The sequence below is a fragment of the Lithobates pipiens genome, unplaced genomic scaffold, assembly GCF_037356315.1.
Source record: "Lithobates pipiens isolate NorthernLeopardFrog02 unplaced genomic scaffold, aLitPip1_a1.2 Scaffold_23, whole genome shotgun sequence".
Classification (NCBI taxonomy): domain Eukaryota; kingdom Metazoa; phylum Chordata; class Amphibia; order Anura; family Ranidae; genus Lithobates; species Lithobates pipiens.
In genome coordinates this window covers 255,264,828-255,336,916 of record NW_027507785.1, presented here as the reverse complement: position 1 = coordinate 255,336,916, position 72,089 = coordinate 255,264,828, and the positions used below count along the sequence as shown (strand labels likewise).

General features: G+C 43.5%; 1 protein-coding gene across 2 annotated transcripts; it reads right to left on the bottom strand.

Moving 5' to 3' along the window:
- Positions 1-14,808: 14,808 nt before the first annotated feature.
- On the bottom strand, positions 14,809-63,438 carry LOC143928277 (putative ferric-chelate reductase 1). Of its 2 annotated transcripts, none has more exons than XM_077453060.1 (6): positions 63,243-63,438; positions 22,481-22,679; positions 20,740-20,876; positions 18,793-18,884; positions 15,877-16,058; positions 14,809-15,056 (listed from the first exon to the last, which is right to left on the bottom strand). In XM_077453060.1, exons 1-5 carry the CDS (start codon positions 63,243-63,245, stop codon positions 15,908-15,910), a joined length of 582 nt encoding a protein of 193 aa, XP_077309186.1. In that variant the 5' UTR covers positions 63,246-63,438; the 3' UTR covers positions 14,809-15,056; positions 15,877-15,907. The 2 variants fall into 2 exon arrangements, with proteins under 2 accessions (XP_077309186.1, XP_077309187.1); XM_077453061.1 differs by lacking the exon at positions 63,243-63,438 and adding an exon at positions 60,839-60,997.
- Between the last annotated feature and the right edge of the window lie 8,651 nt (positions 63,439-72,089).

Below are 72,089 nucleotides of genomic sequence, written 5' to 3'. Positions count from 1 at the left end.
TAATGTAAGGAAGGACTCTATTGGGGGCACCTGATGTGAGGACGGACTCTGCTGGGGCACCTGATGTAAAGATGGACTCTGCTGGGGCCCCTGATGTAAGGGCGGATTCTTCTAGGGGCACCTGATGTAAGGACGGACATTGCTGGGGGCACCTGATGTAAGGGCGGACTTTGCTGGGGACACCTGATGTAGATGGACTCTGCTGGGGCACCTGATGTAAGGATGGACTCTGCTGGAGAAACCTGTTGGTATCTGGTAGCAGACGACATGGTAGGTGACATGCTCAGGGCTCCCACTGATTCTGCATCATGGTGAGTTGAATGATTTAATTTTATATTACAATGTAATAATACAAATAATGTGCTTCAATTATTGAAGTGCTAATACCAGGTGGTTGGAGTATATTTACACATATTTCTATTGTTGTGTAGGATCTGGGCCTGCTGTCCCTCTATCTCTCCCTCCCTCTCCCTCCATTCCTTGTTCATCTCAGATGGTAACCACATCCCCTTAGAGCCACACCATTTAAGACATGCCCACCATTTCACTGAAACCACATCCATTTTAACCAAGTGGGAGGGGTCAAAAAGGAAGCGCGGGGTCCAGCACATACTGATATACAGTATCCCACAAAAGTGAGTACACCCCTCACATTTTTGTAAATATTTTATTATATCTTTTCATGTGACAACACTGAAGAAATTACACTTTGCTACAATGTAAAGTAGTGAGTGTACAGCTTGTATAACAGTGTAAATTTGCTGTCCCCTCAAAATAACTCAACACACAGCCATTAAGGTCTAAACCGCTGGCAACAAAAGTGAGTACCTAAACAATTATTTATAGAGATACCTTCAGATCCTGCAGTAAAGTCTAGTTGCAGGGTTCCCTAAGGATGATGTGATGTCTATCTTTGTGTGAGATACCTGAAAACAAGATTTGCAATCATGGGACGATCCTCCAACTGTTGTCCAACCAGCCTGGAACAGAGCTTCTCACTGGCAGAAACTGTAATGTGGCACTGGAACTCAAAGTCAGCCTATATACTCTATATTTTAGTCCCTCCCTAATAGTTTATAATCTGACATTCAATTGGACTTCTAAGCTAATGATTCCAAAGTGGCCATCAGTTGTCTAGACTGGCTCTTGCGTATGCGTTTTTTGAGCCCTAAATTAAAACTATCTATCTATAGAATCCCAGACCAGATGGGACAGGGTTAACCATAGTAACAGGAGCTCCACATAAACTATATTGCACTAAACAGGTTCACCTACCGTACCAATATACTGGAAGGTGACCACTACACATACAGTAGCTAGGTCTGTGCTACTGTACAGTATCTGGCACTATGTTTGTGAAATAATAACAAGGACAGGGCAGAGATACTCTGTCACAAGTATTTAGATATACTGTACATCCAGCAGCTGCGGTGAAACTATTAGATCACAGGAATGCTTGCATTATAGTCCCTTTTGGCATAGGGTTTAGCAGCATGGACGAGACATATGTCTGATATTTTCACTCCCTATACTTCCTCCTTCCAGGGTTTCAAAGCCAGCAACATAGGGACAGGAAGTGCATACATAATATATTTACAAAGTCAAATAGTAAAAGGCAGCAGATCCCTACGTATTATAAGTCCAGATGAACTATGTTGAAAATCAAAGGGTTTGATGTGCACCAAGGTGTGTAAAATGTTCAGTTCTGGCAAACAATTACCACTGATATTGCCTCCTAGAATTATCAATGGAGGTTTATAATCCATAGCCCATTAGAAACTATTTTTCATTGTGTTAATATTTCAGATGGCTTGTGTACCTTTGTGTATAACTTTATCTGTGGCCTAGCGCTTCTTGGGTTTGAAGCACTTGTGATCTAGTGGCTCCTTTATTATGTTTCATTTTAACTGCATCATGCGCCATTATTTGTTATTATAGTATCTAGTCTTTGTACATCAGGAGTCTCCAAACTTTCCAAGTTTACTGTCCTTTAGAATTAAGGTGGACCAAACTGCGGCCTGTGGAAGTAGAAAATGCCCCAGCATCAGTGGACATAAACAACTCCTTAGGCTTAGTTGTCAGTAGGAATTAAATAAACAAAATGGTCAGAAGAGGAGAAATAGTGCCCCGTCATTGGTATCAGTTTGAGGAACAGGGCCCCGTCATTGGTATCAGTGAGGGGAACAGGCCCCATCATTGGTATCAGTGGAGCAAACAGGCCCCATCATTGGTATCAGTGGGAGGAATTTTGCCTCATTTTTAAGGTGAGGAATATTGCCTTGAGGGCCAGGTAAAGGTAAGAAAAGGGCCGCATCTGGCCCGCAGACTAATGTTTGGAGACCACTGCTGACCATCAGGGCCAGCGCTCCCATTCGGTGAACTAGGCAGCCACCTAGGGAGCACTGCCCCCTAGCCTAGCCGGCCCAGATGGGTCATCAACATCAGTTCGCCGGGCCGGCGGTAGACTCACTGTCTTGAGTCTCTGAGTGCCACTGGTGCTGTGACAGTCAATGAGGTGCTGAGCACGAGCGCAGCATGCTGCCCGCCTGAACATAATGTCATCTCCTCCACCAGTCCAGTCCCACCCACAGCTGAGCAGAGGAGCCCGTGCAGTCCCTGTCTGTCCATATGTGGCTGAAACAGATGAAAAGAGATTTAGAAGAGAACGTACAGACAATGTGTGTCAGCTGCAGATTATGTTATTCTGAATTCCCTGTGTACAGTATTAGGGCATCATGTACATATTTATTATAGTGTGGTCATTGACAAATACTGGATGCTGGATTGATGATCTAGAGAGAAGAGATGGGGATGAATGGTGGACCAGCGTGTGATATTAGAAGTAAATTATATAAGCAGCAGTTTTGTGTGCCATTCCCCAATATTATATCAGCTTCTGGACCGTCCCAAACATATATACAGCGTCAGGGCAGCCCTTCAGCACAAAATCACGTACCTGTAGGTCTTTTTCTTTTTAACCAGGTCACAGCAGGAGCCAATAAGCAGGTCTAGTGGACCTGTTGTCCGCCGAGACCCGCCGAGTTGAGTTTCTGCTAAGCAGTAACACGGATCTTTACATTCCCCCAGTCAAACGACCCCCCCACCCACAGTTAGAAAGCACTCCCAGGGAACACATTTAACCCTTTGATCACCCCTAATGTTAACCCCTTCCCAGCCAATGTCATTTGTGATCACTGTATTGTTGTCACTGGTCCCCAAAAAGATGGGGGGGGGTGCTGTCCATTATAATACAGTGCTAAGGTTTTAATGATCTTTGTGAATTTCTTTTTAGATATGGTTCCTAGCTAGGTTACACATACATACATAAATATATATATATATTATGTCGATTGGTTTTACAGTGTAAAACACTACTCAGCCTGTGCAAGTTTTGTGCTATTATTAAAGTGGTTGTAAACCCTTACAAACCACTTTGACCTACAGGTAAGCCTAGATTAAGGCTTACCTGTAGGTCCAAGAAATATCTCCCAAACCTATACGGTTTATGAGATTTTTGCCCGAAGACGGGCACCGCGCACTGAGCGTGGCATCGTCGATGACGAAGATGCCGCGCAATGCCGCGCGTCTCGGCTCCCGTATGCATGCGCGGGAGTGACGTCATGGTCCGGTGCTGTGATTCGCCGGAGCAGCGAGACCCACGGAGACCCACCAAGAAGATGGATGCTCGGAACTACAGGGGACAGCGGTGACTTCGCTGGCTCCTGTGTCAGGTAAGTGACACATAATGGGCTACTATGCGATGCATAGTAGTCCATTATGCTTTGCCTTTGCAGGGATTGAAAGAGGAAGTAAACTCATCAGGGTTTACTTCCTCTTTAATTGACATAATCTACACACAATCCCCATAGATATATATTTTTTTTCTTTTGTTATTTAAAAAAAATGTATTATGTACAATTGGTTATCCCACTTTATTCATGTATCTAGTTAATTTGTATAGTTAGTTACAATGTATTATTCTGTTTATGCTTTCCTAATTTATATGTTCATTCACTGATAGCAGAGGCAGAGGAAGTTAGTTATTGTATAGATTGTGCTTTGTTTTATGAAGGTGGATTGATTACCTTTGTATTAAACTGTGGTAGGCAGAGTAACTCCCAAGGTTCAGTATCTAATGTAATAGAAAGTACCCTGACATGTTTTTCTTGTTTCATCAGTCACCAATAATGGTGAGGCATGGATTCACCCAAAACAGGGTTAATCTCACGGTATACACCTTCCTATTGTACTTGCAAAGCAGAGTCACGTCTTTGCATAGTTTGTGTTTACATTCAATACAGAGTTTGCCGAGTCATTGTCCTCTTCTTTCAACCAGTAAATGTACGTTGTGGAATGTAACTCTAGAAGGTGGAAAATCTACCTACAAACAAAACAGATCTGCCAAGAACATTCCCATAGACTAGACATTTGTTCTACTTAAACTTGTCACTGAACCTTGTTTCAACATGTTTCTATAGCTAACAATATATTTGGGCAAACTTCCCAGCAATTAGTTATGTCTCAAACCTTTTAGGGAGGTTCCTGTGCTTTTTAGGAATATATTATTTAGACTTTCTAGCTATAGAACAAGTGTAATACCTGAAAACTGACACAGTATACTGTAAGTCCAAGCCAAAGATTTTTGGAATAAAGTGGAAAAGGATTAGAACTCTTATCTTATTTTTACTGATATTGGACTCAATTGCTGTTATGGTGACAATGGTTTCAGTAGACAGGAGGGAAGGGAATGTCTGCAACAGGGACAGAAACAAAAAGCTGATGGTTGTTCTAGCCTTCTCCTACTACTTTTGCAGTGCTACCCTGGCAGAAGCCGCTGGTATTAGTTGGTCCCATATCCCCACTAGAGCCCACACAACCTGCTGAAGTAACTTGGATATGTATGAGAGGGTAGCATGGGATACCCAAGGGAACTGTAGCAACATGACTCTTTTTCACAATCCTGGCAGAGGACTTCCACAAAGTCTCTACATGCTAGGAGAGATGTTAAAGCTTGCTTCTGTATAACCTGGGGACTACAGACAATCTCTGGGGCATAGGATATAGGTCAATACTCACAGGCCTTGGGATCATCAGATGCCATCTTCTGATATCCTTTTCTAGTGAGGGAGATACAGATTAATGATACCGCAACCACTGGAGCCTCTTCCATCCAGCCTTCTCCTGGTATCCTCCGGAGTGCTTCTCCAGACCAAAACCACAGGAAACACCAGACTTTATGCCCCACAGTCAAAGCCATGACTGGTACCTTGATGAACTTACAGCATAGTCTCCAGAAGACTGTGCAGAGGGGCAGAGCCCCTCAGACAGAGTACTGCCCTGGCAGGCTCACCCAGGATCAAAAGATCACCTGCTCTAGTGCCCCGATATTTATGGGCTCTCCAGACACGTTTTCGACACACCTCTCGTGGGATTGGCTGGGTCCCCATAAATATTCAAATTAGGTACACATTTGCAAATTTTTTGGAGCTGCCCCTCATTGAGGGTCTTGTGGCAATGGGTGACGGAGAGGGTGGCCGATATCACGGGGATTTCGACCACCCTCATTTACTAGATGCGCCTATTCTTTGCGGGGATCCCCGGAGCCACTCCCCCCGAACAAAAACTTGCCCATACTTTATTTAGCGTGGTACATTGGGCCATCGCTCTGTTTTGGCGCACCCCAGGGGTCCCATGGGACAAAATCCTTAAACTCATGGCAGCCATCCAACTAATGGAAAAGGTGTTTCACACTAAAATGGACACAATACCCACATATGAGCTGAAATGGAAATCCTGGCCCCCTGGCCCATGACCACCCCTCTCCCTCTTTCATGGGTGGATTCCTCTGTGTCATGATCCTCCTTTACATGTACCTCCTTACAGATTTACCCGTAGCTCCCTTGGTTTTCTATTTATGTGTTTTAGTTATTTTTGTTATGTTTGTTGTACTAGCCTAAGGATTGCAGGTATTTGAGATTTTTTTACAGGTGGACGTCGAGTGGCGGGATACCTTGCTCCTTAAGCTGGGGAGAGACTTTCCTCTTCCTACACTCTCCTCACTGGACTCCCACCCGACTGCCATCACTTATTATACTCTGTACTTGTGTTGTTCCTACCGGTATGTGTATTCTATACTATATACCTGCTATACCATTTCTGCTGTATCTCTTTTAATGTACTGGTTGAATTTCTTCAATAAAACGTTTGTATTAAAATATATATATATATATATATATATATTCATTCAAACTGCCCTCTTTTTTTCTTCCCACTGAACTTCTTCTAGAACCTTCCAGAAGGCAGGGGGAAGAAATTGTATCAACCTGTGTAATACTGAGCAGGCTAGAACAACCAACCCTTGCTCTACTGATTACAGAGTAGCCAAAGTAAATTTACCAAGCAATCTGCTCTAACAAGGAGGGTGATGCACTTTCATAAAAAAAATGTGGCCAGGATTGTTGAACATTCTGTGTGGTCTACATGATGGACCTCTGTTCTCAGGTTGAGGTCTTCAGATACACCTGTGCAGATAGAATGGACCAGGAAATGAACAAGAGTCTAGTACAGAACCAAGAGACAATCTCAGAAATTGGGACAGGTTGAAGGTCAGGATAGTCAGCAAACAAAAGATGGCAGATACAAAGCCAAGGTCGAAAACTGGAGAGGTAGGGGCGCTGTAACAAGTAACATACAAGTACAAATTTAATTACTTTAGTCCATGATTATTCTGTCTGCATGTTGATTCAAAGGATGCAACAGTTCTTGTAGGATCTTCTCTACTTCTAGTAAGCCTTTTCTCAGATGCTGAACTTCAGCCGCGTACACTTGGGCATAAAGACAGTGTTCGCAGGAACAGAAAGCAGGTGTGTTAGAGTGAGAATCTGATCCCATAACACCTATTTAGTATCTATCCCAAGCAGTGAGTCATAGACCAATGGTGGCTCAGAAGAATTCAGCATGTTGTCCCTATCTGTCTTCCTACTATCTTTAGTAGGATCTGTTGCGGGTTGGTGGAGCCTTTGCTGCAGTATGATGCCACTTTTAGATATTATCAATGAGAGTTAATAGCCAGAACACCATTCTGATCATGAGTGGAAAGCCCAGCTAACACTGGGGAGAAACTAAAGTGCTTTAGGACTGGATTAATGGTAGGAAAAAAGACATTTAGTGGTAGAATTGGTAAGAAGTTTTATGATTCTGTGCTCATGCAGGTGAGAAGAGTCTGTATTGTGATTTCATAAAAAAAAAAAAAAAAAAAAGCAAATAAGTGGAATGAGAGAAAACGGAGTAAAGCACAGATGAGAAGCAGTACACTTAAGATTGTACAGATATTGATAATATAGAGCAAAAATATGGGAAGGCACTACACAAAAGCAGCAACAAGGTATCAAGTAAGGCAAGGAACCACAACAGAGGCCCTCACTTTAGATGATTTTACAGGATAAGGAGTGAATATAGGCATGGGTGGCATGCTGCATCAGTAGCATGGTTTAAGGTTTAAAGTTCACCTTTTGGGAAAAAATTATAAATACACAAATTTTTGATTTTTTTTGACCATGGAGTCTACAAAGCAGTGCACCTACAAACGGAGAATTGCAGGTGCAATGTCAGGCTCCTGCAGACAAATTCCCCAGCCTTCTTACCTTTACACCTAAGTGCTTGACTACTGAGAAGCATAGGCTCATTTATGACCAACTAATAAAGCAATACCTTTCTCCCCAAATAGGCATTTGATGGTACAATGGCTGAATGAATGAGTGACTTGTACAGCGCTACCTATACAAACTGAATCACCTCAGGGCGCTTTCTTGCCACCATCTGCAGCTTTGCGTGGTCCTTTACCCTGTAAGGTCCTGACATGCTTACAAACACATACAACATTGACATACACATACACACATATTAAGGCCAATTTTTTTAGACAAGGTCTAATTAACCTACCAGCAAGTCTTTGGAGTGTGGGAGGAAACCCACACAGGCACAGGGAGAACATGCAAACTCCAGGCAGATGGTGTTGTGGTTGGGATTTGAACCAGCAAACCTATTGCTGCTAGGTGAAAGTGCTAACCACTACACCACTGTGCTGCATTTGATGAACACAGTGAGGCTGCAATTGATGTTTTCTTTCAGTTTGTCTGCACACCCCAAAAATTTGGAGCACCAGCCACCACTGCCCACAGTGCAGCCATGCTTCCAGTAGTCAAGGCTCCCTTTCTTTAAAGGAGGTCCAAGAGGTCTTCATTCTGTTAGAAAGCTTGAAGTAGTATCAATTACCTAGGAGAGCGCCCCCCACAGCCACTCCGATTTTGAAATGTGATAGTGAGTGCAGAGGAGAAGAAACCCCACCTGCTGTCACAGAGGGAGGGGGATTGGCTGGTGCGAGAGGAGGTTCAGGAGCTTGATACATGTTACATCTTAAATACGGGTGTAGTGTGTAACATGCTAAAAGAGTGAACTTAGTTTTAAAGCAGTATGCGGTCGATAGATCTAGAGGAAACTATCTAAGACAATAGTCTCACCTTGACTCATGACAATACAGGTCTGGGAGCCAGAAATGTGTTTAGCAATCATATACATCCTTTTAAGCTGACCTTTTCTCTGACAATGATAACAAAAACAGAAAGCAAACCCTTTAAGTTTAGTTCTTTGATACTTAAAGGGCAACTATGAAGGACTATTTAAGCAGCATGACAATGTGAAAATGACTGATATTCTACAAGTACAACAGCAAAGAATTAAAGTAAATATACAACTTTTTTATTTTTACGATGGACAACCCGTCTGACTTTGCAGCGGAGGTCCGCCAGACTTTTGAAATGAACGGACTTGCCCACACACGGAGTAAAGTCCGTTCATTTTGAACGTGGCTTCAGGTAGATGGAACTAGTGAAGGAAGTCAATGTCGCTGCCTCCAACTGCAAGATTGACACCTCGCTAGCCTTGTCACCTGGTTTGGACTTAAAGGGGAAGCCCTACACCAAAAAAACGGCATGGGGTCTCCCCAAAGTCCATAGCAGACCCTTATCCAAGCACGCAGCCTGGCCGGTCAAGAAATGGGGTGGGGACGAGCAAGCGCCCCCCCTCCTGAGCCATACCAGGCCACGTGCCCTCAACATGGGGGGGTGCTTAAGGGAAGGGGGGCCCAGCGCCCCCCACCCAAAAGCACCTTGTCACCATGTTAATGAGGACAAGGGCCTCTTCCCGACAACCCTGGCCATTAGTTGTCGTGGTCTGCTGGCGGGGGGCTTATCAGAATCTGGGAGCCCTCTTTAATAAGGGGGCCCCCAGATACCAGCCCCCACCCTATGTGAATGAGTATGGGGCACGATGTACCCCTACCCATTCACCTGGGGGCTCCTGGATTCTGATAAGCCCCCAGTCCGCAGACCCCGACAACCAACGGACAGGGTTGTCGGGAAGAGGCCCTTGTCCTCATCAACATGGGGACAAGGTGCTTTGGGGTGGGGGGCCACAGGCCCCCCCTTCCCCAAAGCACCCCCCCATGTTGAAGGCACGCGTTCTGGTATGGCTCAGGAGGGGGGGGGGGGCGCTCGCTCTCGTCCCCATCCCCTTTCCTGACCGGCCGGGCTGCGTCCTCTGATAAGGATCTGCTATGGAATTCAGAGGGACCCCCATGCCGTTTTTTCGGCGTAGGACTTCCCCTTTAAGTCCATACCAGGTGACAGGGCTAGTGAGGTGTCAATCTCGCTGATAGAGGCAGTGACATTCACTTCCTTCCCTAGTTCCGTCTACCTGGAGCCACGTTCAAAATTAACCGACTTTTCTCCATGTGTGGGCAAGTCCTTTCATTTCAAAATTCCGGCGGACTAGCACACAGACGGGCGGATTGTCCGGCAGACTCTGGTCCGCCGGGCCAAGTCTGCCGGATAATCCAATCGTGTGTATGCGGCAAAAGGTGAGCAATTAATTACCTGATGTAGTGGTGAAAAATATATTGTATGTGGTCCATGGTAGTGCAGTGAGAGACAGGACATGCTGCCTGGTGGAAAGGCTGACAGTGAATGGGAACACTATATGTACACAGAGTGGTCAGCAGGCTCCTCCCAGCATTAGACAGGTGCAATAATTAGGGAAAGGGAGCATACCTGCTAGAGGGGAGGCTGCCGCCCATCAAGCTAGGAATATTCCCATCCATGTGTTGTTGACGCTGATGGGAAAACACAAACACCAGTGCCGGGACGCCAAATGGTGGGGAGGTGTGATTTAAATAGCACGTCTGCTCCATATTCCCCCACCTAATAGCGCCATGGTGCATTGCGCCCACATGGTCTCCTTGGTGTCCTGGGAGGATATATTACTGATATTCTATAATAAAGAAGACTAAACCTAAGTAAATGCGTGCATTTGCTATATATTCAGGCAAAAATAAATAGAAGAAATAAGGTTCTGATAAGTTGGAAATGTTCAGTTTCCTCTGTTGCAGAAACCACTGAAGAAGATAAGCAGCGAGCAGAATGAACAGATTTTCTGGACCCAAAGGATTCACCAACACATAAGCATTCACTAGACCTCCGAAAGATTTACCCCCTTTATGACCAGGTCATTCTTTGCTATATGGCCCTGCGTTACTTTAACTGACAATTGCGAGGTCATGCAATGCTGTACACACCGTATTTATCGGCGTATAACACGCGCAGGTGTATAACACGCACCCCAAGTTTAGGAGGTAATTTTAAGGAAAAAAACTTTTAGGAGGGTAGGTTTAAGGGAAAAAAAACTTACATTTAAATGCCCATCAATGCAGCCTTATCAGTGTCCAGTGCAGCCTTGTCAGTGCAGCCTTGTCCCAGTGCAGCCTTGCCCCCAGTGTCCATCGCTTGGACGATTGAAAATTGGCGCCACCGAGACTGGGCGGAGCGGAGCAAATGCTGCCAAAATCACAGGGACTGGGCGGAGCCGAGATACACATAGCCAAGTATACCTGGCTGTTCTCGGCTCCGCTCACAGTCAAGCCCAGTCCCGCCCTATGATGGACATAACACAGGTACAATGGCGGGACTGGCCGTGACTGAGCGGAGCCGAGAAAAACCGAGTACACTCGGCTATGTGTATCTCGGCGGTGATCGCTCCACTCCGCTCACAGTCAGTGAAGATCTCCGGGGGATCGGGGTATAACACGCACTCTCGATTTTCCCCTTATTTTAAGGGGAAAAAAGTGCGTGTTATACGCCGATAAATACGGTAAATTAAATGTATGTCGTTTTTTTTCCCCACAAATTCTTTTGCTGTTATTTGATCACCACTGTGTTTTTTTGTGCTATAAACAACAACAAAAAAACAATTTTGAAACAAAAAACATTTTTTTTTACTTTCTGCTATAAAACATATCCATATAAAATTTAAAAAAATCTATTTTCTTCATAAATTTAGGCCAATATGTATTGTGCTACATATTTTTGGCAAAAAAAATCCCAATGAGCGCATATTGTTTGGATTATAGCATCTACTGTACAAACTATGGGATATATACTGGAATTGTTATTTATTTATTTTTTTATGCTAGTAATGGTGGCGAAGCAGCGACCTATAGCAAGACTGCAATATTGCGGTGGACAATTAGACACTAACTGAAACTTTTTATCACTGTGGAAACCAGAACACTAAGGCAGGGTTCACATCTTCCTGTGGCACAGCTCACAGGAGGGGTCTGGTGAGTCCCTGTTCATTGTTTCAGGTCCGATTTCGGTTTACATTTTTTGGCTGAATTTGGACCTGAAATAGACCAGGACTCATGTGCAATTCGCTCTGCAGCTGTCGTGGAGATGTGTGAACTGGCTCCAGAGTCAGTCACAGGCTCCTGACATGCAAATTGGATGTGGAAAAAAACACATTTAATTCACAATAGTTTGAACCCAGCCTAATACAGTGACCAGTGCTAAAAAATGTGCACTGTCACTGTACTAATGACACTGGCTGGGAAGGGGTTAAACATCTAGGACAATCAAAGGGTTAAATTTGTACCTAACCAGTGTTTTTGTGTGTATTATTTGCTGCTTTCATTAAGGGATGTGCTGAGTTTTATTCCCTGCTTTGCAGGGAAACAAGATTACAGGACAGAGCTCTGCCTTGTTTACATAGGCAGAGCTACGTCCATTCTGTGAAATAGGGAAGGGTACTAATTAAGTAACCAAAATGGGACTTTTAAGCATGGAAACAACCCATCACCTGAACCCACCCCCTCTGACGCTAGCAAGGGAAGCCAGGAGTTCCCCAATGACGCATGGGTGACCCCGCCCCCTCTGATGTAACGGAAACTGCATCCTCCCAATGTTGAGGGCATGTGGCCTGGTACGGTTCAGGAGGGGGGGGGGGGGCGCTCTCTCGTCCCCCCTCTTTTCCTGCGGCCTGCCGGGTTGCGTGCTCGGATAAAGGGTCGGGTATGGATATTTAGGGCCACGTCAATTTTTTTTTAAATTTGACACGGGGTTCCCCTTAATATCCATACCAGACCTGAAGAGCCTGGTAATTGAATTTAGGGGAACCCCACACTTTTTTTTTATTTCGTTTTTTTTATCAATGAATGAATTGTCGGCTCCCGTAATACAGAGAACACTCATTGAGTGTTCTCTGTATTATGCCGCAAGTGATTTTAAAAGACTTTTTTCCTGCAGAAATGACACTTTGTACAGGGACAGTTCTAAGCTTGGGGAAAATGCGCCCCTTCACAGGCATACTATAGACACCCCCCAGGTACGAAATTTAAAGGAATATTACACTTATATTGTTTCACTTTTATCATTATTAAAATCACTGCTCCTGAAAAAATGGCCGTTTTTAAAACTTTTTTTTTGCATTGATCCATGTCCCCTGGGGCAGGACCCAGGTCCCCAAACACTTTTTAGGACAGTAACTTGCATATTAGCCTTTAAAATTAGCACTTTAGATTTCTCCCATAGACTTGTACAGGGTGGTTCGGCTTTTCGAATTTGCCGCAAACAGCCCAAATTGTTCACTGTTCGCTGAACAGGCGAACAGGCAATGTTCGAGTCGAACATGAGCTTGACTCGAGCTCGAAGCTCATCCCTAATGTACAGTAACCACTAACAACCAATCAACAAGCAGAAATCATGTGCTGTAACCTCTAGCAACTAATCAGTGAGCCGTAATGTCTACTGTAACCTCTAACAACCAGTCAGTGAGCGGTAATGATACACTGTAACCTCTGGCAACCAATTGCTGCCTGATCTGATTCAGTAAACGGATTTTGAGTCTAGCGAGTCTAAACTGCATGGAGGAGGGGCCCAAGAAAATGTTTGCCCAGGGTCCAATCAAAATTAAAGATGGCCCTGACAATACATCTAAAAGTTTTTGTAAACAGATTTTAGATAAAAAAATGTTTTAAAGTGGGGAGAAATTAAAAATTCCCCAACCCCCAGAGTTTAATTCCTATTCAGGGCTCAATTATTAAAGAGAGAACATTTACTCACTGTCCCAAGGACAACCAGATAGGATGTGAAATAAACTCTCCAATGGCTACACAGAAGTGCTTTTTTTTAACTAAGTAGCATTATGCTAGAACCTTTGGTAGCTTTTTATGCTTTTATTATTGTCTGTATCCCTGTTGCAAATTTGCCCTCATTTCCTGTTTGGTGAAAGGTTTCCCTAGAATAGAAAATGAAGGAAACTCTCTCTAACAAGACCTGGGTAGCACTAAAATCTGGCAGGAGTTGTGTCTCCTTCATTTCAGTATGAAAAGAGTTTTGGCTATAGATACATTTTAAGAGGTCATTTGTTCTTTAACACAGAGCTAGCTGGTGTTGGATAACTCTGGATCTATGCCTTCTGCACCTCTCTTACTTCTGCATTGATAAGTCCTTCATCAGTCATCAGATCACCAGTCATTGGGGCGCAACTCTTCTATAAGGAAGCAAAGCCTTGCCTAAACCACATTGAGACACAGTGCTGATCAAACTAAGTCAGTATTAGGGGAAAGACCAGTTGCAGGAAGACCAGGAAAAATACTTGTGACTAGTCCTTTGCCCTCTATATGATTTTTTTGGATACAGCTTTCACAGCTGCCTCTTCAAAGAGGTTCTAAGGCCAAGTTTCCAAAAATGAAAAGTCAGCCGCTGACTTTTAATAAACACTCACCTGTCCAGCGATCCAGCGTCATCTGTCTAGGGATCCAGCGTTGTCCATACCTGAGCCAGTTCTTCACCAGTCTTCAGGTCCCCGGCACCGGTATGTTAATTGTGGGAAAACTGGGAAAGCTGCTATGACTCTTTGTCCCATTGCACATGCGAGAGCCGCATTGCACCCTGTGAATGGTCCTGCAGCCTCTTGGGACTTTTGATGAATCCCAGAAGGTTGCAGGCAGGGAGGGGTGAGCCAAACTCCTACTCAGTTTGTCTAGGCAATCTGAGCGGAAGTGGGAGAGGGGGTACTGGTCAAAACTAAGTACGTGCTCCTAAAAAAAAAAGTCAAATATGGCAGGGATGGGGGAAGAACGGCCCTTTTTGGTGGGGGGAATTTCTCCTTTAAGCATCAAGCATTTACAATACTAGAAGTGGACAAATATCTCCCTTTGTATTTCATGAGCACAAAACCACTATTTATTTATTTATTTTAAATCATGCATGAATATAATTACATCCACATCTCGTTAGAAAAGCATATACTTCTTTCAGCATAAGCAAATTACAACCACCTTGGCATAGTTATAAACAAATATCATTGATTACCATTGATAAGATTTCAGTGCACCTCTCTTAGCAATTTGTTTATACATCTTCTCTCTGATTTAGGTTTCAATACCTATTTAAAATTGTTACAAATGAAAAACAGGTATGGAGGCAAAACAGCAGTGTTTTATTTAAAATTGTTGCAGTACAGATACAATACACTTTACAGTATAAGCCTTGCTAGCATCCTGTATTACTACAGTCATCTTGCCGTTGATAAATCACCATTGATATATTGTATTGACTGTACATTTAAGGCACTGCTCCTTTTGTTTTGAAGAAAACTACCAGCATATTGTACCAAGAAAGAATGTCCACGACAACACAGAACAGGAATGCTTGAAAATTCAGGGTCTGTAACATAAAATGGATAACAATTAAAAACGCAGAACTGTAAACAAAAAAGTCTCTGTCTGTCACTACACTACACTATATTACCAAAAGTATTGGGACACCTGCCTGTACACACACATGAACTTTAATGGGATCCCAGTCTTAGTACCCAAGGTTCAATATTGAGTTGGTCCGCCCCACCCTTTGCAGGTATAACAGCTTCAACTCTTCTGGGAGGGCTGTCCACAAGGTTTAGGGCCGGTTCACACAGCGAGGCGCGGCGAGGCGTCTCCGACTTGCCTCGCCGCGACCTGCGGGGATCTCAGCGGCGACTTGCAGAGGACTTCTGTATAGAAGTCAATGCAAATCGCCCCCGAAGTCGCCCAGAAGTAGTACAGGAACCTTTTTTCTGAGTCGGAGCGACTCGAGTCGCTCCTCTCAGAATGGTTCCATAGTACTGAATGGGGGCGACTTGCGGGAGCGAGGCGAGGCGAGCCGTGTCGCCTCGCATCGCATCGCTGTGTGAACCGGCCCTTAGGAGTGTGTCTATGGTGTGTCTATGGTTTGACTATTCTTCCAGAAGCACATTTGTGAGGTTCCGGCCCCGGACCCGCAAATGGGCAAGTAAAGCCTGGGATACATAGCGAGGGGTTGGGCACACACGGGGTGGCCAACTAGGATGCAGCTTTTATTGTCGACATGGCGGCCTGCGCCTTGTTATATACATTACAGGTCACTGCTGCTCTCTCTCCTTTTGCAGGGTAACTGATGTTGTAGCTGCCTCCTCCTGTATTCTGCAGCCAGGTGTCATGGTGAAAGCGAATATTATAATGGTGCTTACCATGGAACTGGTCGTGTTGCTGGTTGTGTTGCTAATTGTGTTGCTGGTTGCGTTGCTGGTTGCGTTGCTGGTTGTGTTGCTGGTTGTGTTGCTGGTTGTGTTGCTGGGCAGTGGGCACATATGAAAGTGTTGGACTACCAACATTAGTCCAGAAAACCATCCCTGTTTGTACGACTGTGGCTCTGAAAAAAATAATTTTGTAAATAATGAAAGTTTTCCACACCTTTCTCTTTACCTGAAGATATTCTGCAAATACTCAAAATCTTTGTTTGCTAAGTAATAATAATACTATTTAACTTAAAAGTGTTTTGTAGATAAAAATAGAGTATTGTGTCTTTTGATAAGGTATAGTATAGTACAGTTTGTGTTTTCCCCCTCTTGGAGTTGATTTACTAAAGGCAAATACAGTGTTCATTTTGCAAGGGAAGTTAGTTGCACTACACAAGGGAATTTTCCTCAGAGTTTAGTGAATGTGGTGAAATTTGACTTTGTAAAGAATATCCAATCATGTGCAAGGACAGTTAAAAAAACAGTATTCATTTGTTGAGCTGTTTTTTTAGTTCAGATGATGTACCCTTGTTTTGGCTTGTATAATGCAACTTATGGTTACATAAATGAATTACAAAATAAACAGCATTTGTTACTTGAACATGATTGGATACTGGAAGTCAGCAGAGCTTCACCTCAGTCACTAAGCTTTGTGGAAAATGTCCCTGCATCTTGCAAAGTGAACAGCCTATTTGCCCGTGTGGTTAAATTAATGTTTTTAATCATTGTGATGCTGCTGAATATTTAACCAATTGCTGTCCTGCCCACAGTTCTTTTACTGAGTGTGTGCAGCGAAACCAGGCTTTGCAACATACATATACGTTGCCCCAGGGCGAGCAGTGCGCCACTCCTGTGACCGCTGTGTCCACCAAACACAATGAATTTCTGTTAACAGTACCCAGCCACTGTCAGTGTGCGCACAATGTAATCAAAACTGTTATGAATGACAGCTATCACACAATGCCTAGACCAATCACAGCACCCTTTATAATGTGATAGCTGTTAGCTAATTACAGCATCACTAGAGTAAGCACAGCTGTTATGAATGAAAGTCATTCATGACAGTTCAAACAATTGCTGTTACAGGGATCATTACTGTAATAGCAATCACACTGTAAAAAAAAAAAAAAAATATATATATATATATATCCCTGCTCACCTTCCCCCGCCACACAGTAATATAGTGTCACTGTGATGTCACTAAACTACTCTCATCACAGGAAGTTTAAAAAAATAGTAAACAAGAAAACAATGTTAAAAAATAATAAAAAGTTTAACTGCTAGCCGACCAGTGTTACTACGGCAGCATGGCTCGGCTGCACGAATCGCCATTATGCTACGTCGGTAGGATAAACGAGCCGATTCAAGTGCCCGGCAGTCTCGATCACCGCCGGGCTCCCGCGATCACTCGGGGCACACGGAGAATCGGGAGCAGATCGTCTGTTCATGCAATGTATGAAGAGCGATCTGTTAGTTTCCTTGCACAGTCCCATCCCCCCCTTCAGTTAGAACATTCCCTAGGATACATATTAATCCCTTCACTGCCCCCTAGTGTTAACCTCTTCACTGCCAGTGACATTTTTACAGTAATCAATGCAATTTTATTCGCACTGATCGCTGTATTAATGGCAATGGTCCCAAAAATGTGTCAAAATTGTCCGACGTGTCCGCCATAACGTTGCAGTCATGATAAAAAACGCTGACCGCCGCCATTACAAGTAAAAAAAAAAAATAATAATAAAAATGCCATCAAACTATCCCCTATTTTGTAGACACTATAACTTTTGCACAAACCAATCAATATACGCTTATTGTGATTTTTTTTTTTTTAACCAAAAATATGTAGAGGAATACATATCGGCCTAAACTGAGGAAAAAAAATTTTTTTTATATATATTTTTGGGGGATATTTATTATAGCAAAAAGTTAAAAATAATGTTTGTTTTTTTCTTTTTCTGTTTATAGCGCAAAAAATTAAAACCGCAGAGGTGATCAAATACCACAAAAAGAAAGCTATATTTGTGGGAAAAAAAGACGTCAATTATGTTTGGGAGCCACGTCGCACGACCGCACAATTGTCAGTTAAAGTGACGCAGTGCTGAATCGCAAAAAGTGGTCTGGTCTTTGGCCAGCCAAACAATGTAAAAAAATATATAGATATATTTTTGTTTAACCACTTGCATCAATCTCTCGATCTCTCTTTCCTCCCAGACCAGGGATCCTCAAACTACGGCCCTCCAGCTGTTGCTAAACTACACATCCCATGAGGCATTGTAAAATGCTGACATTCACAGACATGACTAGGCATGATGGGAATTGTAGTTCCTGAACAACTGGAGGGCCATAGTTTGAAGACCCATGTCCCAGACAGTCCCATCCCCCTACAGTTAAAACACACCTAAGGAACACAGTTAACACCTTGATCACCCCCTAGTGTTAACCCCTTCCCTGCCAGTGACATTAAATGACTTGGGGCCCATATACCGGTGCCTACTCTGCGTATTTGGTAATCCTGCACTGGGCCTAGCTTCTGTGTGCCCCCTCTGGGTGTTTTAGTGTTCCCTGAGGCACAGGGGCAGTGTACAGCCCTGCCTGCTGCCTGCAGCCTGTCAGGTCTTTGTCAAGTTCTTTTCACTTTTAGGGCCCTATGCGTTCAGGGGACAGTTCCTGGAATGCCAATAACCTGCATTTTGGGCACTTGCCCTTGAATAGAGATTGTGGAAGAGCTGTCTTTCTTTGAGTTTACAATGGAACTTTTGTACAATGTGACGTGATTCAAGTTGACAGCTCCTGAAAGGGATATCAAGTGGAGGTAACTATTTGAAGCTGTTGGGTTTTCGTTATATTAAATAATGAGAAGAATCTTACTGGATTTGAATATCGCCAGCGTTTGAAGTCGGTGCTATCCATGTCACCTGTAGGCTGTTCTTTCCAGAACTGGACGTGTGACTGACTGTACTCTGCAATGACAGTACAAACCTAAACTTTTGCAGTTTCATGATAATATAAACTAAATACATGTAAACTGAAGGAAATACGATTGCCTGTGTTACTTATAACTAATTTAAACTGTCCTGCCATTTATCTGCACAATATATAGAGTATTGCATTGCATGTGATGTGAAGCATTTGTTTATCACCTTCGTATTAATCCTGTAATATTTTCTTCATTAAAATTTTACAAGGTGTTCCACATCTATAATCCACATCCCATTTTGTTACCCTCTTGTTCATTTTGTGTATCGTGCAAAATAATCATTTGGTTTTAGGCATCTGTTAGGCCTGGTTCACACTGTTGCAGGTCTGCAAGCCACATTTCTCTGGGCTGCTGTGTCTGCCTATCATGCAGGAAAAAGGTTCCTGCGCCATTTTAAAAATACAGCGAATGGGAAATCACATGGCGTTCACCCCCACATGATCTACATACCGCCACAGGGAAATATACACAGCTGAGGCTGTCAGTCACCTGTTGTGTGCAGGAGAGGGGGGCGGGCCGTTCACCTGGGAGGCTTCAGAGTCCTATCAGTGACTCATGTAGATAGCAGACCGAAGCGAGATCAAAGAAGTTACACTCTTTGGATTCCGGCTGGTACACACTATAAAGGGAAATGCTTTATTCATTGTTCATTTTAGAGGTTTACAACCACTTTATAGACCAACTCCCCCCAAAAGTTAAAGGCAAAACTTTTTGGGGGTTTTGAGTTGAGTAGAAAGGAATTAGAATCCATGTCAGGTCTTTTTATTGCTGTCTGTATCCCTGTTAGGGAGACTCATTCTCTCAAATAATCCTCTTTATTACTGAACACATCACACCCTAGAGCCACAAGGCAAAGTGGTGGTGGTGTAGTTATATCATGCCTATCATGTGCCACTGATTGTGGGTCCTGTATGTAAGAGCCAGAGTGGTATAGGAGAAAAGATGATTGGTGATCATTTCTCTCACCTCCTATCAGCATGCTCCTTGTCATCAAATTTACATGCAGCACACCCGGTTAGCACCCATTGATGCCCCTCCCTCTTTTAGGCTGCTGTACACAAAAATCCAAGTCAAATTCAGGTACTTATACTAGGTGCAAAAACGTTTTCATTGTTTACTCACTGAATACAGAGCTTCACTACTTTGAGGCTTTTATGTGTGGAGTTCAACTTTAATATGACTATTTAACATTATCATAGTACCAGGTAGCTGTCTTTCTCTAAATCCCACATACTGTACATGCCCTACCCACCCATCAGTAATTCTAGTGATTTTGCATTCATGATTAGGGAACACTAAGAGCCCTTTCACACCGAGCCATGGAAGGCGTTGCGGTAAAGTGGCATTATTTTTAGTGCCGCTTTACCGTAGTTTTAGGGGCAGTATTCGGCCGCTAGCAGGGCAGTCTTACCCCCCTGCTAGGGGCCGAGAAAGAGTTAAAACCACCGGCGGTATAGCCGCGCCACCCCATTGATTTCAATGGGCAGGAGCAGTGAAGGAGCAGTGTATACACCGCTCCTTCACCGCTTCAAAGATGCTGCTAACAGGACTTTTTTTACCACCCTGCTAGCGCACCGCTCCAGAGTAAAAGCCCTCGGGGCTTTCACATTGGAGACACAGCAGCAGCTGTTTCAGGGCGTTTCGCAGGCGCTATTTTTAGCACTGTAGCGCCTGCAAAGCGCCCCAGTGGGAAAGTGGTCTAATACATTTTACAGCCAAACACTAACAGAGACCTAATGGTTACTTAAAATGTAGCACAAAATACATCATTACAGTTTCCTGACACTTTTATCCCGCTAGAGTTTATCCAGTTGCATTAAATACATGTCTATACTCACAGCAGCTGTTGTACAATTAAGAGTCTGTGCATTTGATGTCACTTGGAAGGAGCCCAAAGGGATGGTGTTGCTGCCTGATCGGGCTTGGATTAGAAAACCTTCAAACTGAGGGGAACCTCTACTGCTGGTGAGAGTAACTGCAAAATTGAAAGCAAACTGAAATGTAATTCATTTAATGTATGCACATTAGAAAACATGTATTAGACTTCAAATATTTCCTGTAAATTTGTATCGGTGGTTGATTCACTAAAAAATGAGAGGGGCGGGGCCCAAGTGACATCCCATGGGACAACGCATAATATACAACCAGAGGAATTTATGAAGACTGTCTAAGACACGTTTTAGAACGCCAACATGCCTCCTCCTGTTGCGAAGACGTACATGAATCTGGGGCACGCACTACTGGCTGCTGGGGGATCTATTGTTGCTGGGGGACATCTATTTTTGTGTGGCATTCTATTGTTGCTGTGGAGTGATCTATTATTGCTGGTTGGGCTTATGCTGCTGGGGGGTCAATTGTTGCTGGAAGGGATCTACTGTTAAGGGAGAAGTCTATTGTTGCTGTCGGCTAAAGAGTCTATTGATGCTGGGCTGGCTTCTGGGAAATCTGTTGTTGCTGCTAGGGTCTATTGTTGCTGGGGGTCCATTGTTGCTGAAGGGATCTATTGTTGCTGGGAAGGGTTTAATGCTGCTGGCTGCAGAAGATCTACTTTACTGCTTTTCTTGTTATTAACAAATTCCATACTAATGACTTAGCAACATTATACGTGGTCCTGTATCCTCTAAAAGGGGCTGTACTGGGAGGTAGGTATTGGGTGAAACCAAGGGATGGTGCTCAGAGATGGGTAGGTGGCAGAGACAAGAAGTGACGCAGAAAGGGGAGTTCCTGCACCTATTCTCTGCGAAAAAAAGCTCTGGCCGCACCTGTTGGTAAAGTTAAACAAGTGGTCGGAATTTTTTAATCAGGCAGGCCAATTTAAAGGGCCATAGCACCATGTAAAGTGTCAGTTTGGATTTACTGAATTCCCCAGAGTGTATGTAATGCTGCATAAAACTGTTATAGAGTGTGGACATGCTATAGGAGACAGTCATAGATTGTGGACAAGCTACAATATACAGTAAGGGAGTGTAGACCTACTACAGTATTGGTTGCACAGGGGGAAGTTCATGCCAACCAACTTGCATTTATGTATCATTTATCTACTGTGAGACTTAGCACCTCCCTGAGGCCACTTATCAGACCATGTTGTCAGGTTTCTTCACCAACTACAGGGACTCCTGTCCCTGACACCACATGGGGTAAAAAGCCATAGTGCAAAACACTTTTCATCCTCCACCAATTCTATACCATTTGCTTTAAACTCAGCCTGAAGACATAACGAGTGCTAAACTTTTCATCAAATTTCTAAATTACTGCATTTGTAGTATAAAGGAATAGGAATAGTAGTGATAAGGTTAAAATAAAGCACTTGTGGGTTTACCTAATAATTTTTTATATAATTTTCCTTTAATGGGGCGTGGCAGTGGGGTGTCTCCTATGCCTACATACTTTTGATAATAGGTAACCCTCGTTCCATCTCAAAAAGTTGGGAGGTATGCATAAGGACAAATATGTTAAACTGTCCATTTGCAGAGAATGTAGATTAAAGATAAACAGTTGTCACCTATTCCTTCATGCATCCTTCCATCCAGTACCTAAAGATATTGTTCTTTGTACATTAGATTCATGGATGACTCTTACCTGTAATCTTTTCTCCAGGACTGTAAGTGGTTTTAGACAAAGTTAGAAAGTATGGTGAGGAGGAGGTCTGTGCTGGGGCATCATGTTGCGGCATCATTGTACTACATGATTCAGCAACTTGTCCATTTGCATAGGCATCAACCCCAACTGAAAACCAGGCAAGAAAGATAAGGGCAAAGCTTTGTACCGCAAGGCTCATCTGTTAGGAGAAATATATATTGATTAAAGAAATTATATATACATGACATTCACATCCAGTCTGTATTACTTCTTACATCTATAAAAGTATGTAAACCTTCTGTTTTTAAGAATTTTCAGCAACTGATTTAATCACTTACTGAGTATGCAGATTATCTTTTAATCCATACCAATGTTCCAGTTTAACCCCTTGTCTATACAGGTACATTTATAAACATCCTGGCATTACAGGGGTTAAAGTGTAACTGAAGGCATTTTTTTCTGTGTTAGGTAGAGTGGAGATGGACTAGAACCTCTGTTAAATTGTTTCACTGTCTGTACCCTTATTAGGGAGAGTCACCCTCTCTATTTGCACTGTTTACCATTATCTTTAAAAGTGTAAGTAAAATATGTAGCACCTTCCTAGGAAAGTGCTAGAAGAGAGTATCGTTTTTTGGTCATTCTGCTTAACAGGAAGATGGTCAGGTAAAACTTATGCCTCGTTTAAACTGAGTGGATCGGTTCAGTTTGGTTCGGTATGGTACGCTATGCTATTTTGAGTGTTTCCATTATGAAAACGGCCCATACATCCAAACCATACTACAGCATTCAGGGTCCTGCTTCAGATGTGTGGATGTGTGGCCATAGAAATGGCACGGTACTGTTAGGGAGAAGCTACTGGCATCACACAATACATTCCACTGATTGGCGGACAGATAAAACGTCAATGCTCACGTCAAAGGCATTTTTTCTAAACCCCATATGGCCCCTGGTGGTCCAACTTGCAGTGGAAACGCTCACCTGAATAGACCGGACCATTCTTAGCCCTTGTACACACGGTCGGAGATTCAGACGGAATGTATCCTATCGGACTGTTTTGTCGGATAATCCGACTGTGTGTGGTATGCATCGGACTGTTTCCGTCGGAATATCCGTCGGACCCAATTTTCCAACCTGTTGGAAATATTTTCCGACAAACTGGTCCAATCGGACATACTCCGATCATGTGTAGAGAATTCCGATTGGACAAAGTGCCACTCATGCTCAGATCAAATTCCTACATCAAAGCTATTGGCTACTAGCCTGAACGTAGTCCCGTCGTAACGAAATAACGTCATCACGTTCTGAACGATCGGCTTTTCCGACAACTTTGTCTGACCGTGTGTATACAACAGTTTCAGACAAAATCCGTCAGACAAAATCCGACGGACAAAATCCGACAGATTTGGTTATCGGAGTCTCCAACCGTGTGTACAAGGGCTAACACTTCCAAACTGTACCGATTCATACTGTTTCACTCAGTGGAAACAAAGCATTAGTGTGCTCTCTGCCTACCAGGGAGCAGGATCTATTGGTTAGGTCTGCTCATTGTACTCAAGTGAAGCACAACTTGTTCTGACTGTCCCCCATTGGTCCAATAGGGAGGCATATTGGACAGTGGGAGTTGACCTGGCAAGTGAGTGCACAGCCTTTGTTACAGCCCTGGTAATTGGCAGAGGGAAAGTACTTTATTGCCAAAGGACATGTGGTCAGGCTGAGTTGAGCTGGGGAACAGAACCTAGGAGGGAGAAGGTCGGTTGCCCTCTCCTCTGCAGAGGCCGTGCAGCCCTGGGTGGTTGACCCAGGGGCCTAGTGAGAGTGAGTAGCTGAAACCAGAGGTCCTGCAGAGCTGACTAGAAGGGAGACACCAGTGAGGATCTGAGTCGGCCTACTGCAAATACAGATTTGTGTCTTTGGGGCCTGTTGAGTGAGGGCTGCCCCCTTCAGCTAGAAGAGTCAGTGGATGGGTGTAAGTAAAGGGGATGCTAGCGAGTGTCCTCGAGATAATTTAGTGCATCAAGTCTGCTGCTAGTTAGAGCAAGAAGACTTAACCCTTACATACATATGGTTATATGACCAAAGCAGTGTGACTGCTTCTACTACCAATCTGGTGAGGCCATGTGAGAGTTGTCCTCATTCTTTGTGAAAGTTCTTGTTGGAGTATCCCATCCGAGTTCCAAATAAACACAAAGAAAACAAATACCTTGGACGGTCTTTGCGTAATGAGCAATCGGGTGTAAAGGGTGGAACAAATAGGAGTTCTCAGCAACAGCGGGAACCCCTAACAACAAAGTGGGGAAATCCTTAACAACCAAGCGGGAATTCTCCTAGCAACAGCGGGAAACCACAGCAATCAAGCGGGAAATCCCCTGCACCTAAGTGGGAACCCTCTGCACCTAAGTGAGAACCCTCAGCACCTAAGTGGGAACCATCAGCAACCAACAATCAGCAAGCCCTATGGGGACAGTGCTACAAAGAAAATCACAAATTTTAGGTTGATATAAGAAAAGTAAAAGCGGGGAAATCTTCCAATAAAGCCCCTAGTTCTGTTGACCTTGATGACACTCTGGGATTCCCTTACTTTGGAGGGATTTCTTCTCAATTCCTGTTTTGGTGACAGGACAGGAAGCAAAGTAAAATCTCACTAATGGGACACAGATAGCAAAAAAAAAAAAAATCCTGACAGTGGTCATGGTCTTATACACTCATTACCAAAAATATCGTCACCCCTACATTTTTGTCAGATAATGCATTTCGAAAATTGTTGCACTTACAAATGTTTAGGCATTCTCATGTTTATTTCTTTCGTTTGTATTGCTATGACACAAAAAATGGAGAAACAAAAAGCCAAATCTGAAGCATTCCAAGCAAAACTCCAAAATGAAAATGAAAACTCCAAAATTATTGCCACCTTCTCCAAATTATTAGAAATAATTGCATTCCAAGTTTGTGATGCTCCTGTGACCCCACTGCTGACATAAAGAAAAGAATACAGTTTCCTAAGTCCAGATATAAATCCCATAGAGCACATGTGGCGAGATCTCAAAACAGCAGTTGGGAAAAGGAACCCTTCCAATCTGAGAGACCTGGAGCAGTTTGTGAAAAATAGTGGTCCAAATTTCAAATAGAGGGGTGTAGTGTAAAAAAAACTCATTGATTGTTACAGGAAGCAATTGATTTCAACTATTTTTTTTCCAAGGGGTGTGCTACCAAATATTAAATTGAGGTTGCCAATATTTTTTACAGTCTATTTATGGAGTTTTGCATGGAATTTGTCCTATTTGGATTTTTGTTTTTCCTTTTTTTTGTCATACCAATACAAACAAAAGAAATAAACATGAGAATACCTAAACATTAGTAATTGCAACAATTTTCTGGGCGAAGTGATGCATTATCTGACAGAAATGCAGGGGTGCCAGTATTTTTTGCCATGACTTTAATCTTCCCTTAAGCTTAGTTCAAACTTGTGCAGGTGGTTGCCCTGTTCCTATAGCGGCAACCACCCACCATTAAAACGTGTTGCTGCTCAGGAGGTGCATGGGGTTACCATTAATCCTAAGGGCACCCCCACACACTGGAAGCCACAACACGGTTTCTCCGTACTGCACTATGCAGTTTCCCTGCAACTGCATTTTCTGAAGAGATGCAGGGAGCTTTTCTCTGCGTTTTTCAGTGGATACTGTAGCCCATTCTAATTAATGGGCTGCAGTGCACAAGCAAGCAGCCACAGGGAAACTGCACAAGTATGAACTTAGCCTTAATCTATCCAAAAATGTAAAAAAGTTTTTGACTTTAATTTACACTAAAAAGCAAGCTACTGTAATTGCAGCACTGAGTTAGCAAAGGGCTTTCAAAAAATTTTCATTTTCGTCTGCAGAAAATTCAAAGGAGCAGGATGGAAAATTTAAAATAAAATTGTACAAATTTTCCAGCTTGCTGGCTAATATTTTTTAAAACCAGCGAGAAACCTTGATGGACTGAATAGTAAAATCAAATCAATAAATAATAAAGTGCTGGGGGTTAATCCTTATTAAATAGTGAATGCAAAGTGAATATAAATTTTCCAGCATGCTAGTTAGTAAATGCAATAAAACTGTACGGTCCACTCAAATTAGGTAAAGGTGAATAGATAAATATTTAAATAAATAATTAGTAAAACTATCATGAATCAATCAATACTCAATAGTGAAAACTACTAAAGTTGCTTGTGACTGTGATTGTAGCACAACAAAATGAATGGACACAAGGGGAACAATCAAAACTATATAAACGTGAATACTGGTGGGATGGTGGGTGTAAACACACTGTGTCAAATCTCAAAACATGCCAAAAATACCACAATATAAAAATAGAACAAATAGAAAATTAAATACAAAAATAAAAGATTAAAAAATGAGTCCAGAAAGTAAAAAGTAAAAAGTTTATTTATTTAAATATTTATCTATTCACCTTTACCTAATTTGAGTGGACCGTACAGTTTTATTGCATTTACTAACTAGCATGCTGGAAAATTTATATTCACTTTGCATTCACTATTTAATAAGGATTAACCCCCAGCACTTTATTATTTATTGATTTGATTTTACTATTCAGTCCATCAAGGTTTCTCGCTGGTTTTAAAAAATATTAGCCAGCAAGCTGGAAAATTTGTACAATTTTATTTTATATTATATTATTTTATATTTTATATTTTTTAGTGAGTTTAATAAGGTATAGCGCCACATCTATTCTCCTTCTTTCACCTATTTTACTGTTCCATCCATCTGGATGGAAACATAATAGAGGCTGCTCTTACCTATATTACACTACATACTCTCTGTATAACAGATTCCATAGCGCACCCTATCCCTCTGCTTTAATTAGGATGGAAAATTTGTTTGCAAAGGGGGAGGAGAAAATGGGGACTTTATATGAGGCAATGAATGGGAAAGTTCATATGCCTCCATCCCTGATATATATGTTAACCACTATAGCCCCGGAACATTAGGCTGCTCAATGACTAGAGCACTTTTACAATTTGGCACTGTGCTGCTTTAACTGGCAATTGCACAGTCATGCAATGTTGTACCCAAACTAAATTTGTGTCCTTTTTTTCCCCCACAAATAGAGCTTTCTTTTGATGGTATTTGATTGCCTCTACAATTTTTATTATATAAACTGAAAAAGACCGAATATTGTGAAAAAAAATTATATTTTCTACTTTTCTATTATAAGAAAAATTCAATAAACTAAATTTTAGTCAGACATTTAGGCCAAAATGTATTCAGCCACGTGTCTTTGCTTAAAAAAAAATGTCAATAAGCATATACTTATTGGTTTGCGCAAAAGTTATAGTGTCTACAAACTACAGTACATTTTCTGGAATTTACACAGCTTTTAGTTTATGACTGCCTATTTCATTTCCTGAGGTGCTAAAATGGCAGGGCAGTACAAACCGCCCCCCCCCCCCAAAAAAAAATTACAGCATTTTGGAAAGTAGACTCCCCAAGAAATTGCTGAGAGACATGTTGAGCCCATTGAATATTTTATTTTTTGTCATAAGTGATTTGAAAAATGACAAAAAAAATTACACAAAGTTGTCACTAAATCATATATTGCTCACACATGGCATGGTTATATGGAGAATTACACCCCAAAATAAATTCTGCTGCTTCTTCTGAGTATGAGGATACCACATCTGTGAGACTTTTTGAGAGCCTAGCCGCATACAGAACCCCGAAACCCAAGCACCGCCTTCAGGATTTCTAAGGACGTAAATTTAAATTTTTGATTTCACTCCTCACTACCTATCACAGTTTCGAAGGCCATAAAATGCCAAGATAGCACAACCCCCCCCCCCCCCTCCAAATGACCCCATTTTGGAAAGTAGACACCCCACAGTATTTGCTCAGAGGCATGGTGAGTATTTTGCCGTTCTCATTTATTTTTGAAAATTAAGAAAGAACAGATTTTTTTTTTTTTATGCACAACATTTAGAAGCTTATGTCACACATCACCTACTCTTCTAACCACTTGAAGACAAAGCCCTTTCTGACACTTTTTGTTTACATGAAAAAAAATAATTTTTAAAGAAAATTACTTTGAACCCCCAAACATATATTATAATGTGTGAATTTCCTTTTCTAGGGGGTGGAGTAGTTATGGCCACCTGATAAAGTGATATTTAATGTGTTTTGCTTAGAGAATGAATTTAAAGAATTTTTTTTATTATTTATTTTTATTTTTATTTTTTTAATTTGTATTTTTTTATTGATTTTTATATTGATTTTTATTTTTATTTTTATATATATATATATATAAAAATAAAAATCAATATAAAAATCAATAAAAAAATACAAATTAAAAATTTTTTTAATTTGTATTTTATATATATATATTATTTTTTTATTTTTTTTATTTCTAACTTTACTTTCATTTACATTTTTTATTATTTTTCTGTGTATTTATTACATTTTTATTGGATTATTTTGTTCTATGTATAAGAATTATATAGCGACTGTCATGATATCTTAAAAGTAAATATAATGTTCTGCTAAATTCGGTGATTTAGCTGACACTAGAGATTACATCTTTTTATCTTTATGCTAAAGGTTTGATGTAATTTTCAGACTGTAATGACCCATAGCATGGTGTCATGTGCAAATGGTTCTATTTTAGATAGTGTTTGCTGTCCTGCCGTTCGTCTGTTTGTAGCGGAGGATTGGTATGCAGAGAGTTAATTCTTATGAATTGGCGACCAGATAAATTCAGAGATGTTGCGTCGGTAGGCCACGCCCTTTGAGAAATTAGTGATTAAGAAACGCATCAGGGTGTGACCTATCGACGACCGGAAGTGACTCACGGTTTCCTTGCGTTCCAAGATCCTAAGGAAAGAAACCAGAAGGGGTATGAGCGGCATGCTGTTTTGAAGTCTTATGGAGCCATCCCTCATTCCCTCAGTGAGTGGCTGTAACAAATAGCTTATGACAACTCGCTATTTGGCCAAAATCGGAACAAGGACTGTGTTTATTTTATGAGGACAAGCCTGTGTATGTGCAGAGTTTTTTTCATTAAAGTTCATAAATGGAACTGGACTATGTGGAGTTTTTCTTTCCTCATATGGTGAGTCTGGATGAACTGCTGGATAACTGGATAAGGAAGGGCATAATGATGCAGAGATGTGGGAGCTATAATTAAGGCCCATTGATTTCAGAAGTGTGGTGACTTTGAACCCCTAAGGGGAGTGTGACGAATGTGTGGAGTAATCTGGTGGAAGGGTGCACTATCTTCAGACAATATTGCTTTCACCATCACATATTTGGACTCACTCCTTTATCACTATTTTTTTTTTTTTTTTATTCTTTATTTATGGATTGCAGGAAATACAGAAACAAATTGTAAAAGAAACATTAGACGCCCAGTCGTCTCAGTACATCAAATAATACAGTCAGTACATGGTGGGGAGCATTTAATATTTTATCACAGTACATCTGTATCAGACTTAACGCTTACTGGGTTCTTCGAGTCTCCCGCTCGGCACTTCCTGTCACAGTAATGCGGTACGTGGGGCAGTCCCTTCTAGGCCGACCCCGAGGGGTCTTCGTTAATAGCGTGGGGTCACTCGCAGAGTAGGAAGCCCAGTCGGGGCTACTCCCACGGCCAGTCGCCAGTTAGAAAGAAAACTGGGTGAATAGCGTGTCAAGGCCCTTGTAATCACTAGATATTTTTATCGGGATTGTGGGGAGTGGAAGAGGGGGCGGAAGGGGGGTGGGGGACGGGGAGGCTAAGGAGCAGGAGGGAAAGAGGGGGGGGTGAAGTGGGTGAAAAAGGTAGAGGGGGAATAAGGGGGGTGGTGTGGACCCTAGCGGTCCTCAGATGGGGGTACAGACTGTGGTGGTCCTGGTGGTGAGCCCGTACCGGAACCGTCCTGCTATTCCCATGTCAAGCATCACAAGTAAGTTCTGTATGCATCAGAGTACCTAAACAGGCTCCAAGGCATCCATCGGGTGGTGTGTTCCTCCTCTCTATCATGCAGGGACGCTGTAAGCTGTTCCATTCGATAGATGTCACAAACTCTCCCAAACCATTGAGACACCGTCGGGGCGGCCTGCTGTTTCCCCTTTATCACTATTTGATACTGTTTCCAATGCTGAGCGTTCAGTGTCTCAATAGGCTGGTTTATCTGTGTTAAATTGTACATTGAGATATATATTATATCATTTATAATTTTATAATTTTATGAGTGATAATAGCGCTGCTAATGATGAATGATATTTGATGACATATTGTCTCTATGAATTTTATTTATCATTGTGGAAATATTGTGCATTCTTTTAAAGTTTAAGCAGCTGCTTATCATATGGTTTTAGGATATTAGGATCATATGTTTTATGTGATGTGATGTGTGTCTGTTGGTTTTATTTTTTGACGCCATTGCGCTGAGTTAAGGAGATGTTGTACTTTTTGATTTTCTCATAATATATTATAATAAAGGCCCTACAGATTAAAATGGTGGGTGTTGCAATTTTTTTTTTACACAGTATTTGTGCAGCAATTTTTTTTGGGGGGGAAAAAACACACTTTTTTAATTTTAATGCACTAAAACACACTATATTGCCCAAATGTTTGATGAAATAAAAAAGATGATCTTATGCCGAGTACATGGATACCAAACATGACATGCTTTAAAATTGAGTACAAACGTGCAGCAGCGACAAACTACATCCATTTTTAAAAGCCTTTACAGGATACCACTTCAGATTCACAGGGTCTACTGCTAAAATTACTGCCCTCGATCTGACCTTCAAGTTCGTGTTCGCCTTTGCGTGTAAGCACGGGGGACAGGGGTGCTTTTTTTTCTTGCTTTTTTATTTTATTTTTAAACTGTTCCTTTCATTTGTTTTTGTTTTTTTCTAGTCATTTTTATTCTTATCTCAGGGAATGTAAATATCCTCTATGATAGCAATAGTTAGTAACAGGTACCAGTTTTTGAAAAAAATTGGGGTCTATTAGACCCTAGATCTCTCCTCTGCCCTCAAAGCATCTGACCACATCAAGATCAGTGTGATAAATGCTTTCCCAATTTTCCAATGGCGCTGTTTATATCTGGCAAAACCTAAGTCATGAGCTTATGAGCTATCAACATGAACATTAAGATGGAATAGGATAGCCACTCAGCATCAGCATAGGCAGTCTTGAAGGGATCTCACATTCATAAAAATATTATTCAGTTACATCAGCATCAGGTGTTTGGTAGCTGGTTGGTGATCCAAGACCGATTCATTTTTATGAAGGTGAGCTGTTCATCCGAGTCGGTGGACAGGCGCACTCTGTGATCGGTTACAAAGCCTCCAGCAGCACTGAATGTGCGTTCCAAAAGAACACTGGATGCAGGACAGGCCAGTAGCTCAATTGCATGCTGTGCAAGCTCTGGCCAGTGATCCATCCTAAAGACCCAGTAACCCAGAGGATTTTCGGTTGGAAAGGTCTCCAAGTCTGATCTTTTTCCTAGGTATTCCTGCACCATGTAAATCAGACGCTGGCTATGGTTGCTTGAACTGATCAGACCTTGGGGCTGCGGACTAAAAAATTGTCTGAGTGTATCTGTCAGACGGCCACCTTCTTCACCGCTCCTTCTGTGACAGAGCAAAGCCTCAGCGACACGTTGTCCAGGACCATTCATTTGTATCCTCCCAGGCTCTGGAAACGCATTGCGCAAACCTTTCTGCAAGGCCTCCCAAAGATATTTCATCCTCTGATCCATCTGCGATGGCTGAATAGGTTCTGAAACTTTACCCTTGTAACGTGAATCTTAGGAGGGTTGCCAGCCAGTACTGAGCCCTCTCTTTGATACCACGAATCCGAGGGTCCTTTCGCAGGCTTTGCAGAATCGGCGAGGCCATGCAGCGTAGGTTTGTGAAGGCATTCGGTCCGGAGTCCTCTGGGTCACTAAGGATGACCTGATCCGCAGCCACATCCTCCCAGCCACGTACAAGTCCATGGGTTTCTGGGGACTGTAAATGATCCCTTGAAGACTGCTGCTAAAGCTGAATGCTAGGCTCCACCTCAGTGCTGACACAATCCTCCTCCTCCTCTTCCTGTGTGATCGGCAGGCCCACAGGAACACTGTCTGCATAAAGGGGGCCTTGAGAGGTAAGGAAGTCCTCCTCTTCCTCCCTCTGTTCTGCCTCAAGTGCCCTGTCCATTATTCCACACAGCATGTGCTCCAGAAGGTAGACAAGGGGGACAGTATCACTGATGCATGCACTGCCACTGCTCACCATCCTCGTGGCATCCTCAAATGGTGACAGGACAGTGCATGCATCCTTGATCATGAGCCACTGGCGTGGCGAAAAAAAGCCAAGCTCCCCTGACCCTGTTCTGGTGCTATAGTCGCACAGGTACTCATTGATGGCCCTCTGCTGCATGTGCAGGTGTACAGAATAGCCAAGTTGAGTTCCAGTACAGTTGAGTTCCATCTGGTGGGCATGTCACACATTAGGCAGTTCTTGGGCAGGTTGTATTCCTTTTGGAGGTCAGCCAGCCGAGCACTGGCATTATATGACCCGTGGAAATGCACACCGACTTTCCTGGCCTGCCTCAGGAGATCCTGTAAGCTCGGGTACCTGCACAAGAACCACTGCACCACCAAATTAAAGACATGAGCCAAACAGGGAACATGGGTGAAGTGTTCCTGGCAAAGAGTGGAGAGGAGGTTCTGGCCATTGTCGCAAACCACCATTTCTGCCTGAAGCTGGCGTGGCGTCAACCACCTTGGAGCCTGTCCCTTCAGAGCTGACAGAATCTCTACCCCAGTGTGGCTCCTGTCCCCTAAGCACACCAGCTCAAGCACCACATGGCATCTTTTTGCGTGCTTGAGTAGCCCCTTGAAAGCCTATGGAGGTTCTGAGGAAAAATCTAAAGGAAGAGGCATTTTGGAGGCGTAGTGGTGGAACAAGCTCCAACAATACTACATCCTGTCCTGCATCCTTCTCAGCTTCCATCAGGGTCACCCAGTGTGCCATGAAAGATAGGTAACGTCCCAGTCCATGCCTGCTGGACCATGAGTCAGCGGTAATATGCACCTTAATCCTGACCGCCCTGTCCAGCGAGGCCAAGACATTGCCTTCCACATGCCAGTAGAGAGCCAGAATCGCCTTCCATGAAAAAAAGTGGCGTTTGGGTAGAGGCAGCAGTTGGAGTGCTAGCAATTTAGCTAGCATTCAGCTGCTGGTCATGTGGATGGCTGGGACCGAATTTCTTTTGCCGGTTTAGCAACTGGGGTAGAGAAATTTCCCTGCTACAATCGGACGTAGGTGTAGCGATAGCAGATTTCCCGCAAGTACTTGGCACACCTAATTCTATACCTTCATTGCTCTCAGTGCAGGTCTCTGAGAGAACTGAAGGTATAGTGAGGTTGGAGATCTCAGCTGGTGAGGAGCAAGGAGAGGTCCACCTTGTTCTTTGGTGTGGGTCTTTTAAGTACGCTTGCCAATGGACTGCATGGGAGTTCGGCATATGTCTGGTCAAGCATGTTGCGCCCAAGCGGCTGCTGTTTTGGCCATGCTTGATATTCTTCAGACATATGTTGCAAACAGCAATGGTGCGATCTGCTGCACACATCTCAAAAAAGGCCCACACCAAAGAACTTTTGGAAAAACGCACGGAGTCAGCAGCACCCTGCACATGCGGAGCTCTACGGTGTGATGCAGTCGGCTGGCTGCCCTTAAGCTGGCCCCTAGAGGGTATCCTGCCTCATTGGAGATGTGCCTCCTCCTCATCCTCCTCCTCTTCCTCCTCCTCTCCCCTATCAGGCACCCACATAGAGTAAGTGACCTCATCATCCCCTCCCTCCTAGTCACTGGAGCAAACCTGGCAGTATGCTGCAGCTGGGGGAACATGACTCCCAGTTTATTGTCCTTCTTGGGCACCCCCTTTCTCTGGGCTCACGTTACTGCTTTCTTCAATCTGGGTACCATCATCGGAGCCTTCAAACCGCTGTGCATCCTCCTGCAGCATATACCCAACACTGGTCGAACAGTTCGGGGAACTTCTCAGGGCATGATGGTGGGACTAGGGAAGGAGTGACTGATGACATTGAGCCGATGGAAGAGACCACTTTGGCAGCTGCATTGGCAAAGTTCTCTGAGCCTGGGTGACAGAGGATGAGGAGGATGAGGACGGCTTGGCCACCCCTTCTACCAACTCTTCTGCATGTTGTGGCTCAGCACAGCCAACTGCTGAAAAAAGGGACAAGCGTGCCCCTCGGCCACATGCTGAGGATGCACCATGTCCATGACCAGCAATGTTGGCTGTAGACACAGAGCCTGCTTGCCCTCTTTTTGGCCTGTGAACATCTGCCTCTCCTTGTTGGCCTTCCAGACATACTGTATTTGATTTATTTGTAATGTATTTGAATAGGTACACCAGGAATGGCCTGCAGTGAGATTTAGCTGCAAAAAGCTGGGATGTATATATACTGATTCTGAATATACTGCAGCTAACTGAATCAACTGCCTGCCTGTAGTATATTAGAAAGAGAACAACAGAAATGGTCTGCAGGGAGATCTAGCTGCACAGGATACAGTACTAAATATACTGCAGCTAACTGAATCAACTGCCTGCCTGTAATATATTAGGAAGAGAACAACAGGAATGGTCTGCAGTGAGATCTAGCTGCACAGGATACAGTACTGAATATATACTGCAGCTAACTGAATCAACTGCCTGTCTGTAGTATATTAGGAAGAGAACAACAGGAATGGTCTGCAGCGAGATCTAGCTGCACAGGATATAGTACTGAATATACTGCAGCTAACTGAATGAACTGCTGCCTGTAGTATATTAGGAAAAGAACAACAGGAATGGTCTGCAGTGAGATCTAGCTAAACTGGATCAACTACCTGCCTGCCTATTTTTTGAAAACCTGTGTTAGTGTGCCCTAGTACTGTATAGTGCCATACCCTATGCTACTACTCCACTAGTGTGTGGTAGCGTTTGAAACAGTCACTGATGCAGAGACTAGGTTGGCCAGGACAGGAGGGACAATAAAAGCGGGTGTCACACCTAAATCCGTGTTTTCTGCAGACAAGACATCTTCTTTGGGCACGGGTACCAGGGAGGATATACGGAAAATGCCTCTCATGCAGCCGGCTCACTGCATTTGCGTTGGGAAGGTGGGGCATAGCACCGTCTGGAAACAGAAGGGCTGTGACAATCACTTCCTGGAATTTTAGGAAGGATCCAGTTTGTCCTGAAGCTTTGTATAGCACAAAAGCGTTCAGCAGAGCCAATTAAAATAAGTATACAGACACTTTTTTGTACCGATGTCTGGCCTTACGGGCCATTAGGTACGGCGCCAACAATTGGTCATTGAGGTCCACCCCTCCCATGTTAAGGTTGTATTCTTGGACACAGAGGGGTTTCTTCACAACACCAGTCGCTGTAGGAATTTGGACTGTCGTATCTGCGAGTGAGGACAGAATGAAAACATTCCGTGAATACCTTCACTTCACTGCTAACAAATTATTACTCTTCAAGCAGGCTCTCTCCCCCGTCTAAGTCAGGATTCTACAAGCCATTGGGGGACCCCGCGGCGATTAGATCACACGGTGCCACATGCGCTAATTCCACAATCAAAAAGGTGACAATCAGAAAGGTGACTAAAAAGTGGTACAATCGTGTAATAATTGTCCACGTACAAGTGGTAACCCTTTCCGAATAAGGGTGATACCAAGTCCCACACAATCTTACCAGCACTCCCTATGTATATCACTTCCCCTGCTGTACTTACACTTACACAGGCAGGGTAAGGATTTCATTCCCCAGGACTGATCACCAGGTCCAGGCCAGAAATCATTGGCCTGGGCCTGGAGACTGATCGGTTCTGAAGCGAATGCAATTGTTGTGGCCATATAGCTACGATGCATCAACCAGCCAGGCCAACCTGCCACAATATAACTGTGGTGGCTGGTCCAGAACTGGTTAAAAGAGTGGGATGCTTTTGGGACTTTAGATGAAGCACACAACTAGAAAATCAGTATGCAAAAACATGTTTAATGGTCCATAAAACATATACATTAGATTCATGACAAGTACATAAATAAATATTAGTATCAACATATAATACCTTGGTAATTCATATACAGTATCTCACAAAAGTGAGTACACCCCTCACAATTTTGTAAATATTTTATTATATCTTTTCATGTGACAACACTGAAGGGATGACACTTTGCTACAATGTAGGTTACTTTCACACTGGGGTGGTGAGGGCGTCAGTGGTAAAAAATTTTGTTTTAGCGATGCTTTTCGGACGCTAGAGCGGTGCTTTTAACCCCTGCTACTGGTCGAAGAAGGGGTTAATAGTGCCCGTGTAGCTCATTTCAATGGGCAGCTTAACGTTCCACAAGTGCACCACTCTAGTGTGAAAGCACTCTGACTTTCACACTGGAGTGACAAGAAAGGCGCTTTAAAGGCAATTTGCTGGCACTATTTTTAGCGCTAAAATGCCTGTAAAGCACCTCAGTGTAAAAGTGGCCTTAAACTAGTGAGTGTATAGCTTTTATAACAGAGCACATTTGTTGTCCCCTCAAAATAACTCAACACACAGCCATTCGTTTCTAAACTGCTGGCAACAAAAGCTCTCAGTGAAAATGTCCAAATTGGACCAATTAGCCATTTTCCCTCCACGGTGTTATGTGGCTCGTTAGTGTTACAAGGTCTCAGGTGTAAATAGGGAGCAGGTGTTTTAAATTTGGTGTTATCGCTCTCAATCTCTCATACTGGTAACTGGAAGTTCAATATGGCACCTCATGGCAAAGAACTCTGAGGATCTAAAAAAAAGAATTGTGGCTCTACATAAAGATGGTATAGGCCAGTGATGGCGAACCTTGGCACCCCAGATGTTTTGGAACTACATTTCCCATGATGCTCGGCTACACTGCAGAGTGCATGAGCATCATGGGAAATGTAGTTCCAAAACAGCTGGAGTGCCAAGGTTCGCCATCACTGGTATAGGCTATAAGAAGATTGCCAAGACCCTGAAAATGAGCTGCAGCACAGTGGCCAAGACCATACAGTGGTTTAACAGGATTGGTCCCACTCAGAACAGGCCTCGCCATGGTCGACCAAAGAAGTTGAGTGCACAAGCTCAGCGTCATATCCATAGGTTGCTGCCAGCATTGCTGCAGAGGTTGAAGGGGTGGGGGGGGGTCACCCTGTCAGTGATCATCATAATATAGGCCGCACAGTGCTTCAAATTGGTCTGCATGCATGTCGTCCAAGAAGGAAGCCTCCTCTAAAGATGATGTGCAAGAAAGCCCACAAGTTTGCTGAAGACAGGCAGACTAAGGGCATGGATTACTGGAACCATGTCCTGTGGTCTGATGATGAGACTCAGATAAATATACTTGGTTCATATGGGGGGTTATTTACCAAGGGCAAATCCACATTGCACTGCAAGAGCACTTGAACGTGTACTTAAAATGCAGTTGGAAGAGCAGTAGCTTTAAATCTAAGGGGTAGATCTGAAATGAGTGGAAGCTCTGCTGATTTTATCATCCAATTGTGTGCAAGCTAAAATGCTGTTTTTTATTTTCTTTGCATGTCCCCCTCGGATCTACAGTGACTGCAATTCCAAGTGCACTTTCAGCGCACTTTCAAGTGCACTTGCAGTGCAAAGTGGATTTGCCTTTTTGTAAATAACCCCCATGGTGTCAAGTGTGTGTGGTGGCAACCAGGTGAGGAGTACAAAGTGTGTCTTGCCTACAGTCAAGCATGGTGGTGAGAGTGACATGGTCTGTGGCTGCATGAGTGCTGCTGGCACTGGTGAGCTGCAGTTCATTGAGGGAACCATGAATGACAACATGTACAGTGACATAATGAAGCAGAGCACGATCCCCTCCCTTTGGAGACTGGGCCGCAGGGCAGTATTCCAACATGATAACGACCTCAAACACACCTCCAAGATAACCACAGCCCTGTTAAGGAAGCTGAGGGTAAAGGTAATGGACTTGCCTAGCATTTTTCCAGACCTAAACCCTATTGAGCATCTGTGGGGCATCCTCAAACGGAAGGTGGAGGAGTGCAAGGTCTCTAACTTCCACCAGCTCCATGATGTCGTCATGGAGGAGTGGAATAGGACTCCAGTGGCAACATGTGAAGCTCTAATGAACTCCATGCCCAAGAGGGTTACAGCAGTGCTTGAAAATAATGGTGGCCACACAAAATATAGACACTTTGGGCCCAATTTGGACATTTTTATTTAGGGGTGTACTCACTTTTGTTGCCAGCGGTTTAGACATTAAAAGGATTGTAAAGGGAATTTTTCTTTTTTTTTAAATAACAAACATGCTATACTTACCTCCACTGTGCAGCTTGTTTTGCACAGACTGGCCCGGTCTTCTGGGGTCCCTTGGCGGCTGTCTCGGTTTCCCCCACAAGTACTTCTGACGATGAGAAATACTTGCGGGCATGCTCCCGTGATACTGCCGACGGCTATAGTCGCTCACTGTATCACTCGGCCCCGCCCCCAGCGTGCCGTGTCATTGGATGTGATTGACAGCAGCGCGAGCCAATGGCTGCGCTGCTTTCAATCCATCCACTCTAGCCAATCAACGGCCAGGCTGAGCGGTGAAGAGGATGTCGGAGGCGAGTGCAGGACTTTCGAGGGAGCAGGTAAGTAAAAAGGGGGGGCCAGCAATGTCAGATGTTTTTTCACCTTAATGCATAGAATGCATTAAGGTGAAAAAATGTTTGCCTTTACAACCCCTTTAATGACTGTGTGTTGAGTTATAATGATGGGACATCAAATTTACACTGTTATACGTACAAGCTGTACACTCACTACTTTCCTTGGTAGTAAAGGGTAATCTCTTCAGTGTTGTCACATGAAAAGATATAATAAAATATTTACAAAAATGTGAGGGGTGTACTCACTTTTTTGAGATACTGTATATACACACATATTCCAACATGATTCATAATGTAAAATAAAAGATGTTAATATGTAACCCATAATGCTCTGGTAATATAAACATAGTAATAAAAGTAGTTAATGATTCTAAAAATTAATAATGTAATGTTGAACACATGATTGCAATACTGTAGCATCAAACAGGAGCTCTACGCATTTTGTCGAAAACTTTCACTCATCAGGAGCAGATGCAAGGTATATATATATCTATAATAAAATAAGTAAATGTGAAATGATCTAGTAATGGGTAAAAAAGGTGGACAAAAAGGAAGAGGGGGTACAAGAATTAATCCCATCATTATTTTTTACAATCATGAACTATTTTCATTACTCCCTATGTTAATATTACCAGAGCATTATGGGTTACATATTAACACCTTTTATTTTACATTATGAATCATTTTGGACTACATGTGTATGTATATGATTTACCAAGGTGTTATATGTTGATACTAAAATGTATTTATGTACTTGTCATGAATCTAATGTATATTTTATATGGACCATTAAACATGTTTTTGCATACTGATTTTCTAGTTGTGTGCTTCATTTAACATCCCAAACATCCCACTCTTGGAGAATGTGTTTGAATGCAAGAATTTCTAACAGTATATATGGTTTTTGTTTGGTGAAGTCCATCCATTCCAAATCGAATGTTAAAAGCAAACAAAATCTTTCAAATTAATTTAAAATTTTCTTACAAATTTCGTTTTTTGAAATTCTATTATTGTATAACCAGCTTTAGTATACCCAGTGGGAAGATTAAACCATAAGTTCCTCTTTCATAACATGTTACACCCATAATCAGGTGTAACATGTAAAATGTTACAGATTAAGTGGCCGCTGCATCAACCCCTCCATCCTCAGTTTTGGCAGCAAGTGGGAGGTCTCCTCCCCCCACTTGCTATCATAATTTAAAAACCATGTGTGGGGCTCTGTACACCTGGCCGTATCATTCATTCACAGAGTTCTGTGTAACGACATGCTTTGCGGCTGAGGGCTTGTAGTTTTCAATGAACTGCCAGGGCACTGTGGTAGTTCATTGATGCTTCCTGTCAGTGTGTAACTGCCTGCATGTACAATGTGTGAGCAGACAGCTTACACATACTGTCTCCAAGAGCTCCACATTGCACCTGGGATCTGCTGATTGCAGGTGCAATGCTTTGCAGACTAATAGTAAAAAAATATATAAATGCACATTTATTTGCCTGTAAAAAGATGTGCATTTAATATTTTTTTTACAAAGGTGAACTTATCATCATGTTCATTAATATCAAGATGTCCAGCTGTGCCATCAGCACAGAACCAGTGGAAACCAGTACGACCCAGGTACATCCATCTACTGTTAGGAGAAGTCTGGCCAAAAGTAGTCTTCATGGAAGAATTACTGCCAAGAAAGCCATACCACCGATTTGGAAACAAGTTTAAGTGACTCAACTGCACGAAAACAGCATTTGGGCTGCAGAAAAATGGGAGCAGGTGTCCTGGACTGAGTCAAATTTTGAAATATTTGGCTGTAGCAGGAGGCTGTTTGTTGAAGGGCTCTAGAGCGGTACAATAATGAGTGTCTGTAGGCAACAGGGAAGCATGGTGGAAGTTACTTGTAAGTTTAGGGCTGCATTTCTGTAAAAGGAGTTGGAGACGTGGTCAGGATCAATGGGGTCCACAATGCTGAGAGATACAGGTACATATTTATCCATCATGCCATACCATCAGGAAGGTGTGTAATTGGCTCTAAATGTATTCTGCAGCAGGACAACAACTCTAAACATACAGCCAATGTCATTAACAACTATCTTCAGCATAAAGAAGAACAAGAAGTTCTGGAAGTGATAGGCTGGCTCCCAAAGAGCCCTGATCTCAACATTATCAAGTTTGTCTGGCATTACATGAAGAGACCGAAGGATAAGAGGTAGCCTACATCCACAGAAGATCTGTCGTTAGTTCTCCAAGATGTTTAGAACAATCTACCTCAAAAACTGTGTGCAAATGTACCGAGAAGAATAGGAAAGAATAAGGGGGAAGCCGTTTAGGCCCCCCTTTCCCTCATAGGATCATGGCATCGGCATTTAGGAACCATTTTAAGGGGTTTTAATGAATTTCAAAGCTGATTGGCTAATTAGGGCCAGGTGATCCAAAGGGTTATAGAAGGTTAGCAGGTTGATTGGAGATTGGTCAGTTAGGGTCTGGTGTCATAGAAGATTCTGGAAGGTCAGCAGTTCAGTTAGGGACTGGCCAGTTAGGGTCAGGGTTTTAGAAGGTTAAGAGTGCGGCTGAAGGAGAAGATCGGATCCAGTATTGCCTTGCCTTACCTGCAGGTCAAGAAGCAAGAGAAGATGGGAGAAAATCAGTCGATGCCGGGAGGTGTTTCTCAGCAGTGGCCATGTCGGGTTGTTGAAGAGGAAGAGTTTCCGGCACACAAGCTGAAGAGGAGGGGCGTAGAGCGAGTAAGAGGAAATGTCAACAGAGGAGGAGCTTCAGTCCCGCTCTGCCCACGAGAGAAGTCAGAAGACAGGAGGGGTCGACCTCGTCATCACATAGTCAGCACGCATGTACAACAGAGGCGAATTGAAGCGGAGGTGGACGGAGCGTTCAGATGATGTTAGCGGATGCAGGAAGGTCGCCTAGACAATGCGGAATGCCCAGTAATTGGCTGGGGCTGCAGAATAGAGGAAACACACATCGAACCTAGTTCAGTTCCTCCTCATAATGTTCCACAAGCGTACACAGTCAGTTTCTCAAACAGAGATGTCTGGAGGTAAGGACAGTGACTCAGCAGGGGTTTGGTCAGCTGTTTTGGCAGAACCAGGGCCTATGCCTCAGACCAATGTTGTTATATCTCAAGATATTAGAAGCAGCGCAGACATAGTAAATGTATCAGATAAAGGAGCTAAAGAGTGTATACCATATTTTCATTCACCTCTAGGTTTTCATTTGCATTCCTCTCTGAAAGAGAGAATTTGGAAGGGGGATTATGTAGGTTCCTCCTGCTAGAGAATTTTCCAAATATGAGAGAAGCAAAGAAAAAATAGAGGATGAAAGGCAGAAGCCATGAATTAAATCATTTTACAGTTGGTTACAAGCCTTTTGCACCTACTCGAGTGTATTGTGTGAGAATTTTCCTGAAAAAAAGTTTGTTGATATTTCAACATATTGATATAATCTTGGAAGCATATAGGAGCTCTAGTGGTCTATTATGGTTAACTTATGATGAGGCTTTTAGACAAAAATTGGTGGTCCAACTCTCACTGCAGTGGGGGTCCAAGGATGTCGGTCCTTGGTTAAATTTATTTTTGCCACAACGACAGCCTTTTTCACGTTCAGCTACGTCTGTTACCACTCATTCTTCTGGTACTACATATAAAAAAGGTTTATGTTTTGCATACAATGATAGCCAATGTAAATGGTTGACTGCTTGCAAATACAAACATGCATGTGCTTTTTGCTCTGGAAACCACCCAAAGTGTTTTCGTAAGCTGCAAGCAAATCAAAAAGAGGGATTTTCAAAAACAACTACACCAGTGATAGTTCCAAGAATGCTACCGTGGTTGCAAATCCATCAAAATCAACAGATGTCTTCTCTGTTAATTGAAGGTTTCACTGTAGGTTTTCAAGGTTCTGGTTGTACACTGGTAGAGAATTTAAAGTCAGTCAAAGAATATCCTCAGTTGGTAAGGAAACAATTATTTAAAGTGGAGGCGGGGAGAATGGGGGCTCTTGATTTTTCCCTCCTTTCTCAAATTTTAGGATCTCCCCCTTGGGTTTAGTTCCCAAAAAAAAGCTGAATGAATTTCAGCTCATTCATCATTTATCATTTGCTTTTGGAATTTCTTTAAATGATCAAATTGACTCAGATTCGTCATCAGTGTCCCATACATCTTTTGATTCAGCAGTGGAAAAACTGCGTTTGCTAGGAAGGAATGCATTAATGGCAAAAGCAGATGTCCAGTCGGACTTTAGACTTCTTCCGTTGAATCCAAATTGTTTTAATTTCCTGGGTATTAATTTTGGGGGTCAGTTTTATTTTTATAAATCATTGCCAATGGGATGCTCTGTTTCTTGTTTTTATTTTGAAGCATTCTCAACTTTTTTGGGAATGGGTGTTGAGTAAAGTAGCAAATTCTCATTTCTTTATTCATTACCTTGATGATTTTTTTATGGGTTCAGGAGGATCTAGTGATCGTATTCGCTTGTTACACTCTTTCCGAATGGTATGCAAATATTTTGGAATTCCTTTGGCGGAAGAAAAAACAATTTTTCCGACGACTTGCAATGAATTTTTAGGGATAACTTTGGATACAATCGCTATGGAATTTAGGTTGCCTAGTGAAAAAAATGTATAGGCTTACTCAGTTATTGAGGTTATCCATCAGAAAGTGTAAAGTGACATTAAAAGAAATGCAATCCTCTTTAAGTCAATTAGCCTTTGTAACAAGAATTCTGCCTATGGGTAGAGTCTTTTCCAGATACGTCTATATCTGGTCTGAAAAACTCATCTGCACATATTAGTATTACTTTAGACATTAAACTGGACTTGATGGTTTGGTTACAATTCTTGGAACATTTTAATGGGAAAACATTGGAGCAGCAAAATTGTATTATTGATAGTGACTTTCATCAAGCAACTAATGCGGCTGTTCAGTTGATTTTGGCACAATTTGGAAGAATCATCGGTGTGCGTCCGCTTGGCCAGACAGGTAGGTCGCTAATCGTTTTTGCAAAAACATAGTGCTTTTAGAGTTATTTCCTATTGTTTTTTCATTAGAACTATGGGGTTTTTCATTTGCTGTTAAGAGGTTATTATTTAGCACTGACAATAAGGGTGTGGCTTTTGCTGTTAATAGTCTCTCACCAAAGTCACCTCCAGTGGTTTCTTAATTACGTCATTTAGTTTTTCTCTGCCTGAAGTGGAACATTTGATAAAGGCTAAGTATATTCTAGGTAAGACTAAAATAATTGCTGCTGCTCTCTCTCGCCTGCAGGTGGACTGTTTTTTTGAGTTATTACCAGAGGCAGAGCTGGTTGGGGCACATTCCCCTTCCCATTTGTGGGACCTGATTTGATTTTCAGAACATTAAGAATTATGTGTCTCTTTCTACTTGGAAGAACTATACTTCTGCCTGACGTTTATGGTCAATGTTCTTATTATCCTTGAAAATTTCTGTTTCTGATCATTCGGAGAATCTAGTGCTCTTATTTATTCATTCGTTGATTCAAAAAAATATATTTCTGGTCTCATATTAGTAAAACGTTGTCAAGTATTTGTTTTGTTTTCGCGCCTTTACAATCTGCCTCCGTGTCACAGTTTTTTCTCCATGAGGCAGGTCCTAAAGGGGTACAGATGGGTTACGTTACAGAAGGATATCAGGTCTCCTATTAAGCCTGACATTTTAGCAAGGCTTTGTATGGCAACCTCACAGGTCTGCTCCTCTAGTTATGAAGCCATCCTTTTTAGTTCTGTTTTTACAATGGCATATTTTGCTGCTTTAAGAATTTTAGAAATTTTACCGGCTTCACAGGCTAGTAATTTGGGCATTTTATTGTCAAATGTTAGATTGCTTACAGATGGTTTGAGTATTTTTCTGCATTTAGTAAAACGGACTCTCTGGGTATGGGGTCTTGGATAAATTTAAAAGAGTGCCGAGATGCCAGTGTTTGCCCAGTAAAAGCTTTTCGTTATTATTTTGATTTAAGACCAAATATTTTGAATTTTTTATTCATCCATAGGGATAGTTCACCACTAACTATTTATCAATTTTTGGTGGTCCTTAAAAAAAATGTTTAGAACACCTTAAGTTGGGCCATTTAAAGATAACATCTCATTCTTTTCCAATCGGAGCGGCTACTGAAGCCGCTTGGATTGGTTTAACCAAAAAAAAAATGGTTTAACCATTAAAAAAATAGGGAGATGGAGTTCAAATTCTTTTACGTTATACATTTGTCCTTATTAATATTATTGTTCTGTTACAGGTTTTCACCGTACAGTTTGGATTGTGGGTCAATTCTTATATTTTTTGAGCACAGAAAAGAGCGGCAGAAAGAATTTATTCTGAGAATTTGGGCCTGGATCCTTCATCTTTTCACATTCATTGGTATGGATGGAGGGATATGTTATGAGAAGATTTGTTTTTTGAATTAAGCAGATTATATGCAGTATATGATACCCTGGATATACTTATTGTACACTTATGGTAACGACATTGTTGTTGCATACACACGGTCGGACTAAGTTGTCAGAAAATCCGATTGTACATAACGTGATGAAGTTATTTCGTTACGACGGGACTACGTTCAGGCTAGTAGCCAATAGCTTTGGTCTAGGAATTTGATCTGAGCATGCGTGGCACTTTGTCCATTGGAGTAGGCTACACATGATCGGAGTATGTCCGATCGGAGCATTTTGTCTGAAAATTTTATGGACAAGTTGGAAAACTTGGTCCGTCGGATACTCCGACAGAAACAGTCCGATGGAGACCACACACAGTCGGATTATCCGACAAAACGGTCCGATAGGACACATTCCGTCAGAATCTCTGACCGTGTGTACAAGGGCTTAGAGGGTTCTAGAAGGTTAAGAGTTCAGATAGGGATTGGCTAGTAAAGGTCCATTGCAGCTGATTTATTTGGTGGCTCCGTTTGGTGAATAATCAAAGGGGAGATTTAAGAAAAGGGTTTCATGATAAATGTTGAGTCAGCTCGAGTCTCAGTGGCTGGGCTGAGTATAGTTTATTGCTTGATAAGAATTTTTTGTTGAGAATATGATTTTATGAAAATAACATTTGATGTTATAATCAATTCATTATTATATAAATATATATATATATCTCTATATATATAGATATATATATGTATAATATAATAATAATTATATGTGTGGTGTGTTTTTTATTAGAAATCTATGCATGTTTGTTAATTTGCATGATGCCTGAGATCCCATTGATGCTGTTTTTAAGACAAAGGGTGGTCACTAGTGATGGACGAACTTCCGACGGGACGTTTCGCGAACGCGAAATGCGAACGGACCCAAACGTTCGCGAAACCGAACGTTCGCCGCGGGCCCCATTGACTTCAATGGGAGGCGAACTTTGCAAACCTTCATGTCGAATTTGCGGCCACGTGGTAATTATTAGGGGGTAAAACGTAGTCCCACCATCTGGACAATGACATAATACATGTATGAGGTGAATTTGGGATCGATAACTACAAGCATTTTTATTTTATTTGGGAAATTGTTCTAACAATTCAGGACTATGGAGCTAATGAAGGCAATGGAGGAGAGGGAAGGTCAGGGACCAGGGTAGGCAAAGAAGAGGGTGCAGGAGATGATCACCAGCAGCGTGACATACCGGAATGACACATGCACCGTGATAGAGGCATCTGACAGCAGCACCGTAATACAGAGCACTGACAGCAGCACCGTGACATACAGCGCTGACAGCAGCACCGTGACATACAGCGCTGACAGCAGCACCGTGACATACAGCGCTGACAGCAGCACCGTGACATACAGCGCTGACAGCAGCACCGTGACATACAGCGCTGACAGCAGCACCGTGACATACAGCGCTGACAGCAGCACCGTGACATACAGCGCTGACAGCAGCACCGTGACATACAGCGCTGACAGCAGCACCGTGACATACAGCGCTGACAGCAGCACCGTGACATACAGCACTGACAGCAGCACCGTAAGCAGCCCCAGGAGGAAGTCAGCACAGCACAGGGATGGTGTGATCCCCTCATAATAAGAACCCCCAGGAGGAAGTCAGCACAGCACAGGGATAGTGTGATCCCTTCATAATAAGAACCCCCAGGAGGAAGTCAGCACAGCACAGGGATATCATAAGCAGCCCCAGTAGAAATATGACACCGCTCAACCTCTTCAAAGAGGAGGGTAGGGGCATATAGTACGGTGTGCTTTTTTGGGTCAAGGAAGTGAGCCAAATGAATTAAGAAGGTCTGTGTGCTTGATTAAAAAAATAGTTTATAGACATATACATGGTCTACTGGTCACATGTGTTGAATTCCTCCGAGATCCATGCCTCATTCATTTTTAGAAATGTGAGGTAGTTAACACTGTGGTGAGCTAGGCGAGTACGCTTATCGGTCACAATCCCCCCTGCTGCGCTGAACGTCCTTTCGGACAGGACACTGGATGAGGGGCAAGCCAACAGTTCGATTGCAAATTGGGCAAGCTCTGGCCAGAGGTCAAGCCTGCCCACCCAGTAGTCTAGGGGTTCATCACTCCTCAGAGCGTCCACATCGGCCGTTAACCCAATGTAGTCGGACACCTGACGGTCTAGGCGTTCCCTGATGCTGGATCCGGATGACACCTGTCGATGGGTCGGCTGAAAGAATGACCTCATATCCGAAGTCACCAACACATCTTCAAACCGGCCTCTTCTTGCAGGCGCTGTTGGATTGGTACCCGCAAATCCTTCTCTGGGAGTGGGAATTGCTCCTCTGCCAGCGCACGCAAAAGCAGAATGCAGCATTTCTCGAAGCAAGGCCTGGAAGTGCTGCATTCTGACAGCCCTCTGCGACGGCGGTAACATTTCCGCCATTTTGTGTTTGTACCGGGGGTCTAAGTACGTTGCCACCCAGTACTGGTCCTTGACCCTCATGCTTTTTATACGGGGGTCCCTATTAAAACACTGGAGCATGAAGGCCCCCATTTGCACTAAAGTGGAAGCGGTGTGGTGGCCTGGCTCCTGCTCATCATCCAGGATAATGTCGTCCTCTTCATTCTCCTCTCCCCATCCTCGCACAACAGGGATCCCAGAAAGGTTTAAAGCATGCTCTTCTTGCTCCTGCTCATCCGCCCCGGCACCATCCTCCTCTGACTCCTCATCAGACTCCTGTTGTTGACTTGTCTCAGATAGAGTAGCCCCCCCTGGGAATTCATCCAGCATTGCGACTTCCTCATCTTCCCGCTCCTGCTCCTCCACAGCCTGATCAATGACACGACGCAATGCACGCTCCAGAAAGAAGGCATAAGGTACCATGTCACTGATGGCGCCATGGCTGCGACTGACCAGTTTGGTGATCTCCTCAAATGGCCGCAGAAGTCTGCATGTGTCGCGCATGAGCAGCCACTGGCGCGGTGAAAAAAAACCCAGCTCCCCAGAACCGTTTCTTTCGCAGAGTTCATACAGGTAGACGTTAACTGCACGTTTCTGCTGGAGCAGCCTATCAAGCATATAGAAGGTTGAGTTCCATCGCGTCGGGCAATCGCAAATAAGACGTCTGACCGGCAGATGGTGTCGCCGCTGAATGTCAGCAAGGCGAGCCATGGCCGTGTAAGATCTTCTGAAATGGGCCGAGATTTTCCTTGCCTGCCGCAAGATGTCCTGGACCCCAGGGTATTTGACAAGGAATCGCTGCACGACCAAGTTTAAGACGTGTGCCATGCACGGCACGTGCGTGATTTTGCCCTGTTTCAATGCGCTAAGCAGATTGGCACCGTTGTCACACACCACTTTACCAACTGTCAAATTGAGCGGTGTTAGCCACTCATCTGCCTGTGAACGCAAAGCTGAAAGGAGTGCCGGGCCAGTGTGGCTCTTTGCTTCCAGGCACAACAGACGCAGCACGGCATGGCAACGTCTCACCTGGCATGTGGAATAGGTTCTGGGGAGCTTGGGCGGTGCAGTGGAAGAGACGCTAGCAGCGGAAAAGGAGGAGGCAGCTGAGGAGGAGAGGGAGGAGGATGGAGTAGGAGGAGGAGAAGAAGAGTCAGGCCTGCATGCAATCCGTGGCGGTAAAACCAAATCTACACGGGTGCCACGGGTTACATGCTTGACGGCCGTCAGAAGGTTCACCCAGTGGGCAGTAAAACTGATATACCTTCCCTGCCCGTGTTTGCTAGACCACGTGTCTGTGGTCAGATGTATCTTGGCACCGACACTGTGTGCCAGAGATACATTCACTTGCCGCTGAACATGGCCATATAGCTCTGGGATGCCCTTCTCTGAGAAATACTTCCTTCCTGGGACCTTCCATTGTGGTGTTCCAATGGCCACAAATTTGCGAAAGGCCTCCGAGTCCACCAGTTTATATGGCAGTAGTTGGCGGGCTATGAGTTCTGACAAGCCAGCCGCCAACCGTTGGGCAAGAGGGTTATCCGGCGTCATCATTTTTTTACGCTCAAACATTAGGCCCACGGAAGCCTGCCTTTTTGCAGAAAAATGTGAGCTTGGCGTGATGGAAGGTGGAGTGGAGGACAATTGTGAGGAGAGAGGAGAAGGAGAAGTAGAAGACGAGGCTGGACGGTGAGAGCCTGCAGTGTGGCTTTGTGTGTTCCGTTGCTCCCACTGGGCTCGGTGATGGCTGCTCATGTGCCTTCTTAAGGCGGTCGTCCCTAGGTGAGTATTGGGCTTACCGCGACTAACGCGTTGACTGCAAAGATTGCAGATGGCAACGCTATTGTCAGCAGCGGACACGTTAAAAAAAGCCCACACTGCGGAGCCATGTGCCGGTGTCCTGGGAGCGCCAGATGTGACCGTACATGGTCGATGACTCGCTCCTGATACATTTGCAGTCTGCTTTGTCCCTGCTGTGCAATGTAAGTCATTGCTGCTTCTCCTCCCTATCTGCTGGTCCATATCTCCCTCTGAACTCCCCTCCTCTTCCTCTCTTGTGGGCACCCACGTGACATCACTAGACACGTCATCATCAACGTCACCTTCCCCACCGCTATAAGTAGAGATCTCGGAGTAGGCAGCAACACCGGGGACCAACCTCCTCCTTGGGCTGATCTGGGTACTGGCGTCAGACTGCTGAGTAGCGCTTGTTGCTACCTCCTCTTCCTGATCCAATACCAAGAGTGGCTGCGCATCAGAAATGTCCTCTTGATATGGATCGGAAAATAATTCCAGTGACTCAAGCGGAAGGTATGTGGTGGTGGTGGTGGTGGTCGTGTTGTTGGTGGTAGTGTCTTTGGGGGTGCACATAGCAGAGAGTGAAGAAGAGGGTGCAGATCGAGAGGATGAGGAGGGTGCAGAAGAGTAAGGCTGAGCGAGCCACTCAACCAAGTCTGGTGCATCCTTTAAAGTAATTGAACGCACCTTCTGCAACTTCCCACTTTGGCTCAAGCCTGTTGCTCCTGCCCTACCCCTACCACCCCTGCGGAAGGGCCTGCCTCTTCCTCTGCCTGTCATTTTTTAAATGACCCTGTGACAAAACTCTTAGTCCCTATACCGATGAAGGACTGCTGCAGTATAGGGCAGCGGTCAGCAGTGGTGCACGTCAACCCTATCTATTGTGGACCGATAGCGGTCCTTACAGAACAGCAGACTGTACCGCACTCAAGCCTATGTACCGTAGCACCCTATACCAAGTTACCAGTCCTTATAAGAACTTTTGTGGACCAAGCAGGTTGTGTATTAGTGTTTAGCAGACTGTACGTCAGTCCCTATACCGCTGAAGGACTGCTGCAGTATAGGTGAGCGGTCAGCAGTGGTGCACGTCAACCCTATCTATTGTGGACCGATAGCGGTCCTTACAGAACAGCAGACTGTACCGCACTCAAGCCTATGTACCGTAGCACCCTATACCAAGTTACCAGTCCTTATAAGAACTTTTGTGGACCAAGCAGGTTGTGTATTAGTGTTTAGCAGACTGTACGTCAGTCCCTATACCGCTGAAGGACTGCTGCAGTATAGGGCAGCGGTCAGCAGTGGTGCACGTCAACCCTATCTATTGTGGACCGATAGCGGTCCTTACAGAACAGCAGACTGTACCGCACTCAAGCCTATGTACCGTAGCACCCTATACCAAGTTACCAGTCCTTATAAGAACTTTTGTGGAACAAGCAGGTTGTGTGTTAGTGATTAGCAGACTGTACGTCAGTCCCTATACCGCTGAAGGACTGCTGCAGTATAGGTGAGCGGTCAGCAGTGGTGCACGTCAACCCTATCTATTGTGGACCTATAGCGGTCCTTACAGAACAGCAGACTGTACCGCACTCAAGCCTATGTACCGTAGCACCCTATACCAAGTTACCAGTCCTTATAAGAACTTTTGTGGACCAAGCAGGTTGTGTATTAGTGTTTAGCAGACTGTACGTCAGTCCCTATACCGCTGAAGGACTGCTGCAGTATAGGGCAGCGGTCAGCAGTGGTGCACGTCAACCCTATCTATTGTGGACCGATAGCGGTCCTTACAGAACAGCAGACTGTACCGCACTCAAGCCTATGTACCGTAGCACCCTATACCAAGTTACCAGTCCTTATAAGAACTTTTGTGGAACAAGCAGGTTGTGTGTTAGTGATTAGCAGACTGTACGTCAGTCCCTATACCGCTGAAGGACTGCTGCAGTATAGGGCAGCGGTCAGCAGTGGTGCACGTCAACCCTATCTATTGTGGACCGATAGCGGTCCTTACAGTACAGCAGACTGTACCGCACTCAAGCCTATGTACCGTAGCACCCTATACCAAGTTACCAGTCCTTATAAGAACTTTTGTGGACCAAGCAGGTTGTGTATTAGTGTTTAGCAGACTGTACGTCAGTCCCTATACCGCTGAAGGACTGCTGCAGTATAGGGCAGCGGTCAGCAGTGGTGCACGTCAACCCTATCTATTGTGGACCGATAGCGGTCCTTACAGAACAGCAGACTGTACCGCACTCAAGCCTATGTACCGTAGCACCCTATACCAAGTTACCAGTCCTTATAAGAACTTTTGTGGAACAAGCAGGTTGTGTGTTAGTGATTAGCAGACTGTACGTCAGTCCCTATACCGCTGAAGGACTGCTGCAGTATAGGTGAGCGGTCAGCAGTGGTGCACGTCAACCCTATCTATTGTGGACCTATAGCGGTCCTTACAGAACAGCAGACTGTACCGCACTCAAGCCTATGTACCGTAGCACCCTATACCAAGTTACCAGTCCTTATAAGAACTTTTGTGGACCAAGCAGGTTGTGTATTAGTGTTTAGCAGACTGTACGTCAGTCCCTATACCGCTGAAGGACTGCTGCAGTATAGGGCAGCGGTCAGCAGTGGTGCACGTCAACCCTATCTATTGTGGACCGATAGCGGTCCTTACAGAACAGCAGACTGTACCGCACTCAAGCCTATGTACCGTAGCACCCTATACCAAGTTACCAGTCCTTATAAGAACTTTTGTGGAACAAGCAGGTTGTGTGTTAGTGATTAGCAGACTGTACGTCAGTCCCTATACCGCTGAAGGACTGCTGCAGTATAGGGCAGCGGTCAGCAGTGGTGCACGTCAACCCTATCTATTGTGGACCGATAGCGGTCCTTACAGAACAGCAGACTGTACCGCACTCAAGCCTATGTACCGTAGCACCCTATACCAAGTTACCAGTCCTTATAAGAACTTTTGTGGAACAAGCAGGTTGTGTGTTAGTGATTAGCAGACTGTACGTCAGTCCCTATACCGCTGAAGGACTGCTGCAGTATAGGTGAGCGGTCAGCAGTGGTGCACGTCAACCCTATCTATTGTGGACCTATAGCGGTCCTTACAGAACAGCAGACTGTACCGCACTCAAGCCTATGTACCGTAGCACCCTATACCAAGTTACCAGTCCTTATAAGAACTTTTGTGGACCAAGCAGGTTGTGTATTAGTGTTTAGCAGACTGTACGTCAGTCCCTATACCGCTGAAGGACTGCTGCAGTATAGGGCAGCGGTCAGCAGTGGTGCACGTCAACCCTATCTATTGTGGACCGATAGCGGTCCTTACAGAACAGCAGACTGTACCGCACTCAAGCCTATGTACCGTAGCACCCTATACCAAGTTACCAGTCCTTATAAGAACTTTTGTGGAACAAGCAGGTTGTGTGTTAGTGATTAGCAGACTGTACGTCAGTCCCTATACCGCTGAAGGACTGCTGCAGTATAGGGCAGCGGTCAGCAGTGGTGCACGTCAACCCTATCTATTGTGGACCGATAGCGGTCCTTACAGAACAGCAGACTGTACCGCACTCAAGCCTATGTACCGTAGCACCCTATACCAAGTTACCAGTCCTTATAAGAACTTTTGTGGACCAAGCAGGTTGTGTATTAGTGTTTAGCAGACTGTACGTCAGTCCCTATACCGCTGAAGGACTGCTGCAGTATAGGGCAGCGGTCAGCAGTGGTGCACGTCAACCCTATCTATTGTGGACCGATAGCGGTCCTTACAGAACAGCAGACTGTACCGCACTCAAGCCTATGTACCGTAGCACCCTATACCAAGTTACCAGTCCTTATAAGAACTTTTGTGGAACAAGCAGGTTGTGTGTTAGTGATTAGCAGACTGTACGTCAGTCCCTATACCGCTGAAGGACTGCTGCAGTATAGGTGAGCGGTCAGCAGTGGTGCACGTCAACCCTATCTATTGTGGACCTATAGCGGTCCTTACAGAACAGCAGACTGTACCGCACTCAAGCCTATGTACCGTAGCACCCTATACCAAGTTACCAGTCCTTATAAGAACTTTTGTGGACCAAGCAGGTTGTGTATTAGTGTTTAGCAGACTGTACGTCAGTCCCTATACCGCTGAAGGACTGCTGCAGTATAGGGCAGCGGTCAGCAGTGGTGCACGTCAACCCTATCTATTGTGGACCGATAGCGGTCCTTACAGAACAGCAGACTGTACCGCACTCAAGCCTATGTACCGTAGCACCCTATACCAAGTTACCAGTCCTTATAAGAACTTTTGTGGAACAAGCAGGTTGTGTGTTAGTGATTAGCAGACTGTACGTCAGTCCCTATACCGCTGAAGGACTGCTGCAGTATAGGGCAGCGGTCAGCAGTGGTGCACGTCAACCCTATCTATTGTGGACCGATAGCGGTCCTTACAGAACAGCAGACTGTACCGCACTCAAGCCTATGTACCGTAGCACCCTATACCAAGTTACCAGTCCTTATAAGAACTTTTGTGGACCAAGCAGGTTGTGTATTAGTGTTTAGCAGACTGTACGTCAGTCCCTATACCGCTGAAGGACTGCTGCAGTATAGGGCAGCGGTCAGCAGTGGTGCACGTCAACCCTATCTATTGTGGACCGATAGCGGTCCTTACAGAACAGCAGACTGTACCGCACTCAAGCCTATGTACCGTAGCACCCTATACCAAGTTACCAGTCCTTATAAGAACTTTTGTGGAACAAGCAGGTTGTGTGTTAGTGATTAGCAGACTGTACGTCAGTCCCTATACCGCTGAAGGACTGCTGCAGTATAGGTGAGCGGTCAGCAGTGGTGCACGTCAACCCTATCTATTGTGGACCGATAGCGGTCCTTACAGAACAGCAGACTGTACCGCACTCAAGCCTATGTACCGTAGCACCCTATACCAAGTTACCAGTCCTTATAAGAACTTTTGTGGAACAAGTGAGTTGTGAATGTTTAGCAGACTGCAGCAGAAGGGCAGCAGTCAAGTATAATATCCTTTCTATATTTGGAAGAAAGAATATTATACATGTACAAGCCTATTACTGTACCACTGATACCAGTCCTGAAAAGAACCTTTGTGGAACTAATAATAACAGCAAGTCTTTAAAATTACCCTCACTGCCTGACAACACTGCTTCCTTCCTGTCCCTATACAAATTGGCAAAAAAAGAGAACGATTAGTGGTTACTGGAACAGCTCTTTTGTGGACCTTGATAGTAACAGCTAATGATGATGATGATGATGATGATGATGAAAGACTAATCTGGCTGTCCCTGTAGCATACACCGTCCTTTCCCTTTCTCCAAACTAACAAAAGACACTCAGGCTGCTGCAAGAATCAGCAGCACAGCAAACCTATCAACACCTAACACCTATACCAGTCCTGAAAAGAACTTTTGTGTACCAAATAGCTAGTGGTTTATCTCTCCCTACTCCACACAGGAACCTGTCCCTATCGTAACAGAAGAAAGAATGTAAAATGGCCACCGGATCGGGTGTATTTATAGGTTAGGGGGAATGTACAAGTGTCCATGTGCTGTCATGTCTCAATTGGCTGTCCTGTATCACATGATAAACGTGTCACCAAAGGTTAAAGTTCTTGTATACATTAAACACGTAAGTCCGCCGCGGCGAACGACGGAAAAAGGCGTTCGAACGTGCGGACCGCGAATGTCGGAAATTCGCCGCGAAACGACCGCCGGGCGAACCGTTCGGCCATCACTAGTGGTCACACCAAATATTGATCTGATTTGGATTTCTCTTCTGTTCATTTACTTTCCATTTTTAAAAATAAACCATTAACACTTATGTTTCTGAGAACATTCTTAATTTACAGAATTTCTTCACACCTGCCTGTCTAAAACTTTTATACATGCTGTCTTGAAATGCATGAAATGACAGGTTGAAGTAAAAAAAGTTTAAATCCTCTTTTTTTTTCATGTGTCACTTAACATGTGTGTCACTTTCCATCACAGAGAAAACAAAAGGAAGATTTCCCAAAAACTCTTATGCCCTGTACACACGATCAGAAATTCCCACGGAAAAGGTCAGATCGGATTATGTTGTTGGAAAAGGAAGTTCAATAGCCATGTGCCAGCCTTTGGGCTCCTACTGCTACTGCTCACCAAACACAACATTGATTTTGAGCATGCGTGGACTTTTGTGTGATGGACTTGTGTACACACAATTCATCAGTCAGTTTGTAAGTTTAAAGCGTGTAAACATTGCCCCCCTCCCCCCAGCAGGAAAAACCCTGTAATAGTCTTAGAAAGGGAATGGGTTAACGTGAACTACTCCAGATAGGTTACCATGTAACACCAGTGTCCACACTTGTGCCTATTTTACGCCTATGTCACATAGTCCTTTTTTCTTTTTGTTCAAACCCCCTTTCTTACATCCATTTACGTTGCACCTCTTCTGTCACTCTCCCCTTTTCTTTTTCTCCCCCCCTCCTTTTTCCCCCTCCCCCCCACCCTTAGCTTCCCTCTTTCTTTCCCCGCTATTTACTTTTTCTGTTCCCTTATGTCTATCCCCCTCTTCTCTAGATTTTTCCTTTTATTTGCACTGCTAATTTTTTCCTTTCATAAACACACTCTAATTGAAGCCATGACCTTGTCTGCCGCGTGCATTGATCAAGATGATATATCAATCGTATCTTTATATATCCCCTTCTTTCTAACTTGTTATCCACAGCCTACCCTGTGCCACGTGCCCCCCGTGTCCGCCCCATGGGTGACAAATCCCTATTCAGGGAGCCAACCGTGCCTATTTGTAGGCTTCCCTTGGGGACCTCAACCATAAGCCATGCTATTACCACTTTCGCTATGATTGTAAAATTACTCCATGGTTTCAACTCTGTTAAGGCCATAATATGGCGTATTGTAGTAAGTTTTGTATAATCTTGAGATTGTATCTATTTAACCCTAGATGCGCCAAGAGATCTCCTGAAGAAGCGACTTTGTTGCGAAACTAGTAGAGAAATACCACCAACTTGGACATAAGCCGCTGTATTCCTGGCTCCCTTTAATGGGAGACTGGGCATCTCTTCATTGTAATACTATTTGTACTATGATTCTATTAACCTGTAATATGGTTGGTAATCAACAAATGTTTTTAATGAATTAATGCTTTTTGAATACAATTTATGTAACTTTTACTTTATTTTGCCTAATTTCTGGGTATCAAGACAGTCCTCAATTCCACGGGTGTTACATGGTAACCTATCTGGAGTAGTCCACATTAACCCATTCCCTTTCTTTCATTTCAATTAATGAGGATGAGTATACCAGCCTACCAATGTTTACTTTTAAAATTCAAAATGTATGAGGTACTACACCGTTTATACTGTAAGGGCCGGTTCACACTGCAGGCGAGGCGAGGCGACTCCGACTTGCCTGGCCGCGACCTGCCGCGGCCTCAGCGGCGACTTGCAAATGACTTCTGTATAGAAGTCAATGCAAGTCGCACCGAGGTCGCCCAAAAGTAGTACAGGAACCTTTTTTCTGAGTCGGAGCAACTCGAGTCGCTCCTCTCAGAACGGTTCCATTGTACAGAACGGGGGCGACTTGTGAGAGCGAAGCGAGGCGAGTCGTGTCGCCTCGCATCGCCCGCTGTGTGAACCGGCTCTAATAGTCTTAGTAATAACACCCTGCAACTACAACTCTGTTTTTAGACAGATAACACATTTCTTAAGGCACATGATGCACAGAAAGTGGAGAGGGAAGCTTAGGGGTTGATTTACTACAGGCAAATCGGCTGTGCACTTTGCAGTTGCTCCAGACCTAGGTAAATCAGGTAAACTCCTTTTTTGCAAAGAGTATGCAATTACATGCAAGGAAAACTAAAAATACAGTATTTTTGCTTGTGCATAATTGGATGATGGAAGTCAGCAGAGCTTTTGCTCATTTACAAAGCTCTGAAGCAATTGCTCTTGCAATGCAACTGCAGTTTTCAAAATGCACAGTCTATTTGCCTTTAGCAAATCAACGCCTTAGTTCCTTGTTTCTGGAGGGGACATCCTGACAGTTACAGCCCTGTTCACTCAGATTGATGACTGTTTTTTGTTCTATTGCAGGTAAGAGAATATTCTCTGAGCCGTAACTTTGACTGAGACAGACTGAAATTATCTAGTTTATCTAGTAAAACAAGTACGGTGTGATCAGAGAACAAGCTGGACGATTGTCCATGTCGGTTTAAAGGAAGATGTTCCCAGCACACAGAGCACATGGGATTATGCATGTTCTATATATTATATGATTGTTCTGTTAGTTAAACTCTTGTTCCCTCAGAGTGATGAATGTCCTCTGCTCCATTGGGGCTACCATTTATTAAAGGGTTAGTTCACCTTTACCAAAAAAAAAAAAACACCTATGCAGATAAGGGTTGTCTGTAGATAAAAAAAAGAAAAGCTCTTACAGCTCTTGCTATAGCTGTAGACCATTTATTTACCTCCATAAGCTTGACTGGAAAACTCCCAGGACATTTCTAAATGAGGCCTAATCATTACTGTTTACTAGGGTTGCCACCTTTTTTTATTTCAAACCTGAACACATTAGCGGCATACAGCAATTCTTTTTTTTTATAGTATAAATCTGTAAACTATACATATATTTGCATTTAAATAACATACACTGTAAGGGGGGACACTGCAGACTCTGATATTAGGGAAAACACTGGGGACTCTAACATAAGGGATGCTCTGGGAACCCTGATTTAAGGGGGAACACTGAGAACTCTGATATACAGAGATGACTCTAATGTAGGGGGAACACTGTGGCTTCTGGTGTAAAGGGCAACTCTGATGTAAGGGGTGCTCTGAGAGCCCTGATATACCTTAGTGTACTCATTCAGAGACAGGAGGGGAAATGATGGTGAGCCCATTCACCCCTTTGGCAGTCAGCACCTCTCATCCAGATGTATCTGAGGCTGCTGGACCCCAAATTTATGGCCCCCACTTTCATTTCCTGAGGTACAGTGCTGGGGATTAGAGTATGGGCAGACACAGAGGGGTGGGGTGGGGGGGGTGCAGATCGAGCCCCCTCTCTTCTCCCATCTGTGTATGTGTTTGGGGGGGAGGTTTTTAGTGCTGGCATTGGCCAATGTGAAAGAGAGTGTAACAGACACTCTTGGCTTAGTCAACTACAGCCAGCAAACCTACTGGGTAGCCATAGTTCAATCTGAATAATGTGTCTGGGCTTCAGGCAGTTTGAAACCCGGACACATGATTCCAAACCTGACCCATCTGGGTGAATTCTGGACAGGTGGCAACCCTACTGTTTACCTCCACCGTCACAGGAGTGAGCTAAGGAATCCAGAAAATCGACAATGGGAGAGAGAAAATCCACCGCTCCAGGCTGATCCACTGAAAAACTGGCCACTCTTCCTCCAAAAAGATAGGGGTCCCAGGTGCAGGCTAATTGCACAAGCCAAATGTAAAGGAACAGAAAAACTCTGGATAGCCGCACTCCGGATTAGGTAAAATAAGTAATGCCTTTATTGTTTCCACTCAAAAAACTTCACATCATATAGATCACAACAGCAAAGGGACAAAGAAAAATAGAGCAGAAAACTGATGCATTTCACGCTGAAATTAGCGCTTATTCATAGCTATTTTTTTGCTCTATTTTTCTTCGTCCCTTTGCTGTTGTGATCTGTATGATGTGAAGATTTTTTGAGTGGAAACAATAAAGGCATTACTTATTTTACCTGATCCGGAGTGTGGCTATCCAGAGTTTTTCTGTTCCTTTACACAGGAGTGAGCTCTCGGAAGCTGAAGCTGAGGTTTAAATCATAAAATAAGCTCATGCCTGTGATGGTGGAGGTGAGCAGTAAAGACTAGGCCTCACGTAGAAACAGCCTGGGAGTATTCCAGTCGGGCTTTGTGAGGTACCTAAATGGCCTGCACTTATAGCTTGAACTATTCAACTTTAGTCAGAGCTGCACAGTTTGTTTTTATCTACAGACACCCCTTATCTGCCTAGGCAGTTCTTTGGTAAAGGTGAACTAACCATTTAAAGTACCCCAATTTCACCCACCCTACTTCTGCACTGTGGAGTTTATAAATTATATGTGCAACACAGGCAGCCATACAGTAGCACAGATGGTTCCTACTTCTAGACCTAGGGCTTAGCCTCCTCTAAATGCAGCAAACTATATGCTCCTGGGTGTCTGTGTGAATGTAGCCTAAAAGTGATTGTAAAGTCTTCCTATTGTGGCACACTTGCAGGCTTGATTTCGCTCCTGGGCTGCCTGCATTAAAATACACAGACAGCACACCTTACCCCTGACCCCCCGCTGCCCTTTCACAGGGCAGACAGCAGTGGGAGCCAATGGTTCCTGCTGCTCTTAGCCAAGCCTGTGAGAGAAGGGAGACGGTAGAGAGCTGCTACAGATGGGTACAGCACACTGAGAGTGGGAATTAAATTGTACAAGTTCAGCTGAACTTGCACGATTTCATTCCTGCATGTCAGTCCCAACTTTGGGGGGTGATTTCAGAGACATCTGTGTGGACTTCTGCACAGATGTCTATTGAAATCTCACCCCAAAGTCACCAAAAGTAGTACAGAAACTACTTTTGGGAACGTGTGCGGCGCCGCACCTATTTGCACAATACCCTTGCCGGCAATTGCCTGCTGATTTGGCATCCAATTTGACATGTCAAATCGCATGCCAAATCAATGTAATGTAAACCAGGGCTCAAGTTTGGACTTTTCACTTTTTCCAGAGCAAACATGAGGTTCAATCTCCTAACTGGGGACAGCAATAAGAACCTAACAGGAATTTAACACTTCCTCACTCTATATAAAACTAAAAAGAAACTATTTTGGCTTTACATACACTTTAAATATCATTTAGAGAACAAACAAGTAAATTTAGCATTAGTGTTTCACCAATTGGCTGATTTACCGAATTTATCGGTGTATAACCAGCGCCGGCGTATAACACGCACCCCAAGTTTAGGAGGGCATTGTAAGGAAAAAAATTTTAGGAGGGAAGTTTAAGTAAAAAACTTACATTTAAATGCTCATCAATGCAGCCTTATTAGTGTCCTTCTGCAGCCTTGAACATCATTGCAGTCTTGCCCAGTGTCCATCTGCAGCCTTGCCCAGTGCCTTTGCAGCCTTGCCCAGTGCTTTTGCTGCCTTCCCAGTCTATGTGCAGCATTGCCCAGCCCATGATTATTTAAAATTGGCGCTGATCTCCGCTGACAGTGAGTGGAGATGAGCGAGCGCCGCCGACATACAGAAAGCCGAGTGTACTCGGCTAGACTCGGCTCCTCTCGCAGTCCCTCCCATCTCCGCTGGCTGTGAGCGGAGATGAGCGAGTGCCGGCGACATACAGAAAGCCGAGTGTATTCGGCTAGACTCGGCTCTGCTCACAGTCAGGGACGGGACTGCAAGAGGACCCGAGTCTAGCCGAATACACTCGGCTTTCTGTATGTCAGCAGCGCTCGCTCATCTCCGCTCACAGTCAGCGGAGATCGGCGGGGATCGGTGTATAAGACGCACCCACGATTTTCCCCTGATTTTAAGGGGGAAAAAGTGTGTGTTATACGACGATAAATACGGTATTTAAAAAAGGAGAACAATAAACATAGGGATTATACCCACAGCAAATATTTAGACTTTAATAATTCATTCTCTGACCTCTGCTGAATAATATTACATATAGAATTAATTTGTTATTTGTCTCACGTCCACTCTTTGTTGCCTCCGTTTGCATAAATAAGTTCCAGTGAGTACACATGAGATGCGGCTTGTTTGCATTTGCAGTTTTTAACGGGGAAAAAACATGTGGCTGAGGTACAATTTTACCACCCCCTGCAACTGCTTCCCTTAAAGCAGTGTTAAACCCTAGTTAAAAATGCCTATTCTTACCTGCTCTGTGCAATATTTTTGCACAGAGCAGCCCCGATCCTCTTCATTTGGGTCCCCCGCTGGCGCTCCAGGCCCCTCCTCTTTGGTAGGTGCCCCCACGGAAAGCACCTGTGCCTCTGCTGCATCCATCGACACTATCCCATTTTAGAGCTTTTAATTGACAGGAGCAGGAACCACTGGCTCCCACTGCTATCTATCTGTCCCAATGAGGAGGGAGACAGCGGCGGTAGCTGCACCTGTGGACGTAGCTGGATCGGATGGGCTCAGGTTAAAAAAAGAGGGGGCTGGGGAGCTGCAACACAAAAGGTTTACTAACTTAATGCATAGAATGCATTACGGTGAAAAACCATAAGGCTTTAGAACCACTAAAAGTGGTAAAGGCAGCAATAGGGGGTGTACACAGGCAGTGACTGCGATACTTTGCTTTGTGGCCATGGCAGGAGTTATTTCCCCGTTAAACTTGACAGGCAGCCAAACTTGACCCATTCACCAGAATGCGACAGCTTTGCAATTGCCCTGGAGCCCTGTGGTGTGGCCTTGTAGGTGTTAAAACAGGTAACATAATGCCCTCCACCATGGGTTGCTCTTCAGAGGACTTATTCTAGTGCAAATTAACCCTTAAAAACCAATCATACGGATTCCCTACCATTTTTCTTCTATGTGATGAAGATGAACATAGTCAGGTGCTCAATGTGAACAGCATACAAGTACAGGCTGCCAAAGGCTTTTAATGCTTTCATTAGTATATATGATCATCATTGTAGATCAGTGGTGGTCACCTTTCTTGATTTAGGGGCCAACCAGCACAGCCCCTATCATCACAAAATGCCACCACACATGATATTCCGTAAATCAAATTCTACAAAAATCAGACTGCAGATGTGCATCAGGAGCTGGTGAAAGATTAGAGTACACATTCTGCAGGAGATGACATGAGACTATGGACATGTTCTAGGCGTTTTTGGAATTCAGGAACATGGTTCATGAGACATAGACTGGAGACACATTACATGAGACTGCTAGAGATTGCTTCTATGTCAACTCCTTTACATATCAATGCCTCCAGATTTGTTCTCCCTACAGCTTCCTTAAAAATTACTTCTGCAACAGCAAGATCCATTATACATTTTGGAGGAAAAACATGTAAAGAAGATAAAAAGGATAGACAGCAACCAATAAAATGGAAAAAATGGAAAAAAGAAAAGGAAATCACAGACTGAGGTGGCTAGGTTTAAACATGCAGTCAAATTGCCATGAATTGTAATCCAGTGTTTTTCAGCAGAATTTGACAGGAGGTAAGGAGGTGAAATGATGCCTCCTCGTTATCTGCTGCAACTGTGTGCAATGTGTCCTCATTCTCTTGAAGCAAAGCATCGTGGCCAACATTGCAGCTTAAGGAAGGACAGTTAGGGGCAGCAGGGTGGTAAAAATGCAGCTCAAGGTGTGTTTTTATCACCACCCCAACTGCATGAACCCTGAGTGCCAAGAGGCTGCATGTTGGGCACCAGGAATGTAGTTTTAAAAATAGTATTGATACTCACCATTCCAACTGGAGAATCACCTGGGATATTTTTCTTATAGTAACAGGTGTCTTGATGCTTTACTGCAGGTTCTGAATTCCAAAAGTATGCCAGCAGAATGTACTCTCCTCTTTGACACAATACAATTTTGTCACTGTTATCTATACAGTATCTAGTTTGACATGTTAAGTAAAGTAGATAAGCTTACTGCTGTTATATAGCAAGAGTGACAGGTTTTCTTCTGGGAGGTTCCTTCGTAGGCTCTATTCATTGTCATGAAGAGTGAATATCCCCAGTGAATAACTGACTTTTCTGCATTACAAATGTGAACCTAAATATTGGTGGTCATATTTGTATGATTGTGTAATTTTACCACCAATTAATTTTGTATTATAGTAATATATATAAAATAATATATATGATGATATAAAATATTTCAATAAAGCAACAACATGAATAACAATGATTTTAGTACAATGGATGTACTGGCCAATGAGTCTCAAATTCCTAGTTCTATCCACCCCAAAAAAGAAGCATGGGTATATAAATATGCACAGCTATGATTGTTAAGAAATAAATCTACAGTAGCACTGCTCACAGGAAAGTGTAGTTCTCAGGTGGGGAACTTGTATAGCACACTGGGGATGATTTATTAAAACTGTAACAGAATGCAAAATCTGATGCAGCTGTGCATGGTAGCCAAATAGCTTATACCTTCACCTTGTTCAGTTAAGCTTTGACAACAAAACCTGGAAGCTAATTGGTTTCTTTGCAGAGCTGCACCAGATTTTGCACTCTCCAGTTTTAGTAAACCCAACTGTGACTGTGTTGACATCACTAATGGTGCAAGGAAGGAGGTGAGCCCTTATGGGTAGAGCTACAAAGGAAGGAAACCAAGGGGAAAGTAACACTGGGAGTATGCTATAGGCCCTCTAACCAGAGGGAGGCAGACCTGCTATCAGAGTTTGGACTGGTGGCAAAGATAGGAAGTGTCATAATGGGGGATTTTAATTATACAGACATAGACTGGGCGGAAGGAACCGCGCATTCGGCAAAAGGCTCGCCATTTCCTAAATGTCTTACAGGACAATTTCATGGGTCAGATGGTAATTGCACCAACAAAGAACAAGGCTTTTCTACACTTACTTATTACTAAAAATACAGACCTGATCGTGGATGTAGAAATTTAAAAGCAATCCATTTAAAAGCAATTTAGGAAACAGCGATTGCAGGTCAATTAGTTTTAGTATAAATCACACAAATAGAAAACATAAAGGGAATATAAAGACACTGACTTTTAAAAGAGCCAACTTCCATAAACTACACTTCTTGCTAGAAGATATCAAATGGGATAAAATCCTAGGAAAAAAGAACACAGAGGAAAATTGGTGTGCTTTCGGAGCATATTAAATAAGGGTACTAGCCAGTACATCCCACTGGAAAATACATTTAAAAGAGTTAGTAAAAGTCCTGGGTGGCTTAACTCCATTGTAAAAAATCAAAGAAGAAGGCCTTAAAAAAAATACAAGGCTGAGGGATCATTGTTAGCATTCCAATATTACAAAGAATGCAACAAGAAATGTAAGGGTGCAATCAGGGTGGCTAAGATAGAACACGGAAGGCACAAAGCGGAGGAGAGTAAAAAAAAAACAAGAAATTATTTAAGTATATGAATAGTAAAAGTGGGAGGTCGGATCATAATGGCCTCATAAGGAATGATGAAGGGAATCTGGTTACAAAAGATGGAGAGAGGGAAAAGATATTGAATGTATTCTTCTTCTCATTCTTAACAAGGGATACGGGAGGATTCAGTAACCAAGCCTGCAATGTTTATCCTCATGATACGTCACAGGAAGCACCCTCATGGCTAATAGGATAGCATTAGGAATAGACTTGAAAAACGTAACATTAATAAGTCACCGGGACCAGATGGCTTGCACCTGAGGGTCCTTAAGGAACTTAGTCAAGTAATTGCCAGACCATTGTTCCTTATTTTTAAGAACAGTCTACCGACTAGTATGGTACCAGAAAATTGGAGAAAGCCAATGTAGCACCAATATTTAAAAATTGACCAAGATATATTCCTGGGAATTACAGACCAGTTAGCCTAACGTCAATAGTTTGCAAGCTCTTGGAGGGGATGATAAGGGACTATATAAAAGATTTTTTATAATGCTAATGGAATAATTAACAGTAATCAGCATGAATTCATGAATAATCGTTCTTGTCAAACCAATCTGTTTACCTTCTATGAGGAGGTGAGCTGCCATATAGATAAAGGAATCCTGTAGACGTGGTGCATCTGGATTTTGCAAAGGCATTTGTTACAGTTCCCCATAAACGTTTACTGTACAAACTAAGGTCTATCATCATTGATCAAAGGGTGAGTACATGGATTGAAAACTGGCTACAGGGGCGAGTTCAGAGGGTAGTGATAAATAGTGAGTACTTGGGTTGGTCCGTTGTGGAAAGTGGGGTCTCCCAGGGTTCTGTCCTGGGACCAATCCTATGTAATTTATTAACCTCCCGAGCGGTAATTACGAGTCTGGCTCGGGTTGGGATTTTACTAACACAAGCAGTAACCCCCAGCCAGACTCGGGATCGCATCGCTGGATGCAGGGAGGACACGGAGAAGTCACTTACCTTGTCTCCTGGATCCAGCGATGTCCTCCGCGCTGTGTGATCGAGCTGTCCTCCGCTCGATTCACACAGTGCCGAATGCCACCGAGTTCCGTTCCCTGCAACGTTATGGCGCACGGGAGCGGAGATCGGTGCCAAATTCAAAAAAGTAAAAGTACACAAAAAACACACAGCACTGTAATCTTACAAATTACAGTACTGTATAAAAAAAATTACACACCCCCTTTGTCCCTAGTGGTCTGTGCAGTGCCCTGCATGCATGCACTTTTATATTATAAATACTGTTTTTTTCTGCCTGGAATTTGGAGATTGTCCATAGCAACCAGAAAGTGTCCCTTTTTCAGTGTTTTAGGACTTGATTACATTATTGAATAATTTTTATTATTCTTTATTATATTATAAACTTTATCATACCCGGATGTCTGCTGGACGCTGGTTTGAACAGATTTAAGAGTTATTCCTAAGAATTACAGGACTACAATATAAAACGCAAAATTTCCATGCAAAATAATTGTACCGCTTTCAGCACCTAAAACCAGAATGAATCATACCGCCAGGGAGGTTAATAAGCAACTTGGAGGATGTGATAAGCAGCTCAATCTAAGTATTTGAGGATGGTACTAAGCTAAGCAAGGCAATAATTTCTCTGTAGGATGCGGAAACCTTCCAAGAAGATCTGAACAAATTGATGGGGTGGGCAACTACATGGCAAATGAGGTTCAATGTAGATACATTTTAAATAATGCTTACGGGTGGCAAAAACATAAATGTAATCTACTCACTAGAGGGTGAAACTCTGGGGGAATCTAGGATGGAAAAGGATCTGGGGGCCCCAGTAGATGACAGGCTCAGCGATGGCATGCAATGCCAAGCTGCTGCAAGGAAAGCCAACACAATTTTAGCATGCATTAAAAAGGGGATAAACTCCAAATAAAATGGTAATTCTCCCAATCTACAAGACTCTGGTCTGGCCGCACCTGGAGTATGCCATCCAGTTCTGAGCACCAGTAATCAGGATGTGCTGGAACTGGAGAGAGTCAAGAGAAGGGCAACAAAGCTAATTAAGGGACTGGAGGATCTCAGGTATGAGGAAAGACTACAAGCACTGAACTTATTCTCTCTGGAGAAGAGACGCTTGAGAGGGGATATGATTTCAATGTACAAATACCGTACAGTGACCCCACAATAGGGATAAAACTCTTCCGCGAAAAGGAATTTAAAAAGACACGTGGCCAGTAATTAAAATTAGAAGAGAAGCGGTTTAACTTTAAACTGCGTAGAGGGCTCTTTACTGTAAGAGCAATAAGGATGTGGAATTCTCTTCCACAGGCAGCGGTTTCCGCAGGGACCATAGATAATTTGAAATAACTATTAGACAGGCACCTGAGCGACTATAACAAACAGGGATAAACAATGTAAAACTGACATAAAAACACACACACAGGTTGGACTTGATGAACTTGTGTCGTTTTTCAACCTCGCCAACTATGTAACTATGTAACCTTTGACTGAGTCCACCATCCTGCAGAGAGGCACTCCAAAATACAGCTGATTTCAGTGTTTGAGTCTCACACTGGTACAACACAGGGGTCAAGTCCTGGGGAAAAAAGTGTGGGAACTCCCACCCAAGATCCACTTGCCCACCAAAAAAAAAAAAAACGATACGCTCATATGCACGAATGCTTCAAAAGTAGTATTTTTCATCCAATTTTCGTATTGTGTATATGAAGCTTAACTGTTAGTACATACAAAAAAAAAACAATCTTCAATAAACATAAATACGGTAATTCTCTAAATAATCAGCATTCATTCAAGTGTGCTTCCATGCAAATGTGAAAATCATGTTCTGATCTTTATTGGGGAATTTTATTTTGTATATAGAGTGTTTATGTGGTGAGCTGACACTTTTCATTGAACAGAGTTTGGATAACACAGGGTTAAATAGAAAGGTCATAAATTAACTGCACATTATCTGGACAGAATACTTGGGGAGATAATGATGTGTCCTGCTTAGGGCATGTATGTTAGCTTGGGGGGCTGCAAACTCTGCAGGGCTTCCACACACACTCGCTGCTATTCCAACCCTTCACATATTTCCACATAAACTTCCCTCCTGGCATGAAACTTTGCCAGGTATTGTGCTCAGCTGACCACCCCAAACGGATGTTCCTCCCTCAGCTCACCTGTCTCCCTGCATGTCCTGTGAGCAGAATAGCTGTGCTCTTCCTCTGGGTTCTCTCATCATATGGCACTGAAGATAGAGGAGGGGGGGATTCAGCGGGACTAGAGATGAGCTTTGAGTTCGAGTCGAACTCATGTTCAACTCGAACATTGCCTGTTCGCCTGTTCAGCAAACAGTGAACAATTTGGGCTGTTTGCGGCAAATTCGAAAAGTCGGAACACCCTGTACAGGTCTATGGGAGAAATCTAAAGTGCTAATTTTTAAGGCTAATATGCAAGTTACTGTCCTAAAAAGTGTTTGGGGACCTGGGTCCTGCCCCAGGGGACATGGATCAATGCAAAAAAAAGTTAAATTTTTTTTTAATAATGATTAAAGTGAAACAATAAAAGTGTAATATTCCTTTAAATGTTGTACCTGAGGGGTGTCTATAGTATTCCTGTGAAGGGGTGCATGTTTCCCGTGCTTAGAACTGTCCCTGCACAAAGTGTAATTTCTGCAGGAAAAAAAGTCTTTTAAAATCACTCACGGCTATAATGAATTGTCGGCTCCCGTAATACAGAGAACACTCAATGAGTGTTCTCTGAATTACAGGAGTCAACAATTCATTCATTGATAAAAAAAAATTAAAAAAAAAGCGTGGGGTTCCCCTAAATTTAATTACCAGGCCCTTCAGGTCTGGTATGGATATTAAGGGGAACCCCGCATCAAATTAAAAAAAAAGTTGACGTGGGGGTCCCCCAAAAAATCCATACCAGACCCTTTATCCAAGCACACAACCTGGCAGGCCGCAGGAAAAGAAGGAGGACGAGAGAGAGCCCCCCCCCCTCCTGAATCGTACCAGGCCACATGCCCTCAACATTGGGAGGATGCTTTGGGGGTCTGTGGCCCCTCAAAGTACCATGTCCCCATGTTGATGGGGACAAGGGCCTCATCCCCACAATCCTGGCCGGTGGTTGTGGGGGTCTGCGAGCGAGGGGCTTATCAGAATCTGGACCCCCAGATCCCGCCCCCCCTGTTTGAAATGGTAAGGGGGTACAAAAGTACCCCTACCATTTCACAAATAAAGTGTAAATAATGGTTAAATAAGACAAACACACTTTTGAAAAATTCCTTTATTAAAAATTTAAAAAATTTAAAAAAGATTCCATCAGTGGTAATCCACTCTTGCTATCCAGCGATGGATGATCATCTCTCCGGGGTCCAGCGATGGCTGATCTGATCCAGCGACAGGTGATTTTCAGTCCAGCGCAGTCCATCCATGCATCCATCTTGTGTCTCCACTGAGGAGACACTGCGGGGATCCCAGCACCTGATGTTTCTTATATTAGGAGGGCGGGGCCACCCGTCACCTGACCCTCTGATGCTAGTGAGGGAAGCCAGGGCTTCCCCAATGACATATGGGTGACCCCGCCCCCCGGAGGGGGAAAGGTGAGCTGAGTGACCACACACAGATTTAACCCCGCAGCTGCCAGACAGAGAGCCAAGTGGGTGGCTCACAATTAACCACTGTTTGACAGGTCATTGAGGAAAGTAACTCTGCAATACCACACATGCCGAAAATTGTCCGAAAACTGTCTGTTTGGCAGTTACTGGCTGACTTTCGGCCTGTGTGTACAGCTCCTCGCCAAAAGAAGCTGGTCCCATAACCAGCATTTGTCGAACGGGCATGCTGGAAAAGCAGCATCACTTTGTTCTGGTGGGGGAGCAGTCCCCTTGTCAGAACACAATAGCACAGGAGGAAGATCGCCGCACTAACATTGGATGTGTTAGTATAGTGGCCTGTAAGCTTTTTTTCATTCAGCCCGCTGGGTTGAATGAAAAAAAAAAACTTCCCATGTTTACCTGGCATTACTCCGATGATGTGAAATTGGCTGTATATTCCACCATATTCTTGTATTCTACCAGTACAACCACCTCTTTAGTTTCTCTTATCACAAATGTGAGGTCTTTCATGTGTTTTATATTGGTAATTGTTGAAAAAACATTGTATTATTGTTGGGGCCTCGGGCCAAGCTCTGGTAATGGTACTTAAATTAATAAAAATTGAGTACTCTCACAAAACAAAACGTGCCTCACTTTTCCAGTTATATGAGCCCCGGCCCGAACACTAAGCTTTTTGGCTTTTGGGCTTCTATCACTATAGCAAGAAAATACCCTGGTTTTAGCGGCTGTTTTAAAACCTAGTCTACCAGTGTTGGAATGTGTGTAAGCATGTTTTATACAAATCTTGCACCCAAAGTGGTTGGAAAAGTTTGCAGATCCAGTGAAATGCTGCAGGGATGCTTTGGACCCAGCTCAAAGTAAAAGTAAAAAAGATTTTTACTGAAACCAGTTCAAAAAAGTTATTGGAACTAAAAGTTATTAGTAATAAAATTCCATCAACTAGCCAACTAATTAAAAAAAAGTGATGGTACTTGTAAACATAGTCCTTAAAATCTCATGTAAACTTTAACATATTTTGTCATTTCAAATGTAATTTCCTTTTTCTTTATCTGTAGATTCTAATACAAAATTCAGTGCCAATTTTTGGGAAACCAGTCAGAAGATCGGCTAGCCAATCAGGAGAGAGAGAGAGGCGGGGCAGGGTTTGGGCTCTGTATCTGAATGGACACAGGGAGCTATAACTTGCCCCCATAGCAAGCTGCTTGGTGTGGGGGCACTCAACAGGAGGAAGAGTCCAGGATCACAGAAGAGGGACCTGAGAAGAGTAGGATCTGGGCTGCTCTGTGCAAATACACTGCAACAGAGCAGGTAAGTACAACATGTTTTTTATTTTTATAGCAAAAAAACAAGGTTTTACAATCACTTTAATCTATGGCCAGATGGAACTATCTAAGATAAGAGTCTAACCTTAAAGAGGTTGTAAAGTAATTTATTTATTTTTTCTAAATAACAAACATGTTATACTTTTCTCCACTGTGCAGCTCGTTTTGCACAGAGTGGCCCCGAACCTGGTCTTCTGGGGTCCCTCGGCGGCTGTCTCAGCTTCCTCGCGCAAGTACTTCTCAAGTTCATGCGAGCTCCCTCGCATGGTGAGAAGCACTTGCGGGAGCGCTCCCATGATACAGCCAACGGCTATAGCCGCTGGCTGCATCACTCAGCCCCGGGGCGCCGCGTCGTTGGATGTGATTGACAGCAGCGCGAGCCAATGGCTGCGCTGCTTTCAATCCATCCACTCTAACCAATCAGTGGCCAGGCTGAGCAGCGAAGAGGATGTTGGGGGTGAGCGCGGGACTTTCAAGGCGTCAGGTAAGTAGAACGGGGGGCTGGGGGCGCCGACACTGTCAGATGTTTTTTCACCATAATGCATAGAATGCGTTAAGGTGAAAAAAATATTTACCTTTACAACCCCTTTAACTAATGTTTGGTCCCCGGCATTATCAAGGACAGGGCAGAGGGCTCTTTGCCTGTGCCTGTTCTCTCCCTTCTCTCAGCAGGTTCTATTGGTGCAATCTCCCTTAGCAACAAGCCGCCATTGGAGGAATTTGGCAGGCTGTTTCTTCGTGCCTTCTAACTGCTTATAAAAGCCGGATGCTGCCTTAGCTGCCAGCCACCTGAAGAGGACCAGTCTGCGCTCCCACCCACCCTCCCTCTTTTCATTATTGTTTAATGTCACGGTGCTATTCAGTGGGGGTTCGCCTTCCAGTATAAGTCTGGAAGGACATGGTGATTGAGATCTGTTATTGGATCATTTTGTTATTTTTGGTTAATTTTAATGTAGCTAATTTGGGTTATCCCTTGAATAAACACCGTGGCCATTATATGACCAATTAAATATACTGTGTGCCAGTTTATTTTATTATTAGCTACTCTGTACTGTCCCATGGCAATGCTGAGCTGGGAACCATAATAGGTTATCTATCAATGACACAAAAGCAGATGATAGAAAACAGACACATGAAGTTTACTCTTTAAACTATTTAAGGTCAACTTTGAAGGACCAGTTATTCAGCTACCAATAATGTGAACACGACAGTGAAGACATTCCTGACATTCTAAAAATAAAAGCACAATTATAACCAATTACCCATTTGTCTTGTTAAATC

Bases quoted from the DNA above. Each gene is read 5' to 3' on its own strand.
- LOC143928277 (XM_077453060.1), bottom strand. The intron at 20,877-22,480 runs GTAAGAGTCATC...TCAATTTTGCAG, and splicing joins TCCTGGAGAAAAGATTACAG to TTACTCTCACCAGCAGTAGA. The intron at 16,059-18,792 runs GTAAGATTCTTC...TATTTTTTTCAG, and splicing joins GCTGGCGATATTCAAATCCA to AGCCACAGTCGTACAAACAG.